At 48.1% G+C, this 70,379-nt stretch overlaps 3 protein-coding genes across 5 annotated transcripts; all 3 read left to right on the forward strand.

Annotated features, from left to right (window-relative positions):
• Nucleotides 1-13,545: 13,545 nt before the first annotated feature.
• On the forward strand, nt 13,546-20,622 carry LOC140420668 (uncharacterized). The gene is made up of 2 exons (XM_072504666.1): nt 13,546-13,625; nt 16,370-20,622. Exon 2 carries the CDS (start codon nt 16,737-16,739, stop codon nt 17,826-17,828), a length of 1,092 nt encoding a protein of 363 aa, XP_072360767.1. The 5' UTR covers nt 13,546-13,625; nt 16,370-16,736; the 3' UTR covers nt 17,829-20,622.
• Nucleotides 20,623-22,611: 1,989 nt separating this feature from the next.
• Nucleotides 22,612-42,309, forward strand: LOC140418040 (uncharacterized). The gene is made up of 3 exons (XM_072501469.1): nt 22,612-23,616; nt 29,712-34,258; nt 42,219-42,309. Exons 2-3 carry the CDS (start codon nt 32,529-32,531, stop codon nt 42,307-42,309), a joined length of 1,821 nt encoding a protein of 606 aa, XP_072357570.1. The 5' UTR covers nt 22,612-23,616; nt 29,712-32,528.
• A 16,531-nt stretch (nt 42,310-58,840) lies between these two features.
• On the forward strand, nt 58,841-70,070 carry LOC140420670 (uncharacterized). 3 transcript variants are annotated; one of them, XR_011946504.1, is made up of 3 exons: nt 58,841-59,194; nt 63,224-67,114; nt 69,333-70,070. XR_011946504.1 is itself a non-coding variant. In XM_072504669.1 (2 exons), exon 2 carries the CDS (start codon nt 63,788-63,790, stop codon nt 64,736-64,738), a length of 951 nt encoding a protein of 316 aa, XP_072360770.1. In that variant the 5' UTR covers nt 58,841-59,194; nt 63,224-63,787; the 3' UTR covers nt 64,739-70,070. The 3 variants fall into 3 exon arrangements, 2 of the variants coding, with proteins under 2 accessions (XP_072360770.1, XP_072360771.1); XM_072504669.1 differs by having other exon boundaries at nt 63,224-70,070; XM_072504670.1 differs by lacking the exon at nt 58,841-59,194 and adding an exon at nt 61,278-61,397 and having other exon boundaries at nt 63,224-70,070.
• Nucleotides 70,071-70,379: the final 309 nt, after the last annotated feature.

Genomic DNA, 70,379 nt, shown 5'->3' on the forward strand with positions numbered 1-70,379 from the left:
AGACTTGTGAGGCAAGACCGACCCCTCACAAATCCGTGCTGACTATCCCTAATGAAGCAGTGTCCAGATGCTCAGAAATCCTATCCCTCCGTACCCTTTCCATTACTTTGCCTACCGCCAAAGTACAACTAACTGGCCTGTAATTCCCAGGGTTATCCCTATTCCCATTTTTGAACAGGGGCACGACATTCGCCACTCTCCAATCCCCTGGTACCGCCCCTGTTGACAGTGAGGACGAAAAGATCATTGCCAACGGCTCTGCAATTTCATCTCTTGCTTCCCATAGAATCCTTGGATATATCCCGTCAGGCCCGGGGGACTTGTCTATCCTCAAGTTTTTCAAAATGCCCAACACATCTTCCTTCCTAACAAGTATCTCCTCTCCAACAATATGGCCCCTCTCATTTGTAAATACTGAAGAAAAGTACTCGTTCAAGACCTCTCCTATCTCTTCAGACTCCATACACAATCTCCCGCTACTGTCCTTGATCGGACCTACCCTCGCTCTAGTCATTCTCATATTTCTCACATATGTGTAAAAGGCCTTGGGGTTTTCCTTGATCCTACCCGCCAAAGATTTTTCATGCCCTCTCTTAGCTCTCCTAATCCCTTTCTTCAGTTCTCTCCTGGCTATCTTGTATCCTTCCAGCGCCCTGTCTGAACCTTGTTTCCTCAGCCTTACATAAGTATCCTTCTTCCTCTTAACAAGACATTCAACCTCTCTTGTCAACCATGGTTCCCTCACTCGACCATCTCTTCCCTGCCTGACAGGGACATACATATCAAGGACACGTAGTATCTGTTCCTTGAACAAGTTCCACATTTCAATTGTCTGCTTCCCTGACAGCCCATGTTCCCAACTTATGCACTTCAGTTCTTGTTTGACAGCATCGTATTTACCCTTCCCACAATTGTAAACCTTGCCTGTTGCACACACCTATCCCTCTCCATTATTAAAGTGAAAGTCACAGAATTGTGGCCACTATCGCCAAAATGCTCCCCCACTAACAAATCTATCACTTGCCCTGGTTCATTACAAAGTACCAAATCCAATATGGCCTCTCCTCTGGTCGGACAATCTACATACTGTGTGAGAAAAGCTTCCTGGACACACTGCATAATCACCACCCCGTCCAAACTATTTGATCTAAAGAGTTTCCACTCAATTTTTTGGAAGTTGAAGTCACCCATGACTACTACCCTGTGACTTCTGCATCTTTCCAAAATCTGTTTCCCAATCTGTTCTTCCACATCTCTGCTGCTATTGGGGGGCCTATAGAAAACTCCCAACAAGGTGACTGCTCCTTTCCTATTTCTGACTTCAACCCATACTACCTCAGTAGGCAGATCCTCCTCCAACTGCCTTTCTGCAGCTGTTATACTATCTCTAATTAACAATGCCACCCCCCTAATCTTATTGAAACATCTATAACCAGGAACCTCCAACAACCATATCTGCCCCTCTTCTATCCAGGTTTCCGTGATGGCCACCACATCGTAGTCCCAAGTACCGATCCATGCCTTAAGTTCACCCACCTTATTCCTGATGCTCCTTGCATTGAAGTATACACACTTCAACCCATCTCCGTGCCTGCAAGTACTCTCCTTTGTCAGTGTTACCTTTGCCACTGCCTCATTACATGCTTTGGCGTCCTGAACATCGGCTACCTTAGTTGCTGGACTACAAATCCGGTTCCCATTCCCCAGCCAAATTAGTTTAAACCCTCCCGAAGAGTACTAGAAAACCTCCATCCCAGGATATTGGTGCCCCTCTGGTTCAGATGCAACCCGTCCTGCTTGTACAGGTCCCACCTTCCCCAGAATGTACTCCAATTATCTAAATACCTGAAGCCCTCCCTCTTACACCATTCCTGCAGCCACATGTTCAACTGCACTCTCTCCCTATTCCTAGCCTCGCTATCACGTGGCACCGGCAACAAACCAGAGATGACAACTCTGTCTGTCCTGGCTTTTAACTTCCAGCCTAACTCCCTAAACTCGTTTGTTACATCCACACCCCTTTTCCTACCTTCGTCGTTGGTACCAATGTGCACCACGACTTCTGGCTGCTCCCCCTCCCCCTTAAGGATCCTGAAGGCACGATCCGAGACGTCATGGACCCTGGCACCCGGGAGGCAACAAACCATCCGAGAGTCTCTCCCGTGCCCACAGAACCACCTGTCTGTACCTCTAACTATTGAGTCCCCTATAACTACTGCTCTCCTAATCTCTCCCCTTCCCTTCTGAGCCCCAGAACCGGACCTCGTGCCAGAGACCCGGTCACTGCAGCCTACCCCTGCTAGGTAATACCCCCCAACTGTATCCAAAGGGGTATACTTATTGTTGAGAGGAACGACCACAGGGGATCCCTGCACTGACTGCTTCCTCCTCTTCCCACCTCGAACTGTTACCCAGCTACCTTTGTTCTCAGGTGTAACTATGTCCCTGTTGCTTCTATCTATCATCCCCTCAGCTTCCCGAATGACCCTCAGTTCATCCAGCTCCAGTTCCCTAACACTGGTCTGTGAGGAGCTGGAGATGGCTGCACTTCCCGCAGGTGAAGTCAGCAAGGACACCGGTGGTCTCCCTTACCTCGGACATTCTGCAGGAGGAACATTCCACTGCCCTCGCTGCTATCAACTCTACTTAGTCTCCCAGTAAAAATGAAAGAAAAAATAGCTTACCTGCTCACAGCACTGAGTCTTTTTTTTAGGTTAGAGGAGGCGGGAGGGTGGGAGACACTACACATGTAATGTCTCTGGTTTCCTCACCTTTCAAATTTATTGGGTAATACAACCTTCCCAGGTCTCCCCACGGCCGACTTCCGGTTTCCTGCTCCGAAAAAGTAAGTTAAAAATCAAAAACTGAGCTTAGCTTCCAGCTCTCCCCTCCAAAAATCGCTCCCCTCTCTGCCCGCTCCGCTGGAAGAATGAGCTTCCAGCTCATTCAAGTCCATAATTCTCTGAAGGTGGCAAGGCAGGTTGAAACAGGTGTTAAGAAGGCTTGTAGCTGGTGCGGCGCATGGGCTAGAGGCGGGCCCAAGAAAGGGAATGGCTGACCAGCCCCTTTGCCCCTTTTTTTGGGGGGGGCCCTTTGCCCCCCAACTAGGCTGGTCACCTGGAATGTCCGGGGGCTAAATGGGCCGGTAAAGAGGGCACGTGTGTTTGCGCACCTGAGGAGACTGAAGGTGGACGTGGTGATGCTGCAGGAGACACATCTTAAAGTAGTGGATCAGGTCAGGTTGAGGAAAGGTTGGGTTATCAGGTTTTCCACTCGGGGCTGGATTCAAAGACAAGAGGGGCTACGATTCTGATTAACAAGCGGGTGGCATTTGAGGTGGGGAGGATAGTCTCGGATGTGGGAGGCCGATATATCATGGTTAGTGGCAAGCTGCACGAGATGAAGGTAGTGCTGGTCAACGTATACGCGCCACATTGGGACGATGGGGATTTTATAAAGAGGGTGCTGGGGAAGATTCCAGACCTGGAATCGCACAGGCTGATTCTGGGTGGGGATTTCAACACGGTTATTGATCCAGGCCTGGATCGGTCATGCTCGAGAACGGGCAAGGTGCCAGCAATGGCAAAGGAGCTGAAAGGGTTCATGGAGCAGATGGGGGGGGGGATCCATGGAGATTTAGGCAGCCGAGGGCCAAGGCATTTTCTTCTTTCTCCCACGTACACGGGGTGTATTCCCGAATAGATTTCTTTGTTGTGGGCAGGGCTCTGATGGCGGGGGTGGTGGACACGGGTTATTCAGCGAATACAATCTCAGACCATGCTCCGCACTGGATGGACAGGTCACTATGGATAGCAAGCAGCGCCCGCAATGGAGGTTGGATGTGGGGCTGTTGGTGTGCGAGAGGTTGAGGAAGTGCATGCTGCACTACCTGCAGGTAAACGACACGGGGGAGGTCTCAGCAGCGGTGGTCTGGGAAGCGCTGAAGGCAGTGGTGAGCTGATCTCGATCCGGGCTCACAGGGACAGGACGGATAGGGCAGAAACGGATCGACTGGTAAAAGAGATTCTGCGAGTGGATAGGAGGCATGCGGAGGCTCCAGAGGTAGGGCTGTTAAGGGAACGCCGGAGGCTGCAGGCGGAATTTGGTTTGTTCACCGCAGGAAGGGCAGTGGAGCAGCTCAGAAAGGCGAAGGGGGTGATTTATGAGCACAGGGAGAAGGCCAGTAGGATGCTTGCACAGCAGCTCAGAAAGAGAGAGGCAGCTAGGGAAATAGGGAAAGTTGTTGACGGGGATGGGAACTCGGGGACTCGGCAGGAGTGAGCAAGACCTTTTGTGACTTTTATAGTAGGTTGTATAGGTCGGAACCCCCTGCGGGGCCGGATGGGATGAGGCACTTTTTGGATGGGTTGACTTCCCCGAAGGTGGATGGGGAGCTGGTAGAAGGGCTGGGGGCCCCGATCAGGCTGGAGGAGATAGTGGAGTGTTTGAAGGGCATGCAGTCGGGTAAGGCCCCGGGACCGGACGGGTACCCAATCGAGTTCTATAAAAAGTTCTCCAGAATATTGGGGTCTGTACTGTTGAAGGTCTTTAATGAGGCCAAGGAAAGACGTGTTTTACCCCAGACGATGTCACAGGCCATGATCTCGCTCATTCTGAAAAGGGACAAAGACCGGAGCTGTGTGATTCTTATAGGCCAATAGCCTTGCTGAACGTGGATGCCAAACTTCTGGCCTCTAGGATTGAGGACTGTGTACCGGACGTTATAGGGGAGGACCAGACAGGGATCGTTAAGGGTAGGCAGCTGGGGGCCAAAGTAAGAAGGTTGCTAAACGTGATCATGATGCCCCTGGAAGGTAGGGAAGTTGAAGTGGTGGTTGCGATGGACGCGGAAAAAGCCTTCGACCGGGTCGAGTGGGATTACTTATGGGAGGTGCTGGAGCGGTTCGGGTTTGGAAGGGGCTTTGTTGACTGGGTTAGGTTGCTGTACCAGGCTCCGGTAGCTCGTGTATGGACAAACAGGACGACTTCAGAATATTTCAGGCTACACCGGGGGAAGAGACCGGGATGTCCCCTCTCCCCACTGCTGTTTGCGCTGCCGATAGAGCCGCTGGCAATTGCTCTGAGGGCCTCAAGGGGCTGGAAGGGGTTGTTCCGGGGTGGGTGGAGCACAGAGCCTCGCTGTATGCGGATGACCTACTGATGTATGTCTCAGACCCAATGGAGGGGATGGGGGAAATTATGGGAATCTTAGGGGAATTCGGCCGGTTTTCGGGGTACAAGCTAATATGGGAAAGAGCGAGTTGTTTGTGGTTCAGGCGAGAGGTCAGGAGAGGCGACTGGGGGAACTGCCGTTTAGAGTGGTAGGGGACAGTTTTAGGTACTTGGGTATTCAGGTGGCGAGGGATTGGGACAGGCTACACAAATTGAACCTGGCCCGGTGGGTGGACCAGATGAAGGAGGATTTCCGAAGATGGGACACGCTCCCGTTGTCTCTGGTGGTCGGTCAAAATGATGGTCCTCCCGAAGTTCCTTTTCGTTTTCCAGTGCCTCCCCATCTTCATCCCGCGGTCCTTTTTTAAGTGGATCAATATGATTATGGTGGGCTTTGTGTGGGGGTGGCAAGCCGCCGCGGGTGAAGAGGGCAATGCTCGAGCGGAGTCGGGTGATGGTGGGCTGGCGCTGCCGAATTTCAGCAATTACTACTGGGTGGCTAACATAGCCATGGTTTGGAGGTGGGGGGGGGGGGGGGGGGGGGGGGGGGGGGTGAGCCGGTGTGGGTGCGCATGGAGGCGGCTTCATGTAAGGGCACAAGTTTAGGGGCATTGGTGACGGCGCCGCTGCTGTTCCCGCCGGCGCGGTACTCCACCAGTCCAGCGGTGGTGGCAGCCCTGAGAGTCTGGGGGCAGTGGAGGAGACATGTGGGAGCAGAGGGGGCATCGGTGTGATCACCAATCTGCAACAACCATCGGTTTGCCCCGGGGAGGATGGACGCGGGGTTCTGAATTTGGCGGAGAGCGGGGATTGAGAGGATGGGTGACTGGTTCTTGGAAGGTAGCTTCCCAAGTATGAGGGCGCTGGAGGAGAAGTTTGCATTGGCTGGGGGAAATGAATTCCGATATTTACAGATACGGGACATTTTGCGGAAGCAGGTACCAACCTTCCCACTCCTGCCGCTAAGGGGGATTCAGGATCGGGTGGTCTCTAGAGGATGGATAGGGGAGGGGAGCGTCTCGGACATATATAGAAAGCTTATGGGTTCGGAGGAGACGCAAACCGAGGAGCTGAAGCAAAAGTGGGAGGAGGAGCTAGGGGGAGAGATAGAGGAGGGCCTCTGGGCAGACGCGTTAGGAAGGGTCAATACTACCGCAACGTGTGCCAGGCTCAGCCTTATCCAATTTAAGGTTGTTCACCGGGCTCACATGACAGCAGCCCGGATGGGGTGGAGGACAGGTGTGCGAAATGCGCGGGGGGTGGGGGGGGTCAGCGAATTATGTCCATATGTTCTGGGCATGTCCAAAACTGAGGGAATTTTGGCTGGGGTTTGCCGATGCCATGTCCACAGTATTAAATGTGAGGGTGGCAATGAGGACGGGGGTGGCGATTTTTGGGGTGTCGCTGGATCCGGGAATCCAGGGGGAGAGAGAGGCGGATGTTCTGGCCTTTGCTTCCCTGGTAGTCCGGAGGCGGATATTGTTGGCATGGAGGGACTCAAAGCCCCCGAAATTGGAGACCTGGCTTTCGGACATGGCTGGCTTCCTCTGCCTGGAGAAAATTAAGTTTGCCATGAGAGGGTCTCTGCTGGGGTTCGCCCTGAGGTGGCAACCATTCATCGACTTCCTCGCAGAGAACTAATCGTCAGCAGAAAGGGGGGGGGAGGGGGAGGGAGGGGGTTAGGTTTGCGTAGCTTCGGGGGGTAAGTAATGGCAAGGCCTGTGGGAGAGGAAGGTGGAATTTGCACCATGTTTATATTTTTCTTTTTATGTATATTGTTGATTTTGTTGTTGTTGAAATGCAAAAAAAAACCTCAATTAAACGTTTGTAAAAAAAAAAGTTTTTTTTAAACTTTGTATTGGATGTGAGTTGTCAAGTCTTTGACATCTTCTGGATAATGCGCAAAAGCTTGTTGAAAGGGTTAATTTTCCTGCAGAAACAAAAATGGGTGGATACCTTGGAATGATGCCATTTGCATCTCAACGTTTTTTTAAAATGTCACTCAAATGGACTGGGAGTAAAAGTTGGGTTGCTGCCAAATTCCCTTATCAAGTGTCTTCGAACAATGTGTTCTCTCCATGGATTTGTTTTTAATCAGAGTTACTTTCCTTAAAAACACCTTACACATTGTCTGAAGTTTTAATTTTCAAGCTAATTTTAAACATTTATTTTAAAATATCAAACACAATTTATTGAACATATGACTGAACCAATCTTGCGCTGAATGAACTTGGTTTTCTGTATATCAATTCATCGATTCTGTTAAAGGGAGTACTGCTAACAAGATTTGTTAATTTCCTAAAATTAACAAAGCAACATTCAAAATAATGACAGTTTTCTCAAGTTAACAGTTCTTGGCAACTTTTACGATACGTGACTTGGGGCGTATCCCTGTAGCCAGGGGGCGGGCCTTCATCATAGGAGACCAGTTTGTAATCATGAAATCTGAAACTCGCAAAATGGCCGTCTTCAACACGAGAAAGGAATTTCATATCTCTTATGGACAGATTTGTCGGTAATGGAGGAGGAGAGGCGGTTTCTGACTGAGGTCTGGGTAGGATCAAGTTTAAAGCTGCAGACAGTTCTGGTTTTAAACCAGTGACAAAATGGGTTTTTGATAGATCTTTTAAATGGTTTACAACCTAGGTTGTTGTCTTTATCACTTCAACTCCAAGTTGTTTGGTGCTTAATGGGTTAAGTTGTATTACACTTTGTTTGCCATGAGGCTCGTTGCTTAACCGAATAGGCTTTTCTTGTTTAAAAATCTCACAGTCTATTAAAGCTGCCATGAGAAGCTTTTGGATTGGTGCCAGCAGCATTTTGTGGTCGGTCTCAAGAGTAAGAATTAGGTTTGTTCTGTGGTAAAAGTGTCCTTGACAGATAGTTCATTTTGCCAGACTCCCCCTGTGGAACTTGGATCAGTGTATTCATTGTTTTCATGTCAGTAGCAGCTTGCAATAATATAGGATTTGGTTTAGATATCACTGGTATATCTTGGGCCTTAGTTAAAATCATTTCAACTCTTCCCGTTGGTGTCGCTGTTTGCTTTGGAGAGTTCAGCTGATTTATTAAAGACAGATTTGAAGGCTTTTGAGCTGTTAATTTGTCTGTCAGTAATTTGTTCTGACATTTCATGGTGTCCTTGTCATTTTCCAACATACATTTTTCCTCAAATAACTGGCAATTTTGACTTTTAAGACCATCATTTTCTGATATTAACTGTTGAAGTTTGGATTCTGAGTCAGTATCTTTCTTTTGGAGTTCATCAATTTGAAATGATTGTTGTTGAACTTTAAAGGTTTCATTTTCCAATAATGTTTTAATCTGATCACATTGTTCAAGTTTAGATTTTGCATCGCATAATTCTTCAACAACTGCTGCTAGTTGGTCTTTAGTGAACTTAAGGTCATGATCGAATTTAGCTTTTGCGATTGTCTCTTGATGTTTTTGGAGTTGTGCCATTACTGCAAAAGACCATTTCATACGTTTTACTCCATTTAAACATGTGGTTTTTCCCCATGCCTTCTTGATATTATCAAGGGACCACTGTCCTATGGGGATATCATATTTTGATTCAATCTTTCTTGCAACTTCAGACAGTCCATATTATCGACAAATCAAAGATCTAAGATCACCCAATATATCGTCAATAGAGACATCCGGTACAGCGCGACCTCCCTTGGACATTGTGGGAACTTGTTCTCTACCATTTGAAGGTCCTGAATCTATTTTAGGAGTCATGTCTGCCATAAACTCAGCCTTACTTTTTGGTCGCCAACTATGTTTGTGTATCTGTGTCCACTAGCCCGACTATTCTTTCAGTCCTGTTTTATTTTAGTTTCAACGACCAGCACCCGATTGAATTAACACAGTCTATAAAACGGTCCTTTCTTGGGATCGAAGCACTGCTTGAGGCGGCTTTAAGACTTTTAATGGGTGAAAAAGATATTTCTTACCGCAGTCTAGCCGTTTTTATTTGGGTCTTCCGTCCTTCTGGTCTTTCTTCAGTCTTCTGATTTCATCCTGGCTGGCTCCTCCCCTTTTGCCAAACGACGCCAGTTGTAGAGACCTACCATGTGGATTTAGTGGCACTTACGACACTAAAACTCAGTAGAAATTTGAGTTAAAATTTATTGGGTGCAAACAAGAATCGTTTATTGCCTCTATTTGTTTACAATTGAGAACCACTTAAATCTTATTCTCTAATAAGTCCGGCTAGCAAAAAGGACTTAAAAAGAAGCAACTTGTACACAATTTAACTTTGAAATAATACAGAAATGGTTTCTTGCTTACGGCAAATCAGATTGCATTTACTTCAACAGCTAGAGTGGAAAAGTGAAAGTATAGAGACAGCGAATAATTTAGATCAAAGTATAGATGATTCATGAATAAAGATGGCCATACGGACCCGCACGGTTATACAAAATCATATCAGTCTTTAGCCATCTACACCCCTATGTAATCCCAATTGGTTTAGGTTAGAATCAAATGAGTTTGATTTGACGATTAGCTGTCAATCTTCAATGTGCAACATTAGCTTTAAATGTTTCATATCTGAATACTTGTGTATGTTATGGAATGCGATTCTGTGCGATTATCACAACCAGTTTAAACTAGACTTAGAATAATAGAATTTACAGTGCAGAAGGAGGCCATTCGGCCCATCGAGTCTGCACCGGCTCTTGGAAAGAGCACCCAACCCAAGGTCATCACCTCCACCCTATCCCCATAACCCAGAAACCCCACCCAACACTAAGGGCAATTTTGGACACTAAGGGCATTTTATCATGGCCAATCCACCTAACCTGCACATCTTTGGACTGTGGGAGGAAACCGGAGCACCCGGAGGAAACCCACGCACACCGGGGAGGATGTGCAGACTCCGCACAGACAGTGACCCAAGCCGGAATCGAACCTGGGACTCTGGAGCTCTGAAGCAATTGTGCTATCCGCAATGCTACCGTGCTGCCCTCGCTATTTTGCACATTGTGGACACTAGTGTCAGACTTCTGCTGACTTCGCTATTTTGCACATTGTGGACACTAGTGTCCGACTTCTGCTGACTTTGCTATTTTGCACATTGTGGACACTAGTGTCCGACTTCTGCTGACTTCGCTATTTTGCACATTGTGGACACTAGTGCCTGCCCTGTCCCTGGAATGATATCTGGTACGGCTTGTGTTTTAATGTCACACTGTCTTACAAATGTATTTGTTAGAACAATCGAGCTCAGTAAAAGTGCTGTTTTGATCTATAATGGAATTATGCTGTGTCGTGCTGTTTTGTGTCTCTGTTCTGTTGAAGCTATATGTTTTGAGATGACCTGAGGTTATGAGTGTTGAAATCCTTAATTTAAAATGGGTATTTAAAACTGGGGCTTAATATTAACGTTAAATAGCTATCTTTTAACTATCAGGTGTATTAGAAAATAGTTGGTTTCTACAGAAGCCATGTTAAACTCTAACGTGTGACGAGATCTTTATTTCAGAAATTAATACTGTATAAACGTGAATGCTTCGACGCTGCTGAGTGAGCATTAATTGTTGAAATAAATAAATTCTTCAATAATTTTGACAAGAAAGGGAACATTAAATTGTGCCAATATCTGGCTCAACCACAAGGCTATTTGTTGAATCCAATCAAGATGAGTAAGAAATAAAGCTATTGTCTTTCACAAACTGTCTTTTTGAATCAGTGTACCTTGGAGTGACCAAATATATTAATTAAAGATTACTGTTTTATTTAGCCACCAATCAGTAATAGCTGATTGATCCTTAATTCAGTTACAATGAATGAATCAATAATGAATCAGCAGTTCTCGTAAAAGACTGATTTTTATTTGCTGTAAAAATGCAAAAGCAGGGCAGCAGAGTAGCACAGCGGTTAGCACTGCTGCCTCACAATGCCAAGGTCCCAGGTTCGATCCAAGCTCTGGATCACTGTCCGTGTGGAGTTTGCACATTCTCCCCGTGTTCTCATGGGTTTCGCCCCCACAACTCAAAGATGTGCAGGGTAGGTGGATTGGCCACGCTAAATTGCCCCTTTGTTGGAAAAAAATGAATTGGGTACTCTAAATTTCTTAAAAAGCTTAATTGCTGTATATGTAAAGAATGTTTTGGGCTGCATGGTGGTGCAGTGGTTAGCACTGCTGCCTCACGGTGCCGAGAACGGGTTAGATCCCGGCCCAGGGTCACTGTCCATGTGGAGTTTACACATTCTCCCCGCGTCTGCGTGGGTCACACCCCCACAGTCCAAAAAGATTGTGCAGGATAGGTGGATTGGCCACGCAAAATTGCCCTTAATTGGAGAAAAATAGTTGGGTAGTTTAAATTTATAAATTTTTAAAGAAGGAATGTGTAATGAAGGTAAAAGTACTGGCAAGAGAGACCTTCAAGGTCAGATTAACCTCATCATATGATATTGTAAAATAAGGGATTCTATAGAAGCAGATAAAAGGACAGTATGAAACAGTTCTATTGTATTTCTGCCTAAGTTAATGAGAGAAGGAGGTGTCAGTAATTGGGGATCCAATTCAATTAATCTAGTGACCAAATTGACCAATTGTCATGTTATGAGGTAATGGTCACTTTGGTGATAAAAGTAGAGGTTCTGAACGCCTTCCTTGCTGGCCAAGTACTGAAGACTCCTGAGGCCGAGTTCCAAGGAAATTACTGTCAAAGAAGGAGCCAGACTTCCGAGGTTGAATTCCACAAGAATTACTGTCAAAGGAGCCAGAGAGGGTTACGCTTCTATAGACTGATCCCCCACATGAAGTTGGAAAAGTTAATGCCTTAAAGTTCAGTAAACCTTTTTCTTTTCATAAACTTATTTTTGTATTTACTATCCAGAAAATTCTGCCTTTGTCTTAATTGATTTAAATGCTGTCCAAACTAAAGTGAATTTATTAAATGGTAAGTTGGGGGTGGCTGAAATTAATTATGTTCTCGATAACAAGATCAGTATCTTCAATTAAAAACCTTGCATTTCTATAGCACCTTTCACAACCATAGGGCGTCCCAAAGTGCTTCACAGCCAATTAAGTACTTTGAAGTGTCATCACTTTTTGTAATGTAGGAATCGTGGCAATCAATTTACACACAGCAAGATCCCACACACAGCAATGTGATAATGAGCAGATGATCTGTTTTTAGTGATGTTGATTGAGGGATAAATATTGACCAGGACACTGGGGTAACTCCCCTGCTCTTCTTCAAAATAGTGGCCGTGGGATCTCTAACATCCATCTGATAGGGATAGACAGGGCCTCAGTTGAACATCTTATTTGAAAGAAGGCTATTCTGACAGTGCAGCACTCCCTCAGTGCTGCGAGGAGGAATGTTGGATGTAATTTTTGTCCTCCAGTCCCTCAACTGGGACTTGAATCTACAGCCTTCTGACTCAGAGGTGAGAAAACTGCCCACTTAGCCACGGCTGATACTATAGACAATACAAAGTTAGAAAGTGAAAGCTACCCTTTAAAGCCCCCATCCTTTGCCTCCAGTGCCTAAATGTAATAATAAAAACCCCAGTATAAATAACATGGATTTGACTGACAAATGTTGAGGTGTTGGTTTCGAGTCACAAGGTTTGACTTCCCATTTGAGCCTCGGGCACCTTTCTGTCTCTCTGTTGCTCATGTCAATGACAGACAGCGATGGAGCTGAGGGCTGAATTTAACTGAGAATAACGCTCCAGTTGGCAAACTTCCATGAATGTCACACAATTTATGTAAAGGGCTAAATCCAGATTTAGAGAAGACAGATTTTTAATGGGTTGAAGGGTAATGGGGAACTGGCAGTACGGTGGAATTAAAGCCAGGATGAGCACAGCCATGATAGAATTGCAGAGCAAACTGGTTGGGCAAATGGCCTAATTCTGCTCCTATATCTTATAACTTATGAAAGGGGGAGACATTGATTTGCTCGCAGATGTTGCCCAGAGGAGGAAGTTTTCGTCTGACACTCATTGTCGAACCTCCACATTATGACATCACAAAGGAGCTCGTCCTCTAAACCAGCCAATAGGAATAAATCCGTTCCGCAGTGGCGTCACTGCATTTGAGCGCACAAGCCCGGCGCGCGGCCACCACCCAGTGTGCCGACCCCCCCACCGTCTGTTCCCTCTTCCCCCAACACATCGCCGAGACGGTTTCCAGGCAACCAGCTGACAGCTCCGGCCAGAGCGAGAAGCCCCTCCCCCAACCCAGGACTGCGCATGTCTCGGGGAGAGGGAAATCTGCGCATGTGCAGGGTGAGCTCAATCCCGCTGGCTTTACCGCTGACTTGTGCCCAATGGGAAGATAGGAGGACCGGAAGGACTCTGTTTCTCCGCCAATCAGAGCTCCCCCATTGTCTCAATGCGGAAGCTGGACATGGAGGTTTCTGCCGAGCAAAGCCGTTGTTCCTCCAACCCTGAATGAGCTGGAGCTGCACACAGACTCCTGTCCAACATCTGTGAGTAAAACACTTTCTTTTCTCCCCCTTTCCATTTCTTTTCTCATTCTCACCTTCAGTTGGTCACTTGCAGCAACTGAAGAAAAAAAAAGTGAATCCAGGGAGGGTGCAGACTCTGGAAAGCTTGGCCCAGGTCTCTCTCTCTCTCTCTCTCTTAAAGACATTGACATCCTTTGCTCCCTCAGCTTGACACATTTATTTGTCTGGCTAAAAGGACAGTCTCTTTCCTCATGTTCACAATTAAAGGGCTGATTTCCCCAGGAGATGGCTGACATTTAAGGGGACAGTAAGCAGGGCAAATCCAACTCAGCCAATTACTTCTCTGTGGGTCTACTGTCTATCATCAGCAAAGTGATGGAAGGAGTCATAAAAGTTGCTATTAAGTGGCACTTATTCTGCAATAACCTGCTCCCGGACGCTCAGTTTGAGTTCCGCCAGGGTCACTCAGCTCCTGACCTCATTACAGCCTTGGTTTAAACTTGGACGAAAGAGCTGAATGCCAGAAGTGAGGTGAGAGTAACTGCCCTTGACATCAAGGCAGCATTTGACCGAGTATGGCATCAAGGAGCCCTAGCTAAACTGGAGTCAATGAGAATCGGGGGATAACTCCACTGGTTGGAGTCACACCTGCAACAAAGGAAGATGGTTGTGGTGATTGGAGGTCAATCATCTCAGCTCCAGGACATCACTGCAGGAGTTCGTCAGGACAGTTTCCTCAGCCCAACCATCTTCAGTTGCTTCATCAATGATCTCCCTTCCATCATAAGGTGAGAAGTGGTGATGTGCAGTCATCCACAATGTTCAGCACCATTCTCAACTCCTCAGATAACAAAGCAGTCCATGTCCAAATTCAGTAAGACCTGGACAATATCCAGGCTTGGCCTAATAAGTGGCAAGTTACATTTGTACGACACAAGTGCCACGCAATGACCATCTCCTACAAGAGAGGATCTAACCAACACCCCTTGACATTCAGTGGCATTTCCATCGCTGAATCCCCCACAACCAATATCCTGGGGGTTACCATTGATCAGAAACTGATCTGGAATAGCCATATTAATACTGTTGCTCCCAGGGCAGGTCAAACGCTGGGAATCCAAGGTGTGTAACACACCACCTGAAGCCCCAAAGCTTGTCTACAAGCACAAGTCAGGTGTGTAATGGAATACGCTCCACTTTGCTGGATGAGTGCAGCTCCAACAACATTCCAGAAGCTCGACACTATTCAGGACAAAGCATTCAAACCTTCCATCACCGAAAAACAGTAGCAGCTGTGTATACCATTTACAAGATACACTGCAGTAACTCATAAAGATTCCACAGACAGCACCTTCCAAACCCACAACCACTACCATCTAGAAGGACAAGAGCAGCAGATACCTGGGAACCTCACCACCTGGAGGTTCACTTCCAAGTTACACACCACCCTGACTTGGAAATACATTGCCGTTCCTTCACTGTCCCTGGGGCAACATCCTGGAATTCCCACCCTAACAGCACAGGGGATGTAGGGCAGCATGGTGGAGCAGTGGTTAGCGCTGCTGCCTCACGGCGCCGAGGTCCCAGGTTCAATCCCGGCTCTGGCTCACTGTCCGTCTGTAGTTTGCACACTCTCCCCTTGTTTACGTGGGTTTCGCCGCCACAACCCAAAGTTGTGCAGGGTAGGTGGATTGGCCTCACTAAATTGCCCCTCAATTGGAAAAAATGAATTGGGTACTTTAAATTTATAAAAAACAAATTTTAAAAAAACAGCCCAGGGGATGTATCTACACCTCCAGGCTGCAGCAGTTCAAGAAGGCAGCTCATCACTACTTCGGAAGGGCAACTGGGGAAGGGCAATAAATGCTGGCCTGACCAGCATTGTCCACATCCCGTAAATTAATTTTTAAAAATTTACTATCGGACAGAGCTATGTCTAGTGTTGTTATATGGTATGTATTATATATATTATTGATGGTTCTGTAATAAAATACATCCATTATTATTTCTAGTTTTGTAATATAGTATTGTACCTTCATTATATATTTCCAGTCATACAGTCATTGCAGCACTGACAGAATCCATTTGGTAACTCAAGTCAATGCTGACTCTCTGTACAGCAATCCAGTCAGTCCCATTCCCCCTCGATATCCCTGTTCACCTGCAAGTTTATTTTCTTCAAGTGACCATCCTATTTTATTTTAAATTATTGATAATCTGGACTTCCACAACCCTTGTGGGCAGTGAGTTCCCTGTCATGACTACTCCATGACTAAATAAAATTCTTCCTCAGAATTTCCCTATCTCTAATCAGTAAATGTACTTATATGGAGATTCTCTACTCTTGTGCAGGTTTTAGTGAGTTGAGATTTGTTGATCAGCACCTTCACGAAAATTGGGAGGGAAAGTAAGTGAATACAGTCTGTATATTACACACATTTTTCATCCAGTAATATAGACATATATCTGTCTGGCAGCCTGCATGAAGATTTTCAGGTCTCTGTGTCCAGGACAGGAAGCAGTGCACTCTTGAGGTTGGCCTGGTTAAAGTCCTGGATCTGTCAATCAGCCTGAATCATCACCTTCAGGAGAATTGGGAGGGTGAATATTAGATACAGCAGAGTGAGAATGCAGGGAGAGTGTGTGGGTTGGAGATTGAGAGCATTTCAGGGAAAGAGAGAGGAAAGAATGTTCGATATAAACTAGAATTGTCTGTTCTGAGTTTCTATCCTGTACTGACAATGATTTGTAAAATCTGATTGCAGGAAGTTCGAACGAGAGGAGTTTGAGGCGGATATCTCAAACTAAATATCACGTTAAGAACTGACTGAGTCACTCAATTCTTGGGAACCGGAGATCATCGGCCTTTGAATCTAGAAGGAGAAATGTTTGTCTATTCTGTCTGCTTCAAGAGATTTTAAACATCAGTGTGTCTGGAAAAGCACTGAGACACACACACACACCCGTGTGAGACTGTTACAGAGCACTGACTGTGGAAAGAGCATTAACCAGTGACACAGCCTGACAAAATACTACACCATTAACAGCAGGGAGAGACTGTACAGGTGTTCGGTGTGTGGACGGGGCTTCAACTGATCGCCCAACGCAGTGAGACGCAAGATCACCCGGACCATGGAGAAACCATGGAAATGTGAGGATTGTGGGAAGGGATTCAAAGGCCCTTACGGGCTGGAAAGGCATCAACGCAGTCACACTGGAGAGAGGCTGTTCACCTGTTCTGTGTGTGGGATGGGATTCACAGCCCCGTCCAAGCTGGCAAGGCATCAAAGCAGTCACACTGGAGAGAGGCCGTTCACCTGCTCTCAGTGTGAAAAGGGATTCACTGACATTGGCAACCTGCGGAGACACGAACGAGTTCACACTGGGGAGAGGCCTTTCACCTGCTCTGACTGTGGGAAGGGATTCACTCAGTTATGCAACCTGCAGAGCCACCAGAGAATTCACACTGGAGAGAGGCCTTTCACCTGCTCTCAGTGTGAAAAGGGTTTCACTGACATTGGAAGCCTGCGGAAACACGAACGAGTTCACACTGGGGAGAGGCCATTCACCTGCTCTCAGTGTGAAAAGGGATTCATTAACATTAGTAGCCTGCGGAAACACGAACGAGTTCACACTGGGGAGAGGCCTTTCACCTGCTCTCAGTGTGAAAAGGGATTCATTAACATTAGTAGCCTGCGGAAACACGAACGAGTTCACACTGGGGAGAGGCCTTTCACCTGCTCTCACTGTGAAAAGGGATTCATTGACATTGGCATCCTGCGGAGACACGAACGAGTTCATACTGGGGAGAGGCCTTTCAACTGCTCTCAGTGTGAAAAGGGATTCACTGACATTGGCAACCTGCTGAGACACCAGCGAGTTCACACCGGGGAGAAGCCGTTCATCTGCTCTGTGTGTGATAAGGGATTTGCTCATTTATCCAACCTGCTGAAACACAATGTCACTCACACCAAGAGCAGGCCCTTCAAATGCTCTGACTGCAGGAGGGGTTTCAAAAGCTCACAGCTACTGATGTCCCACCAGCGCGTTCACTCTGAGGAGAGAACGTTCAGCTGCTCTCGTTGCACAAAGAGGTTTAGATCCTCATCCAACCTGATGAAACACGAGCGAGGTCACACCGGGGAGAGCCCGTTCACCTCTCCGACTGGGAAAAGCGTCACTCGGTCATCACTTGCTGAGCCACAGTGTCACTCACAGCAATGAGAGACCCTTTAAATGCTCCGACTGTGGGAGTGGGTTTAAATGCTCTCAGGTACTGATGTCCCACCAGCGCATTCACACTGAGGAGAAACTGTTCAGCTGCTCTCACTGCGACAAAGAGGTTTCAAACATCATCCACATTGCGGAGACACCAGCGAGTTCACACTGGAAAGAAGCCATTCACCTGCTCTCACTGTGGGGAGGGATTCACTCTGTCGTCCAACATGCTGAGACACCAAAGGGTTCACCAGTGATGTCGGGTTAGATTCTGCTGTTATTCCTGCTGTTCATCACATCCAGGACTGAACCTGGAGTGGGTGGAGGGGTCTGTCTCCTCGTCAACTCCTGGTGCTAGGACGTGGTGACCCTGGCGAACTACTGCTCTCCGGATCTGGAATACCCGACTGTGAAGTGCCGTCCATACTACCTTCCACGGAGTTCACTTCTGCCATCATCATGGCGGTCTACATCCCACCCCAGGCGGAAGTGAAGAAGGCGCTTGATGAATTGTACACCGCTATCAATAACAATGAAGCAGAATACCCGGAGGCCTTGTTCATCGTGGCCGGGGACTTTAACCAGGCCAACCTCAAGAGTGCACTGCCAAAATTCCACCAACACATCTCCTGTCCCAACAGGGGCCCCAACATCCTTGACCACTGCTACACAAACATCAAGAGCGCCTGATGATCCATCCCCTGACTGCACTTCGGAAAATCGGACCACAAGACGGTGCTCCTTCTCCCGGCATACAAGCAGAAACTTAAGCTGGAGAATCTGGCTATGAAGGTTGTGCAAATGCTGGTCTGAGGCAACAGAAGAGCTCCTTCTCGACTGGTCCATATTCAAGAACTCAGCAGTCAACCTAAATATGTATCCCAGCACCATCACAGACTTCATCAGCAAGTCTGTAGAAGATTGTATGTCAAAGAAGGTAGTACGTACGTTACCCAACCCGAACCCATGGTTTAATCGGGAGATTCACTCCCGACTGAAGGGCACGTCTGAGGCATTCAAGTCCGGCAACCCTGACCTATACAAAAAAATCTAGGTACAACCTCTGCAAAGCCAGCAGGGATGCCAAGCGACAACAGAAGAGTTGTCCGGAATAAGCGAGAATCATGGACTCTCATCGATTGTGGCAAGGCTTACACAACATAATGCGCTAAAAAGCAAAGCCGAGTAGAATCTTTTGCAACAGCGCACCCCTTCCCGACAAACTCAATGCATTTGATGTTTATTTCGAGCAGGAAACCAACAAACCTTTGTCATCTGCCCCAGCTGTCTTGGGCACACCCATGCCCACCGTCACAGCCTCCAAAGTCAGTTTGGCCACCTTGAAAGTGAACCCTTGGAAAGCGGCGGGTCCTGACTGAGTCCCTGCCATGCACCCAGATCCTGCGCGGGCCAACTGGCGGGTGTGTTCGTGAACATCCTCAACCTCTCTCTACTCCGTTCTGAGATTCCCACCTGCTTCAAGAAGACCACCATCATACCAGTGCCAAAGATGAACCAGGCAGAGTCTTTAAATATTTTGAAGACAGAGTTGAATAGATTCTTGATAAGCAAGGGGGTGAAAGGTTATCGGGGGGGTTAGCAGTAATGTGGAGTTGAGGTTACAATCAGATCAGCCGGGAACTTATTGAATGGTGGAGCAGGCTCGAGGGGCCGAGTGGCCTACTCCTCCTAATTTGTATGTTATCACATCCTTTTTAATAGATTTTGGCATTTTCACTCCTACTGATGTCAGGCTAATGGGTCTGTGGTTCCCCATTTTCTTTCTCCCTCCTTAAATATTGGGGTTAGATTTACCACCTTCCAATCTGCAGGAACCATTCCAGAATCTATTGAATTTTGAAAGATGATCACCAATGTATCTCTCCAGCCACCTCTTTCAACACTCTGGGATGTAGAGCAGCAGCTGCCCATATAGTTAAGTGTGTAATTGTAAGGTTGAATTGAGTAGTATCTGTAATATGTAACTGAGTTTAGTGTTGGGGCCTTACTTAATAGACAGGTGACTGGGGATGCTGGGCAGGTATTGATTCTAAGTCTGTGATCTACCACGCTTCGCGTTCAGGATCAAGAGGAGGGATATGTGGCCGCCTAAAGTGGCGTCTGGCAAAGGATGCTGGGAAAAGTGGCCAAGTTCAGGGACAGACAGGCTGCAGCTTCCAAATAGACAAAAAGCTGGTTTGTCTAACAACCGAGGAAAAAGGCCATTGAAAGGCCATCCCGGGACAATGGGCTTAAATGGAAATTGACAAAGTGGCAGATTTGGTGGCGTCAGTTTTCCTCATTTGGGAAGGCATACGTGCCTCGGACACCAACGGACATGGCCGGTCAGGACAAGCCCCGCAAGGTAGCGGATTTAATTGAACATTATCGATCAAGGTGATCAAGCCCTGATCGATTGATTGGGCCTTCACCTGGGACCGCCCAAAGGGGCTCAAACTCCTGGGGATAAAAGGTGCTGCGCAGCCCACCATTCGCTCTCTCGACAGCAGCTCTCAACAGTAACCAACAACAGTGACCCTTCACCGGCCGAAGAGGAAAACCATCCACGCCATCGACGGAAGGACCCGAGCCGAGGATAACAACGACCAGCAACAGACTTTCAACACTGCCAGACTGCGGACTCCAGATAAGGCCATATCTGCCCCGTACTTGCCAGTCACTTGAAAGTTAAGTTAAGGTCTTGTGTGCATTAGCTTAGAGTTCAACTTGCATGTGTGTGTGATTAATTAACAGTAACAATTGTGTGATCGTAAATAAAGTATATTATTGTCTGATACAACTTATGGTAATTTGTCCAGCGTATAAGGGTTAAAGACACACTATGGTTTTGGTACAACAGATCCTTGTGAAATTTGAAGCCATGTATTCGCAACAAGGCTCAAAGAGCAACAGCCCACTGCAGACAAAGTCGGGAGATCGGCCAGTCCAGCAGAAAGAAACCCTCCGACCCTCCCCATTGACCAATTGTCAGAATGAACAAAATGCAGTCCTGGATGTAATTGAAGCAGAAACAATAACAGCAAATTCCAACCCTTGTAATCACTTGTGAACTTGTTGGTGTCTCAGCAGGTGTGATGAATCACTGAATCCTTTCCCACATTGAGAGCAAGTGAACGGCCTCTTCCCAGTGTGAACTCGTCGATGTCTCCACAGTGTGGATGAGTAATTGAATCCTTTCCCACACAGAGCAGATGAACGGCCTCTCCCCAGTGTGAACTCGCTGGTGTAACTTCAGGCTGGATAACTGAGTGAATCCCTTCCCACACTGAGAGCAGGTGAATGGTTTCTCTCCAGTGTGAACTCGCTGATGTCTCTGCAGGGTGGAGGAATCACTGAATTCCCTCCCACATTGACAGCAGGTGAACGGCTTCTCCCCAGTATGAAGTCCCTGATGTGCCTGCAGGCTGGATATCTGAGTGAATCCCTTCCCATAGAGAGAGCAGGTGAATCCCCAGTGTGAATGTGTCGATGAGCTTCCAGTGCAGATGGGGCCTTGAATCCTTTCCCACAGTCCACACATTTCCATGGTTTCTCCATGTTTTGGGTCTCCTTGTGTCTCTCGAAGTTGGACAATTGAAGCCTTACCCACACAGGGAACACATGTACGGTCTCTCCCCGCTGTGAATGCTGCAATGTTTTTTCAGGGTGCGTAACTGGTTAAATCTCTTTCCACAGACAGTGCTCTGGAACACTCTCACTCGGGTGTGTGTGTCTTGGTGCTTTTCCAGTCACAATGGTGTTGAAAATCTGTTGATGCCGACAGCTCAAGCAAACATTTCTCCTTCTAGATTCAAATGCCGAAGATATTCAGATCCCAAGGAATCGAATAACTCTGTCAGATCTAGATGTGACGTTTGAGATTTCTCTCTGAAATTCCTCCACTTCTAATATCTTGGAAAAACAATTTACAAAAGTCAGCACTGTCAGTACAGGATAGATATTCAAAACAGACAATTCTGGTTCCTATGGAACATTCTTCCCTCTCTCATTCCCCAAAAGCTGTAAATATCCATCCAACACACTCTCCCTCCGTTCTCCCTCCCAATTCTCCTGAAGGTGCTGATTGACAGATCTATGCTCACTGCTTCCTGTCCTGGACACAGAGATCATAACAAATAGGAGCTGCAGTCGGCCATTTGGCCCACTTGCCCCATCCTTTAATGAGCTCAATGGCCAATCGACCTCAGCTCCATTTACCCACACTACCCTCATATTCCTTGGTGACTTCAATGTTTGGGGGGGGGGGGGTGTCACAATCAAATCCAGTGACTACCTGCATGTACTTTGTGTCAGGTTGAGGTCAATGCCATCCCCCCCCCCCCCCCCCCCTCCCCCCACTTTTCATCCCAGTCCCAGGAGATTAGATATTGGGCTCCAAACAATTCCCCCATGCTGGAGAAACTGCTCTATCTGCCATGCAGGCAGATGGCCCAGAAATGCACATGTCCAAGGGATGGGGGCCCTTAATTGAAAAAAAAAAAAGACTGGGCTCTTTAAATTGAAAAACTAAATCTGTCTAACTCATCCTTGAATATATTCAATGACCTCTAGACTCCACTGGTCCCTGTGGAAGAGAAATCCCGAGATTAACAACCCTGTGAGGTAACAGATTACTGAAAATATATGATGTAGTTACAGTACAATATTACATTACTAGAAATAATAATAAATGTACTTTACAGAACCATAAATAATATATCTAATCTGTACCATATAACAACACTAGACATATCTCTGGCTAATATTAATTTACTGACCCTTAAATGTCAGCCATCTCCTGGGGAAACCAGCCCTTTAATTGTGAACATTGGGAAAGAGACCATTCTTTTAGCCAAATAAATGTGTCAAGCTGAGGGAGCAAAGGATGTCAATATATTTAAGAGAGAGAGAGGGACCTGGGCCAAGCTTTCCAGAGTCTGCACCCTCCCTGGATTCACTTCCTTTCCCTTCAGTTGCTGCAAGTGACCAATTGAAGGTCAGAATGAGAAAAGAAATGGAAAGGGGGAGAAAAGGAAGTGTTTTCCTCACAGATGTTGGAGACAGGAGGACGTTTCAGTCTGTGTGAAGCTTCATTCAATCTTATTCACACAAAGGCAGTGCTCTGATTGGCTGGAGGACCAAAGTCCTTTTGGTCCTCCCAGTTTCTCAATAGCCAATACCTGAGCAGGAAGGTCAGAGGGTGGGCTCTCCTCTGCACTGCGCAGTTCACTACCGCCCTTGGACATGCGCAGTCCCGGGCTGGGTGGAGATGGAGATCACTGGGCTAGTTCTCGCTCTGGCCGGAAGCGTCAACCGGTTGCCTGGAAACCTTGTCTGCAGGATGTGCAGGGGAAGGGAGAGGGGGAACAACAGGAGGGGTCGGGGCTCTCGTGCCCGCCCGCCGGGCCTGCGCATTGGAACCCGGAAACGTCACCGCGGAACAGTGTGATTCAGGCAGGGCTTCTTTGGGACGTCGCAATGACCCAGAGGGGCGTTCCCAGCACTCTGAGAGCAACACCTGGTCACAGAAACAAAATACTCCGGATTGGACAAGAGCTCAGCGTCGGGAGGTCAAATACCCGCCCACCCCACGTGCGCCGAGGTCCGTCCCCTCATTGTCTCCATGACGGAGATTGGCCAATAGGAACCTGTGGACGACTGGACAGGCGCTGATCCTTCAGCCAATCAGAGTCTGGGGCCTGTGTCACTGGCTGCACGGAGCTTCCTTCACTGTCTGCCCAGCAAAGCTGCTGCTCCTCCAGCTTCACACAGACTGAAACTTCCTCTCACGTCTGTAAGTAAAACCCTTTCTTTTCTCCCCATTAAATTTATGTTCTTATTCTGCCCTTTATTGGTGACTTGTTTAAATCCCCAGGCCCAGATGAGATATTTCCAGGCTGCTGTGGGAAGCAAGACAAGAGATTGCAGACACTCTGACAATTTTCAATTTTTTCTGGCCACAGGAGCGGTGCCAGAGGACTGGAGGACCGATAATGTGGTTCCATTGTTCAAGAAGTGAAGTAGGGTAAATCCAGGCAATTGCAGACCAGTGAGTTTAACTTGAGTGGTCAGGAAATGATTGGAAAATATTCTGAGGGACAGAATTAATTTCTGTTGCGAAGGCAAGAACTAATTAAGGATAGTCAGCATGTCTGTGTGGGTTTCACCCCCACAACCCAAAGATGTGCTGGTTAGGTGGATTGGCCACGCTAAATTGCCTCTTAATCGGAAAAAAAAATTGGGTACTCTAAATTTATTTTTTAAAAAGGATAGTTAGCATGGCTTTGTCAAAGGAAGATTATGTCTTCTAAAGACCAACCCAAACAAAGACTGTAACAGGTTTCAAAGCAGCAATAGCAGTGCCTCTGGTTCTGCACCAGGACAAGGAGATGGAGCTGAGGTTGTGGACAGGGCACGTTCTGCACAATGTCCTCTGCCAATTTGGAGACTTGGAGCCAGACCTCTACATGCCGCTTGACAGTGAAGAGGAGACTGTCTGACAACCCAGACAATCCGCCCAGCACCTCAATATACACCCTCATCAGTGCCTATTAAAATACTCATCTGATCCACCCGAAGCAGCACCCATCTCTGACCACACCCTCCAATGAACTGACAAGCAAACTATATTTCACCCTGTCCTGGATCCAGTCCAGTGTTTCACCACAGCTGATCCCAACTCTATAGTGGCTGCTAAGTTTGTGCAGTGTTGTATCTGAGCTGCTAGCAGTGAGGGTCAGATCAAATGGCTACCTGTCTTCATGAAGTGCTGAGCTGTTGCTCTCTCTTTTCATCTTTGACCTGCTGTGGCTGAACAGGCAGCATTTTCACGATAGGCTGAAGAGCATCTTTCTGTGCTGTAAAACTCTATGACTCTAAGTCTTTGAGTCTCTGAAAGCAGGAAATCAGAAGGGGAAAGTTGGTTTGAAGGAAGAGGGTGGGGAATTGGAAAGGAAGAGATCTAAGGTGTACACTGTGTGGAGTTTGCTCGTTCTTCCCCTGTCTGTGTGGGTTTCCTCTGGACGCTCCAGTTTTCTCCCATAGTCCAGAAGATGTGCAGGATAGGTGGATTGGCCATGAACAATTGTCCCTTAGTGTCCAAAAGGTAGGTGGGTTTAAGGTGATAGAGAGGAGGAGTGGACCTGGGTAGCATGCTCTATCGGAGGGTCGGTGCAGAAGGATTCTGTGGATTCTATTTCATTTGCATTTTCTGAGGAGGTGACAAAGCGTGTCGTTGAGGGTAGTGCAGTTAATAATAATCTTTATTGTCACAAGTAGGCTTACATTAACACTGCAATGAAGTTACTGTGAAAATCCCCTAGTCGCCACATTCTGGCGCCTGTTCAGGTGCACTCAGGTGAATTCGACATTCCGAATTCTCCTAACAAGCACGTCTTTCGGGACTTGTGGGAGGAACCCAGAGCACCCGGAAGAACCCCACGCAGACACGGGGAGCACGTGCAGACTCCATACAGACTGACCCAAGCCGGGAATCGAACCTGGAACCATGGCACTGTGGAGCAACAGTGCTACCCACTGTGTTTGAGTGCCGCCCACATGTAACCCATATAGACGTCAGTCAGGCTTTTCACAAGGTCTCACATGGGGGACTGGTCAAGATGGGATCCAGGGCAAATTGATACCAAAATTGGCTTCCTGGCAGCAGGCAGAGGGAGATGGTCAAAGATTGTCTTTGTGACTGGAAGCCTGTGTCCAATGGTGTTCCACTGCGATCGGTGTTGGGTTCCATGTTGTTCGGAGCATACATCAATGATCTGGATGTGAATGTTGGAGATATGATAAGTTGGCAGATGACACAAAAATTGGGGTTGTGGGAAATGGTGAGGAACGCCTCAGATTACAGGATGATATGGACGGGCTGGTTAGATGGCAGAACAGTGGCAAATTGAATTTAATCCTGAAAAGTGCAACAGGTCAAATTTGGGTAATCTCGCCTCCTAACTCAGCAACTGGAGCTGTGTATATAGTTAATGTTAAATAAAATGTTTTGTTTTCTGTACAACTCGGTGTTATACTCTTCATTGTATCTTATTAAATACCCATATCCCCACACTCTCCTGCCACTCAACCAATTTCCTAACCGTGTCAATAATTTGCCCTCAACTCCGAGGGCTTCCACCTTAGCTAACAGTCTCTTGTGTGGAACTTTATCAAATGCCTTCTGGGAGTCCATATAAATGACATCCATAGACATTCCCCTGTCCTCTACCCTCGTCACCTCCTCAAAAAATTCAGTAAATAAGTCAGGCTGGCTGTCCCTGATCGAACAAAGTTTTTCAAAGTGTTCAGTTACCCCACCCCTAATTATACATTCCAGCAGTTTCCCCACCATAGATGTTCATAATAATAATCTTTATTAGTGTCACAAGTAGGCTTACATTAACACTGAGGGACTGAATTCAGACTGTCCGATTCACCGAACAGCACGTCTTTTGGGACTTGTGGGAGCACCAGGATAAAACCCACGCAGACACAGCAGATAACGTGCAGACTCCACACTTACAGTGACGCAAGGCGGGAATCGAACTTGGGTCCCTGGCCCTGTATAGCAACAGTGCTAACCATTGTGCTACCATGTCGTGTTCGGCTAACTGGTCTGTAATTCCCTGTTTTTCGCCTTTCACCCTTCTTAAATAATGAATCCCTTCGCACACTAAGAGCAGGTGAATGGCTTCTCCCCAGTGTAAACTCGCTGATGTATCCGCACCGCACTTCAAAAAGTGCATTTTTCCAATCCAGAGGGACTACTCCTGAATCTAGGGAACTCTGGACGATTATCGTTGGGGCATCTACAATGTGCTCCCCGACTTCCTTTAACACCCTTGATGGAAACCGTCAGGTCCTGGGGATTTGTCACTCTTCAGTTCCATTAATTTCCTAGTTAGTGATGGTATAGTTATGTTAATTGTGTTAAGTCCCTGTCCTCTTATCGACTATTAATTTTTTCGGGACTTATGGCACGTTATCCTCCTTTTCAACTGTAAATACTGAGGCAGAGTAATTGTTCAGTGTGTCTGCCATTCCCCCATTATCACTGACAATATCTCCATTTCCAGCTTTTACTGGGCCTACATTGCTCTTCACACCCGCTTTCCCTTTATATAACTAAACAGTTCTTCTCATTGATATTGATGTCCCTTGCAAGTTTCCTTTCATAATCCCTTTCAGTCGCTCTTACAAGCTGCTTTGTGATCCTTTGTGAGTCCTTGTTCCCACCCTATTCGTCCGGATCTGTCCTGTGTCTTGTATTTTTGTGCGTTATTTCTTTTAGTTTTAAGCTGTCCCTAACCTCTTTATTTGTCCGTGGCTGTTTTTTTTGTTAAATGGAGCCTTTTCCTCTCAGGGGGATATACTTGCTCTCTATCTCGTTAAATGTTTCTTTAAATATTCTCCACTGATCTTCAGTTGTTTGACCCATTAACAGATCTCCCCAGTTTACCGAGGACAGTCTCTGTCTCATCCCGTTAACGTCAGCCTTACCCAAGTCTAAAACTCTACTGTCTGTAACGTGCTTTTCACTTTCAAACACTACACTGAATTCAATCATGTTGTGATCACAGTTAGGCTACTAATTAAATTGGGCTCATTACTCATAACTAAATCTAATATTGCCTGTCCCCTTGTTACATCTGGAACATATTGCTGCAGGAAACTATCCCGGACACATTCCAGAAATTCACTCCCTTTCTGACAGTTGCTTGTCTGCCTCTCCCAATTGTGTGTCAGTTATAATCCCCCATTAATACTACTCTGCCTTTGCTACACACTCGCCTAATTTCTGCCTTTATACAATCTAGTGCCTGAGAGCTAACCAGACGGTCGATACACAACACCCATTACAGTTTGAGATTTTTTTTGTTCCTCAGTTCCACCTATGTGGGAGGGGATTCTCCATCCAGGCAGCCGGCCAATGGGGTTTCCCGTTGTGGGCACCCCCATGCTGTCGGGAAGTCCGTGGGCATGAGTGCGCTGCCGGAAAGCGGAGGACCCCGCCGACGGAGAATCCAGCCCATGGTCTTCGCTGGATCCTTCCCCTCATTATATCCTCCACAGCAAACGCCATCTCCCTGGCGCTACACTCACCTGGAGCATCTCGACAACAAGGACTCCGACATCAGTCTCCTATTCATTGACTACAGCTTCAAATTCCGAGGTGTGCACATCACCAACAATCTGTCCTGGTCGACCCACATCAACACTACGACCAAGAAAGCACAACAGCGCCTATACTTTTTCAGGAAACTAAGGAAATTCAACACGTCCACATTGACTCTTCCCAACTTTTACAGATGCACCATAGAAAGCATCCTACCTGGCAGCATCACAGCCTGGCCTGGCAACTGCTCGGTCCAAGACTGTAAGAAATGACAGAGAGTGGTGAACACGCCCAGTCCATCACGCGAACCCGCGTCCCATCCATTGACTCTCCCGCTGCTTTGGGATAGCGGGCAGCATATTCAAAGATCCCTCCCACCCGCTTGTTCACACTTCCAACTTCTTCCATCGGGCAGGAGATACAAAAGTCTGAGAACACGTCCAAAGACGTGCAGGTTAGGTGGATTGGCCATGATGAATTGCCCTTAGTGACCAAAAAGATTAGGAGGTGTTATTGGGTTATGGGGATAGGGTGGAAGTGAGGGCTTAAGTGGGTTGGCGCAGACTCGATGGGCCGAATGGCCTCCTTCTGCACTGTATGTTCTATGTTCTAACAGATTCAAAAACATCTTTTCCGCTGTTACCAGACTCCTAATCGACCCTCTTATGGACTGACCTGATCTCTTCACACATCTCCTCCACTGAGTAGTGCTACACTCCTGTATGCTTCACCCAATGCCTGTGTCTATGTATTTACATTGTGTATTGATGTTTGCCCTGTGTATTCTCATGTATGGAATGATCTGTCTGAACTGTACGCAGATCAATACTTTTCACTGTATCTCGGTACACGTGACAATAAACAAATCCAATCCTCACCATTGAGGTGATAGTATTTCTAATCAGTAAGGCTACTCCACCCCCTCTGCCATATTCTCTGTCCCTCCTGTAAACTTTATGACCGGTATATTTGGTACCCAGTCCAGACCATCCTGCTATTTGTTTTTGGAACTGTATTGAGTTCCCAGGAGGCCTTCCTCTCCCCCACCATTTGTTAGTTTAAAGTCCTTCTGACCTCCCTATTTATCCTTTCCACGAGGACACTGGCCCCAGATCGGTTCAGGTGGAGACCGTCCCAACGGCACAGATCCCTCCTGTCCCAATACTGATGCCTGTGCCCCATGAAATGGAACCCCTCTTTCCTGCACCACTCCTTTAGCCACGTGTTTACTTCTCTAATTTTCTCATCCCTATGCCAATTTGCACGTGGCTCAGGGAATAATCCAGAGATTATAATCCTTGGGACCTGTTGTTTAATTCTGTTCCTAATTTCTGATATTCCCAAACAGGTCCTCTTTCCTAGTCTTGCTGATGTTGTTTATCCCAACGTGGACCACAACAACTGGATCCTCCCCCTCCCTCTCCAATATCCTTTCAAGCCGGTTAGAGATGCCCCTCACCCTGGCACCGGGCAGGCAACATACCATGTGGGACTCTCGGTCCTGCTTCCAAAGGATGTCATTAGTTCCCCTAATTATAGAAACCCCGACAACTACCACTTCCCCCGCTTGAATGGCCTCCTGTACCAGGGTGCAGTGGTCAGCTAGCTCATCCTTCCTACAGTCACTGCTCCGATACCCTGCCCCTCCGCGTCCGCTCCCTGGAGACGAGGTATTGGGGAATGAGAGGAAGGAATGTTCCATAGAAACTAGAATTCTCTGTTCTGAATTTCTATCCTGTACTGAGTGTTGACTTTGAAAACTCCTTTTACAGATATTACAAGAGGAGGAATTACAGACAGAAATCTCAATTGTCACGTCTCGGTCCCACAGAGTCACTCGATACCTTGGGATCTGAGTATCATCGGCCTTTGAATCTAGAAGGAGAAATGTTTGCCGAATCTGTCAGCATCAAAATATTTTAAACATCAATGTGACTGGAAAAGCACCGAGACACACACACCCCAGCGAGAGTGTTCCAGAGCACTGACTGTGGAAAGAGCTTTAAACATTTACACAGCCTGAACAAACATTGCACCATTCACAGCGGGGAGAGACCGTACACGTGTTCTGTGTGTGGGCGAGGCCTTAACTGATCGTCCATCCTGGAGAGATACGAGGAGACCCAAAACATGGAGAAACCGTGGAAATGTGGGGACTGTGGGAAGGGATACAGATTCCCATCTGAGTTGGAGACTCATCCACGCATTCACACTGGGGAGAGGCCATTCACCTGCTCTGTGTGTGAGAAGGGATTCACTCTGTTCTCCAGGCTGAAGAAACACCAGCGAATTCACACTGGGGAGAGGCCATTCACCTGCTCTCAGTGTGCGAAGGGATTCACTCAGTTAACCCACCTGCAGAGTCACCAGCGAGTTCGCACTGGGGAGAGACCATTCACCTGCTCTCAGTGTGGGAAGGGATTCACTCAGTTATCCCACCTGCAAAGTCACGAGCGAGTTCACACTGGGGAGAGACCGTTCATCTGCTCTCAGTGTGGGAAGGGATTCACTCAGTTCTCCAATCTGCAGACACATCAGCGAGTTCACACTGGGGAGAGGCCATTCACCTGCTCTCATTGTGGGAAGGGATTCACCCAGTTATCCCACCTGTGGACTCACCAGCGAATTCACACTGGGGAGAGACCGTTCTTCTGCTCTCAGTGTGGGAAGGGGTTCAGTGAGTCATCCAAACTGCGGACACATCAGCGAGTTCACACTGGGCAGAGGCCATTCATCTGCTCTCAGTGTGGGAAGGAATTCACTGACTTATCGAACCTGAAGAGACACCAGCGAGTTCACAATGGGGAGAAGCCAATCATGTGCTCTGAGTAGGGGAAGGCAATTAGTGATCCATCCCACCTGCAGACACACCAGCGAATTCACACTGGTGAGAGGTCATTCTCCGCTCAGTGTTGGAAGGGAATCCATGATTCATCGCACCTGCTGAGACACCAACAAGTTCACAAGTGATTACAAGGGCTATTGCTGTTATTGTTTCTGCTCTCAGTTACATCCAAGACTGTATTTTGTTCATTCTGTCAGTTGGTCACTGGGGAGGGTCGGAGGGTTTTGTTCTGCTCGACTTGGCAGTCCTATGGCTTTGCCTCCAGAGGTCTGACGCTCTTTGAGCCTTGTTGCGACTACCTTGGTTCAAATTTCACAACGATCACAGAGTGAAGGGGTGTTTCGAAGAGAGAAGATATTCAGTTTCCATTTCTGTTTGGATCCCCCTAAATCATGCCACATTACCATGAAGGTGGGCATTGGTGGTTACATGTTTTTGTTTAATTTATCTGGGTGAACATCCAATCAGGGTATGAGGGACTTGTTGTCTGAGGTAGACTGGGAAACCACATTAAATGGTATGATGGGAGACAGGCAATAGCTAATATTTTCAGGCATTATTATTCATCTACTGGGGGGGTCAGTTAGCTCAGTTGGCTGGATGGCTGGTTCATGATGCAGAGTGACTCCAATAGCAGGGATTCAACTGTCGTATTGGCTGAGGTTATCCATGAAGGGTCCACCTTCGCAACATTGCCCCTCGCCTGAGGTGTGGTGACCCTCAGGTTAAACCACCAGTTGTCTCTCTCTCTCGCTCTCTCAAGGGGGAGAGCAGTCTATGGTCTTCTGGGACATTTGCAACTCATTTCACATATACACACCAAAATTGATTCCTTTAGGGGAAAAAATCGAACAGGAAAAGTGATGCAACTGCGGCTAACAAGAAAAGTTAAAGATTCCATTAGATCAAAGGAAGAGGCTCATAAAGTGGCCAAAATAGTAGTCAGCCTGAGGACTGGGAACTGAATGAGATTAATAAGTAAAAAAGTAGTCCTGGAAAAATTAATGTGGTTGAAAGTTAATCAGCCCTCAAACGTGATGCTCTACATCCCAGAGTGTTGAAAGAGGCGGCTGTAGAGATAGTGGATACATTGGTGATCATCTGTCACAATTCTGTAGATTCTGGAATGGTTCCTGCAGATTGGAAGGTGGTAAATGTAACCCCACAATTTAAGGAGGGAGAGAGTAAACGGGGAACCACAGACCCATTAGCCTGACATCAGAAGGTGGGAAAATGCTACAATCTATTAATGGGGCGGCACGGTAGCACAGTGGTTAGCACCAGGGACCCAGGATCGATTCCAGGCTTGGGTTACTGTCTGTGCGGAGTCTACACGTTCTCCCTGAGTCTGCGTGGGTTTCCCCCGGGTGCTCCGGGTTCCTCCCACAAGTCCCGAAAGACGTGCTTGTTCGGTGAATTGGACATTCTGAATTCTCCCTCGGGTGTACCCAAACACGTGCCGGAATATTGCGACTGGGGGATTTTCACAGTAACTTCATTGCAGTGTTAATGTCAGCCTCCTTGTGACAATAATAAAGATTATAATTATACTATTAAAAGAACTCAACCCATGTCAATAGGGTTGACATGGCCATGTCAATAGCACAGACCCCAAGAGGCCAACAGCGAACCCAAGCAGACTACCAATGAACCGGAACAGCAGACCGAGAGATCTGCGGTGCGGCAACCGAAGAGGAAAGAGTCGAATTGGACCCCTCCGGAAGGCCGCTGCCTTAGACTCGACATGTATGCTCAAGCCGTCAGGAGCCACGTCAATGCCAGATTCATCAGTCGCATTCACAAGACAGCCCCGAACGTCACCCAAGCACAACGCAATGCCATCCGCGCTCTCAAGACCAACCGCAGCATCGTCATCAAACCAGCAGACAAAGGGGGGGCCACTATCGTACTGAACAGAACGGACTACTGCAAAGAAGTATACCGACAACTGAACAACCAAGAACATTACAGACAGTTACCCGCAGATCCGACCAAGGAACACATCCGCCAACTTAACAGACTGATCCAGACCTTGGATCCAGATCTTCAGAGCACCCTACGTGCTTTCATCCCACGTACCCCCCGCATTGGAGATCTCTACTGCCTCCCGAAAATACATAAGGCCAACACACCAGGCCGCCCTATCGTTTCAGGCAATGGGACCCTGTGTGAGAACCTCTCTGGCTACATCGAGGGCATCTTGAAATCCATCGTACAAGGTACACTCAGCTTCTGTCGCGACACGACGGACTTCCTACAGAAACTCAGCACCCATGGACCAGTTGAACCAGGAACATTCCTCGTCACAATGGACGTCTCGGCACGCTACACCAGCATCCCCCATGACGACGGCATTGCTGCAACAGCCTCAGTACTCAACACCGACAACTGCCAATCTCCAGACGCAATTCTGCAACTCATCCGCTTCATTCTGGATCACAACGTCTTCACCTTCGACAACAAGTTCTTCATCCAGACGCACGGAACAGCCATGGGGACCAAATTCGCACCCCAATACGCCAACATCTTCATGCACAAGTTTGAACAGGACCTACTCACCGCACAGGACCTTCAACCGACGTTATACACCAGATACATCGATGACATTTTTTTCCTTTGGACCCACGGCGAAGAATCACTGAAACGACTACACGATGACATTAATAAGTTCCATCCGACCATCAGACTCACCATGGACTACTCTCCAAAATCAGTTGCATTCTTGGACACACTCGTCTCCATCAAGGACGGTCACCTCAGCACTTCGCTTTACCGCAAACCCACGGATAACCTCATGATGCTCCACTTCTCCAGCTTCCACCCTAAACACATTAAAGAAGCCATCCCCTATGGACAAGCACTCCGTATACACAGGATCTGCTCAGACGAGGAGGAGCGTAACAGACATCTACAGACGTTGAAAGATGCCCTTGTACGAACGGGATATGGCACTCGACTCATCGATCGACAGTTCCAACGCGCCACAGCGAAAAACCGGACCGACTTCCTCACAAGACAAACATGGGACACAACCGACAGAATACCCTTCGTCGTCCAGTACTTCCCCGGAGCGGAGAAACTACGTCATCTTCTTCACAGCCTTCAACACGTCATTGATGACGATGAACATCTTGCCAAGGTCATCCCCAAACCCCCACTACTTGCCTTCAAACAACCGCGCAACCTCAAACGAACCATTGTTTGCAGCAAACTACCCAGTCTTCAGAACAGTGACCACGACACCACACAACCCTGTCATGGCAATCTCTGCAAGACGTGCCAGATCATCGACATGGATACCACTATTACACATGAGAACACCACCCACCAGGTACGCGGTACATACTCGTGCGACTCGGCCAACGTTGTCTACCTCATACGCTGCAGGAAAGGATGTCCCGAAGCGTGGTACATTGGCGAGACCATGCAGACGCTGCGACAACGAATGAACGGACATCGCGCAACAATCACCAGGCAGGAATGTTCCTTTCCAGTCGGGGAACACTTCAGCAGTCAAGGGCATTCAGCCTCTGATCTCCGGGTAAGCGTTCTCCAAGGCGGCCTTCAGGACCCGCGACAACGCAGAATCGCCGAGCAGAAACTTATAGCCAAGTTCCGCACACATGAGTGCGGCCTCAACCGGGACCTGGGATTCATGTCGCATTACATTCATCCCCCACCATCTGGCCTGCAAAATCCTACCAACTGTCCTGGCTTGATACAATTCACACCTCTTTAACCTGGGGTTACCCCATCTCTGGATCTGTAAAGATTTAATCACCTGCTAATGCTCACATTCCGAGCATTGTCTGGCATCTTTGAATTTGTCTATATATGTGTTTCTGGAACAGACCTCTGCATTCATCTGAGGAAGGAGCAGCGCTCCGAAAGCTAGTGACATCGAAACAAACCTGTTGGACTTTAACCTGGTGTTGTAAGACTTCGTACTGTGCTCACCCCAGTCCAACGCCGGCATCTCCACATCAATAGAATTTGGTTCACATGAATTGATATCCTCAGTCTGGATAGGCCCAGTGGACCAGGCTATTCTGGGTCTGGATATTTGATCCTAATTGAATTCTCCCTTAAGCTTTGAAAATGGGAAAGTAACATGGTCAATCAGAACCATCAGGAAAGATCAGCTTTATGAACATCAAATGTGGCAAAAGGTTAGAATGATTGTGGCCAATTACAGATGGAACCAGCATCATTCACTGGTAATGTTCCACCGTGTACCAAACAATACCCATCAACCCGTCCTCAACCGAAGGGATTTTACCCACAGTAGAGCAACTGGAGGAAAGAGGGGTGTTAATTAAAACACGCAGTTCGTCAAATAGTCCAGTTTGACAAATGGTACAGGGTGTCTGACCTTTGACGACTGAAAGGCAAACCTATATCAATCTGGTCTCCACCTGTGTTCCAGTGAAAGTCTGGAATGTTTAGATGGGATGAATAAATTGATCGCTTTCTCCTGGAAATATTTACATCCTGGCCCATGAACTTTGTTTCAAAGAAATCCACATTTGAAAGCTTGGACACAACATGAAATATCAGCACCATAACAGGGCAGATAAGACAGACAGACACTCACTTTGATCTTCAGAGCATCTGAGAGTTAAGTATATGTGACGTGATTTTGGGATACCGGTGTGGGTGTACAGATGTGATTTGTTCCATGTGAAAAATAACAAGCCTAAATTCGTGGTGAAATGGACTGAAGACCGGGTCCCAAACACACACAGCTACTGGAGACACAGCAGGAGATGAAATGGTTAATGTGGCCGGGGGATTGAGACACTATTGTGACATCATCAAGACATTGACACACTCCAGAGAGAAACTGACTTTAAAACAATCAGGATCGAATTAAACACACTGGACATGGGCAAAGTATGAGTGAAATTAAAGCGATAATGGGACAATGAAGGGCTTGGGAGAAATAATACTGAGTAAGAACTGTCCACAAAGAGAGAGCTGGAGAATCTTTTACATCCATGTTTGATTTGTTCCTTGAAGCATCTGTCCTTATGTACCAGTAACCTAGAACTCACCGCACAAGAAGAAAATATGGAGTAGATGTTACCCCAGGCGGAGCCAGAACTGGACAATAAAGGAGTGAAATTGAGTGAGGTTTTGTGGAGAGAGTTTTGTAAATTCTTAATGGGATGTGGGAGTCGCTGGACCAGAATTTATTGCCCTTGAACTGAGGGGCTGCTCGGACATTTCAGATTTTAACCGAGTCTCCCCTATTTCTAGTCTCTGCCACAAGGGAAACATTCTCTCAGCATTCACTCTGTCAATTCCACTCAGGATCTCACGTGCTTCAATAAGATCATCTCTCATTCTTCTCAACTGCAATGGATACATTCCCAACCTGTCAAACCTTTCCTCAGAGGATAACCCCCTCATTCCAGAATCTGGGAGTCAACCTCCTCTGAACTGCTTCTAATGCAATTATCTCATTTCTGAAATAAGGAGACCCAAACTGTACACAGTGCTCTAAATATGGGGCGGGATTCCCGTCCTGCAGCGCATCCCTGCCAGCAGCGGGATTCTCCATCCTGCGGCGTGTCCCTGCCAGCAGCGGGATTCTCCATCCTGCGGCGTGTCCCTGCCAGCAGCGGGATTCTCCGTCCTGCGGCGCATCCCTGCCAGCAGCGGGACTCTCCGTCCTGCGGCGTGTCCCTGCCAGCAGCGGGATTCTCCGTCCTGCGGCGCATCCCTGCCAGCAGCGGGATTCTCCATCCTGCGGCGCGTCCCTGCCAGCAGCGGGATTCTCCATCCTGCAGCGCATCTCTGCCAGCAGCGGGATTCTCCGTCCTGCGGCGGGTCCCTGCCAGCAGCGAGATTCTCCGTCCTGCGGCGTGTCCCTGCCAGCAGCGGGATTCTCCATCCTGCAGCGCATCCCTGCCAGCAGCGAGATTCTCCGTCCTGCGGCGTGTCCCTGCCAGCAGCGGGATTCTCCGTCCTGCGGCGCATCCCTGCCAGCAGCAAGATTCTCCGTCCTGCGGCGTGTCCCTGCCAGCAGCGGGATTCTCCATCCTGCGGCGTGTCCCTGCAAGCAGCGGGATTCTCCGTCCTGCGGCGTGTCCCTGCCAGCAGCGGGATTCTCCGTCCTGCAGCGCATCCCTGCCAGCAGCGGGATTCTCCATCCTGCGGCGTGTCCCTGCCAGCAGCGGGATTCTCCATCCTGCGGCGTGTCCCTGCCAGCAGCGGGATTCTCCGTCCTGCAGCGTATCCCTGCCAGCAGCGGGATTCTCCATCCTGCGGCGTGTCCCTGCCAGCAGCGGGATTCTCCGTCCTGCAGCACGTCCCTGCCAGCAGCGGGATTCTCCGTCCTGCAGCGCATCCCTGCAAGCAGCGGGATTCTCCGTCCTGCGGCGTGTCCCTGCCAGCAGCAGGATTCTCCATCCTGCAGCGCATCCCTGCCAGCAGCGGGATTCTCTGTCCTGCAGCGCATCCCTGCCAGCAGCGGGATTCTCCGTCCTGCGGCGTGTCCCTGCCAGCAGCGGGATTCTCCGTCCTGCGGCATGTCCCTGCCAGCAGCGGGATTCTCCATCCTGCGGCGTGTCCCTGCCAGCAGCGGGATTCTCCGTCCTGCAGCGCATCCCTGCCAGCAGCGGGATTCTCCATCCTGTGGCGCATCCCTGCCAGCAGCGGGATTCTCCGTCCTGCGGCGTGTCCCTGCCAGCAGCGGGATTCTCCGTCCTGCGGCATGTCCCTGCCAGCAGCGGGATTCTCCGTCCTGCGGCGTGTCCCTGCCAGCAGCGGGATTCTCCGTCCTGCGGCATGTCCCTGCCAGCAGCGGGATTCTCCGTCCTGCGGCATGTCCCTGCCAGCAGCGGGATTCTCCGTCCTGCGGCGTGTCCCTGCCAGCAGCGGGATTCTCCATCCTGCGGCATTTCCCTGCCAGCAGCGGGATTCTCCGTCCTGCAGCGCTTCCCTGCCAGCAGCGAGATTCTCCGTCCTGCGGCGTGTCCCTGCCAGCAGCGGGATTCTCCGTCCTGCGGCATGTCCCTGCCAGCAGCGGGATTCTCCGTCCTGCAACGCATCCCTGCCATCAGCGGGATTCTCCATCCTGCAGCGCATCCCTGCCAGCAGCGGGATGCTCCATCCTGCGGCGCGTCCCTGCGCGTCCCTGCCAGCAGCGGGATTCTCCGTCCTGCCAGACGGCCAATGAGTTTCCCATTGTTGCCAGCCCGTCGCCTGGAAATCCCCGGGTGTGAGTGCGCTGCCGGCGCAACAGAGAATCTCGCCAGTGGAGAATCCAGCCCATGGTCTCACCAAGGCCCTGTACAACTGCAGCAAAACACCCCAACTTTTATATTCCAGTCCCTTTGCAATAAATAACAATATTCCATTCACCTTCCTAATCACTTGCTGTACCGGCTGGAAGGGCCCTTCCTTTTCATAACCTTATTTCCCCGTTCTTTTATTTCTGCTGTTACATTTTTGCTCCATGAATGATTAATGGACATGTCACTTTAAGGCAAGCAGCCTGTATCTTTAATTCAAGCAGAAGAATCCAGGTGTCTGTGCCGGTTTAAACTGGAGCTGCAGATCTTTAGGCACCAGTGTGAGAATTGGGGTTGGGACTCGGTTTGATTGATTCGCTGGTGGCCAATGAATTGGTCCAAAAGGCTGTGCTCCGAGGTAACAGGCGGTGATTGGATCCTATCCCACTGGGATGTTTTTCAGAGTCCCAAGCTTTCAGTTTGATTCTAGCAGCACAAGAGGCAGAACTGATTAACTCTCTCTCCAGAAGGCAGCTGTGAGTGCTATCTCTCTTCCCAGATAGCCTGTAGGTGCTGTATTCCTGAAACCATGGAGACCTGAATACAAACCACAAACTGAAAGAAAAGTTTGAACAGAGATGAGGTGCCGCTCCAGAAAAGTGTGAGTACTGCATTTCTAAACTACAAAGAACGTGAACAAATTAACCTACAGAGAAGATCACTACAGACTGTAAACTAAAGACTTTAATCTGCAAGATTGCTGTGAAGTAAAGTGTGCTAAAAATCATCATCTGAAAAAAAGAATTTCTTTCACTTATGATTTTATCCCTTTCCACCCCTCTGTGTTTGTCTGTCTCTGTGTGTGTAGAGGTTGGGGGCAGGTTAAAGTGGGAATTAGGAATTGGCTTATTGTAAATCAGTTGTGTTTGCTGCATATTTTATTATTGTTCTTGTTATAAATAAACAGTAATCGTATTTATATTTGCAACCACGGTGACTGATTATTGGGCAGCCAAGGGCCAAAGACATAGGGTATTTTTATAAGAATTATTGGTCAATTCGCTTGTGCTGTGACTGTGGGGCTGGAATTGACCGCGCACGAGCCCAGGTGTCGTAACACGGCAAACTAACTTGTGATTCCTGTACCAGGACACCCAGATACCGCTGTGCCTCAGAGTTCTGTAATCTCTCTCCCATTTAAATAATGTGGACACATTCACATTTTCCCAAATTATACTCCATCTGTCAATTCATTCCCACTCACTTAACCTATTTGATGTCCTTTGCATTCTCCAAGTCCACTTGACAAATTCATTTCCAATCCCTCTTTGTGTCATCAGCAAATTTAACCACATTCAACTCATTAATATAGATTGTAAATAGTTGAGGGCCCAGCACTGATCCTTGTGATACTCCACTTGTCACATCTTACCTACCCAAAAATGACCCATTTATACCCACTCTCTGCTTCCTATGAGCTAACCAATCCGCTATCCCTGCTGATATGTTGCCCTCTACACCATGACCTCTTATGTTGTGCAGTGACCTTTGATATGGCACCTTGGGAAATACTTTCTATAAATCTAAATAAACCACATCTGCAGGCTCCCCTTTATTGACATCCCATGTTACTCCCTCAAGGAGCCTGAATAAATGAGTCAATCAGAACCTGAACCCCATTTTGCGTGTCAAAAGAAAAATCACATCTCCTCTACCCCTCTGGTTCCTTTGCCAATCGCCTCAGAGGGACTCACTTTCTGTTAAAGAGCCTGTCAACCTCTCACCCACTTTCCCTGAACTACATCAATCTAATCATGAAAAATCCAACAAAATCAAATATTTTTACTGTTAATTGTTTATTAATGAAACAACATGGATAAACAAAGAAACAGAAAATTACTTGAGAATAAATAGCAAGCAGAGTAAACGGATGTTCACAATGTTCAGAACCCAAGTGGTTTCTCTTTACTCTGTTCCCGTGACTCCCCACGCTGGACACAGGGGCACTGAATACCGGGGGGTCACGTCACTACCAGCCCTGGTCACCTCCTTCTGTGTCCTAATTGGTTGGAGGCCCATTTCCCAGTCAGTCCTCCAGCACCTTCCTGTCTCTCTATTAGTGCGACACCCATGGCAGTTTCCCAACTGGGGTGCAGGCCCCGTTATTGGTAACTAAATTCAGCCCTCAGCTCCATCTCCTGACTGTCACTGACACAAGAACAGTGAGCCAGAAAACTGCCTGAGGCTCAAATGGGAAGTCAAAACTTGTGGATTAGGATCTCTGTACAGATCAATAACTTTTTTAAAAAATCAATTCCAAGTCAACAATGTAAAGGATCACACAACAGGAGTTAAGGTTTTATGGCTTTTACTGCAGCAAACAAACTAGAAGCAACATTTTGTTTTTAATTTTTTCAATTAAGGGGCAATTTAGCGTGGCCAATCCACCAAATCTTTGGGTTGTGGTGGTGTGACCCGCGCAGACACGGGGAGAATGTGCAAACTCCACACGGACAGTGACCCGGGGCCAGGATTGAACTCGGGTCCTCGGCGCCGTGAGGCAGCAGTGCTAACCACTGCGATGCCTTAGAAGCAACGTTAACTAAACACTATTTTTGCCAGAAACCTCCATCTTTATTTATAAAATAGAACTTTGTCCTTTTACACAATCTAAAATTCCACTCCACGGTTATACTTTACTCTGCACCAGAAATCCAAACTTAAGTGTCTCAGAACCAGTCAAAAGTGATGATATAAAGATAGTGGATACATTGATGATCATCTTCCACAATTCTATAGATTCTGGAATAGTTCCTGCAGATTGAAGGCAGCAAATGTCACCCCACTGTTCAGGAAGGGAGAGAGAAAATGGTGAACTACAGACCTGTTAGCCTGACATCAGTATTGGGAAAATACCAGAATCTATTATAAAGGATGTGATAAATGGACACCTGGATAATAATAATTAACCTGGATTTATGATATGGAGATGCCGACGTTGAACTGGGGTGGGCACAGCAAGAAGTCTTACAACACCAGGTTAAAGTCCAACAGGTTTGTTTTGAATCACTAGCTTGCGGAGCACTGCTCCTTCCTCAGGTGAAGGAGCTTCTTCCTCACCTGAGGAAGGAGCTGTGCTCCGAAAGCTAGTGATTTGAAACAAACCTGTTGGACTTTAACCTGGTGTTGTAAGACTTCTAACATGGATTTAGGAATAGGAAATCATGTCCGACGAACCTTTTGGAGTTATTGAGGATGTTATTAACAGAATTGATAAAGGGGAGTCCGTGGTTGTGGCACACTTGGATTTTCAGAAGGTTTATGATAAACACACGACAGGAGGTTAGTCAGCAAAATGAAAACACATGGGATGGGAGGTAATATACTGGCATGGATTGAGGATTGGCTAACAGGCAGAAAACAGAGAGGAGGAATAAATGGGTCATTCTCACCTTAGCAGTTGGGACGAGTGGGTTACTGCAAAGATCAGTACTTGGGCCCCAGCTGTTCATAGTTTATACAATGATTTGGATGTGGGGACCAAATGGAATATTTCCAAGTTCACTGATGACACAAAGCTGGGTGGGAATGTGTGTTGTGAGGAAGATGTAAAACGGCTACAGGAGGATTTGGACAGACTTAAGTGAGTGGGCAAGGACATGGCAGATGGAATATAATGTGGAAAAATGTAAGATTATCACTTTGGTAGGAGGAACCGATGAGCAGAGTATGTCTCAAATAGAGATTAGAAAGTGTAGATGTACAAAGGGACCTGGGTGTCCTCATCAATAAGTCACTGAAGGCTAACATGCAGGTGCAGCAAGTTATTAGGAAGGCTGATGGGATGTTGGTCTTTATCACAAGAGAATTTGAGTACAGGAGTAGTGAAGACTTGCTTCAATAGTATAGGACCTTGGTTAGACCACAGCTGGAGTACTGTGTGCAGTTTTACTCCCCTTACCTTAGAGAAGGTATTATTGCCAAAGAGGGAGGGCAAGGAAGGTTCACCAGACTTGTTCTGGGGATGGGAGGTGTGTCTATAAAACCTCAGACACTTCGACCAGTTTATTAAACAAATATTTTACCCAGGTATCTTTATTGACCAGGTAAACAAAGGACAATGGAGTGTATAAATCACATAACTTTATTCCACAAGCAGTAAAACAGTTACCCTTAAATTATCCCACTAATTACAGTCCCAAGATTCTCAATAGTACCCGAGCCGATGGACTCATTCGAGCTGCGGGTTTGATTCTGTATCTCAATCTCCTCGGGGTCTTCTTCTGAGAAGATGGGTCTCGCCGCTGCTTCTTTCCGTCTCTGGTCAGTCGTCTCGATTACCTCTGCGTGGAGTCTTCACCGCTGGGCGGTCCGAGGGTTCAACCGTTATACCCTTTCTGTGTCCTTCCAGAATGTTCTCTGACCCCAGCCGATGAGGTCACAGGGTGGGAGTGGTACCACCCAATGGAGTTACCAATGGCCACTCAGCAGGACACTGGAATCTGTCCACAGGAGTCCATTTCCCGGTGCGTTGTTTGTTATGTAACTTTGTCTATCAAAACAATCAATTGATGAATAGAGCCAATTATCTCTTGATTGGTGATTGATGGAGCAGAGCAGCTCCAGACATGTGCTGGCAGCTTGTCGGAGTTCAGTGTATTCAGGCTGGTTGCTGGAGCTGGCTGTGGCTCCATTTAAAATGGTCAATTTTTAATTTAAAGTGTCTGATTTTATCGAGCCTAAAATACAGGCCACAGCACATTTTACCACAGAGGACTGTCCTATGAAGAGACATTGGGGAAACTGGGCCTGTATTCACAGTTGTCTGTGGTAGATTGGGAAATTACAATAAATGGTATGACGATAGACAGGTAATCACAAGTATTTGAGGAATTGTTACATATTTACAAAAAATATAGACTCCCTTATTAAACAAAACTCCAACAGAAGTTTTGCAACCGTGGCTAATAAGCAATGTTAAAGATTCCATTAGGTCAAAGGAAGAGGTTCATAAAGTGGCCAAAATCATAGTAAACCTGAGGATTGGAACTTGGTCTTCCTTTGCTGAAAACCAAACCAAGTAACTGATAAAGAAAGAGAAAATAGAATGTGAGAGCAAACAGGCGAGAAACATAAAACCGACAGGAAAAGCTCCTATAGGAATGTGAAAAGGAAAAGATTAGCAAAGACCAATGTGGGTCCATTCCAGACAGAGACAGGAGAGTTTATAATGGGGAACAAGGAAATGGCAGAGAAACTAAATAATGTGAGTCTGTCTTCACGGAGGAAGATACAGAAATTTCCCCCAAACATGAGAACACAAAAGGACTAGTGAGCCCGAGGAACTGAAAAAGATTAGTATCAGTGAAAAACTAGTACTGGAGAAATTAATGTGATTGAAAGTTAATAAATGGTATTTTTTCCCTGTATGGAGTGATCTGTCTGGACTGTACATAGAACAATACTTTTCACTGTACCTCGGTACACGTGGCAATAAAGAAATAAATCAGAAATCCCCAAAAGCTGATGCTCTACATCCCAGAGTGTTGAAAGAGGTGGGTGGAGAGATAGTGGATACATTGGTGATCACCTTTCAAAATTTTCTAGATTGGAAACTGGTAAATGCAAACCCGCGATTTAAGGAGGGAGAGAGAAAACAGGGAACCAGAGACCACAGGGGATGGCAGGACTGTCCTATGAATAGAGATTGGGGAAACTCGGCCCGTATTCACTCGAGTTTTGAAGAATGAGAGGCGATCTCACCGAAACTTCTAAGATACTGAATGGAATAGACAGGGTAAGTGCAGGTGAGGTGGTTCCCCTGGTTGGGGAGTCTAGAACCAGGGGACACAATTTCAAAATAAGGGGGAAGCCACTTAGGACCGGTCTCGGAGGAGACATTTCTTTACTCACAGGGTTATGAATCTTTGGAATTCTCTACCCCAGAGGGCTGTGGGAGCTCAGTCATTGGGTGTGTTTAAAGCAGTGACTGACAGATTTCTAAATTCCAATAACACAAAGGGATATGGGGATAGTGTGGGGGAAAAGGCTTTGAAGTGGATGATCAACCATGATCGTATTGAATGGTGGAGCAGGCTCGACGGGCTGAATGGCCAACTCCTGCTCCTATGTTCCAATGATATAAAGACAGGTAGGAAACTAAATTGTGAAGAGGACATAAGGAGGTTACAAAGGGATATAGATAGGTTACGTGAGTAGGAAAAGATCTGCCCAATCGAGTATTATGTGGGAAAACGTGACTTATCAATTTTGGCAAAAGAATAAAAAAGCTTGTTATCTAAATGGTGAGAGATTGCAGAGCTCTGAGATTCAGAGGGATCTGGGTGTCCAAGAGCATGAATCACAAAAGGCGAGTATACAGGTACAGCAAGTAATTAGGAAAACTAATAGAATATTATTGTTTATTGGGAGGAGGATTGAATACAAAAGTAGGGAGGTTATGCTTCAGTTGTATAGGACATTGGTGAGACCACATCTGGAGCACTGTGTACAGTATTGCTCTCATTTAAGGCTGTACTTGTGAGTGATGAAATGTAGGTGACTTGATTGAAGCGTACAAGATCCTGAGGGGCCTTGACAGGGTGGATGTGGAAAGGATATTTCCTCTTGTGGGAGAATCTAGAAATTGCAGTCACTTTAAAAGTTAAAACTTGCCCATTTAAGGCAGAGGAAAACTTTTTTTCTCTGAGGGTTGTGAGTCTTTGGAACTTTCTTCCTCAAAGGGCAGTGGAAGCAGAGTCTTTGAATATTTTTAAGGCAGAGCTGGATAAATTCTTGCCAAGTAAGAAGGTGAAAGGTTATCGGGGGGTCGGCAGGAGTGTGGAGTTGAGGTTAAAGTCAGATCAGCCGTGAACTTATTGAATGGTGGAGCAGGCTCGAGGGGCCGAGTGGCCTACTCCTGCTCCTAATTCGTATGTTATCACATCCTTTATAATAGATTGTAGCATTTTCCCTCCTACTGATGTCAGGCTAATGGGTCTGTGGTTCCCTGTTTTCTCTCCCTCCTTAAATAGTGGGGTTACATTTACCACCTTCCAATCTGCAGGAATCATTCCAGAATCTATAGAATTTTGAAAGATGATCACCAATGTATCCACTATCTCTACAGCCGCCTCTTTCAACACTCTGGGATGTAGAGCATCAGCTTTTGGGGATTTATTAACTTTCAACCAATACTACTTTTTCACTAATACTAATCTCTTTCAGTTCCTCGTGCTCACTAGTCCCCTTGGTTCTCTAGTGTTTTTGGGACAATTTCTGTATCTTCCTCTGTGAAACAGACTCACATTATTTAGTTTCTCTGCCATTTCCTTATTCCCCATTATAACCTCTCCTGTCTCTGTCTGGAATGGACCCACATTGGTCTTTGCTAATCTTTTCCTTTTCGCATTCCTACAGGAGCTTTTCCAGTCGGTTTTTATGTTTCTCGGTGATTATCGCAGATTGGGGACCAGACCGATGCTCCCACATGTCCCCTCCACTGCCCCCAGACTCTCAAGGCCGCCACCACGGGACTGGTGGAGTACTGCGCCGACGGGAACGGTAGAGGGGCAGTTACCACCCCCAGACTTCTGCCCATGCAAGAAGCCACCTCCATACGTACCCATGCCGCCCCCCCCCCCCCCCCCCCCCCCCAGCCACTTCCTAACCATGGCTATGTTACCCTCCCAGTAATAATTGCTAAAATTCGTCAGCGCCAGCCCGCCCTCCCCCCGGCTCCGCTCAAGCATTAGCCTCCTCACTCGCGGGGACTTAACCCCCCATACCGAGGAGAGCGGCGGGGCCACAGGATAAAAGAGTGCGAGGAGAACGGCGGGGACACAGGATAAAAGAGTGCAAGGAGAGCGGCGGGGACACAGGATAAAAGAGCGCGAGGAGAGCGGCGGGGACACAGGATAAAAGAGCGCGAGGAGAGCGGCGGGGACACAGGATAAAAGAGCGCGAGGAGAGCGGCGGGGACACAGGATAAAAGAGCGCGAGGAGAGCGGCGGGGACACAGGATAAAAGAGCGCGTGGAGAGTGGCGGGGACCCAGGATAAAAGAGCGCGAGGAGAGCGGCGGGGACACAGGATAAAAGAGCGCGAGGAGAGTGGCGGGGACACAGGATAAAAGAGCGCGAGGAGAGCGGCGGGGACACAGGATAAAAGAGCGCGAGGAGAGCGGCGGGGACACAGCTGCCGGAGAAGCGGACTTCAGATTTTCGGCGGGGGCAGTGGCCAGGGGTCTGTTGGGAAGGTTAAGTTTTCCTCTTTAAAAACTTACCTTGAAGAGTGACATCGCAGCAAAGCAGTGACCGGATTGGCTGGTAAGGAAAGTGCTCCAATTAGCAGTAGCTGGGAGAAATTAAACTTTTCGTGTGTTGGTAAGTATTGTGATTGATAAGTAAAATCTTTATTCTTTCACTTATTCATTATTTGATATTATATTTGAAATCAGTTAAGGTAAAAGTGTAAAAATGCCAGGAGATCCCAGACCCATGTTATGCTCCCCGTGCTCAATGTGGGAGTTCAGGGACGCGGCCGATGCCCCTAATTCTTTCATGTGCGGGAAGTGTGTCCAGCTGTAGCTCCTGTTAGACTGCATGACGGCTCTGGAGCTGCGGATGGACTCACTTTGGAGTATCCGCAATGCTGAGGAGGTCGTGGATAGCACGTTCAGTGAGTTGGTCACACCGCAGATTAGGGTTGGTGAGGGAGACAGGGAATGGGTGACCAAAAGGCAGCAAAAGAGCAGGAAGGCAGTGCAGGTGTCCCCTGCGGTCATCTCCCTCCAAAACAGGTATACCGTTTTGGATACTGTTGGGGGAAATGACTCACCAGGAGAAGGCAGTAGTAGACAGGCTCATGGCACCGTGGCTGGCTCTGCTGCACAGAAGGGCGGGAAAAAGACTGGCAGGGCTATAGTCATAGGGGATTCAATCATAAGGGGAGTAGACAGGCGTTTCTGTGGTCGGAAACGAGACTCCCGAATGGTATGTTGCCTCCCGGGTGCACTGGTCAGGATGTCTCAGATCGGCTGCAGGACATACTGAAGGGAGGGTGAACAGCCAGTTGTCGTGGTGCATATAGGCACCAACGATATAGGTAAAAAACGGGATGAGGTCCAACAATCAGAATTTAGGGAGTTAGGAGATAAGTTAAAAAGTAGGACCTCAAAGGTAGTAATGTCAGGATTGCTACCAGTGCCACGAGACAGTCAGAGTAGAAATTCAAGAATAGTCAGAATGAATACGTGGCTTGAGAGATGGTGCAGGAGGGAGGGGTTCAGATTTTTGGGACATTGGAACCGGTTCTGGGGGTGGTGGGACCATTACAAATCGGATGGTCTACACCTGGGCAGGACTGGAACCAATGTCCAAGGGGGTGCTTTTGCTAACACTGTTGGGGAGGTTTTAAACTAATGTGGCAGGAGGATGGGAACCAGATTAGGAAGTTAGAGGTCAATAAAGAGGCAGCAACTAAAGCTAGTAAGGTACTAGATAATAAACTCAATGTGACTAAGGGGAAGAGTAGACAGGGAAGAGATGATGAACGCAAAGGGACAGGTGGTCTGAGGTGCATTTGTTTCAATTGAGAAATGTAGCAGGTAAGGCAGATGAATTTAGGGCTTGGATTAGTACCTGGGAATATGATGTTATTGGTATTACTGAGACTAGGTTGAGGGAAGGGCAAGACTGGCAACTAAATATCCCAGGGTATAGATGCTTCAGGAGGGATAGAGAGGGAGGTAAAAGGGGTGGAGGAGTTGGATTACTGGTCAGAGATGATATCACAGCTGTGATTAAGGAGGGCACGATGGAGGATTCGAGCACTGAGGCAATATGGGTAGAGCTAAGAAATAGGAAGGGTGCAGTAACATCGTTGGGACTTCACTACAGGCCTCCCAAAAGCGAGCGTGAAGTAGAGGTACAAATATGTAGACAGATTATAGAAAAATGTAGGAGCAATAGGGTGGTCGTGATGGGAGATTTTAACTTCCCCAACATTGAATGGGACTCATGTAGTGTTGGAGGCGTAGATGGAGCAGAATTTGTAAGGAGCATCCAGGAGAGTTTTTTTTAGAACAGTGTTGAAATAGTCCAACTCGGGAAGGGGCCATACAGGACCTGGTATTGGGGAATTATCCCGGCCTGGTGGTTCAAGTTTCAGTCGGTGATTACTTTGGGAATGGCGATCACAATTCCGTAAGTTTTAGAATATTCATGGACAAAGACGAGAGTGGTCCTAAAGGAAGCGTGTTAAATTGGGGAAAGGCCAAGTATAACAAAATTCGGCAGGAGCTAGGGAATGTGGATTGGGAGCAGCTGTTTAAGGGTAAATCCACATTTGAAATGTGGGAGTCTATTAAGGAAAGGTTGATTTAGAGTGCAGGATAGACATGTCCCTGTGAAAATGAGGGATAGAAATGGTAAGATTAGGGAACCATGGACGACGGGTGGAATTGTGAGACTCGCTAAGATGAAAAGGAAGCATACATAAGATCTAGGCGACTTAAAACTGATGAAGCTTTGGAGGAATATCGGGAAATTGGACAAATCTCAAACGCGCAATAAAGAGGGCTAAAAGGGATCATGAAATATCTTTGGCTAACAGGGTGAAGGAAAATCCCAAAGCCTTTTCTTCATATATAAGCATGAGGGTAACTAGAGAAAGGATTGGACCACTCAAAGACAAAAGAGGGAATTTATGCGTGGAGTCAGAGGAAATGGGTGAGATTTTTAATGAGTACTTTGCATCGGTATTCACCAAGGAGAGGGACATGACTGATGTTGAGGCTAGGGATGGATGTTTAAATACTCTAGGTCAAGTCGGCATAAGGAAGGGGGAAGTTTTGGGTATTTTAAAAGGCATTAAGGTGGACAAGTCTCCAGGTCCGGATGGGACCTTTCCCAGGTTACTGAGGGAAGCGAGGGACGAAATAGCTGGGGCCTTAACAGATATATTTGCAGCATCCTTGAGTACGGGTGAGGTCCCGGAGGATTGGAGAATTGCTAATGTTGTCCCTTTGTTTAAGAAGGGTAGCGGGGATAATCCAGGGAATTATAGGCCTGTGAGCCTGACATCGGTGGTAGGCAAACTGTTGGAGAAGATACTGAGGGATAGGATCTATTCACATTTGGAAGAAAATAGAGTTATCAGTGATAGGCAGCATGGTTTTGTGCAGGGAAGGTCATGTCTTACAAATCTAATAGAACTCTTTAATGAAGTGACAAAGTTAATTGATGAGGGAAGAGCTGTAGATGTGTTTGATAAAGTTTCCCATGGCAGGTTGATTGAAAAAGTGAAGTTGTATGGAGTTCAGGGTGTACTAGCTAGATGGATAAAGAACTGGCTGGGTAACAGGAGACAGAGAGTAGTGGTGGATGGGAGTGTCTCAAAATGGAGAAAGGTGACTAGTGGTGCTCCACAGGGATCTGTGCTCGAACCACTGTTGTTTGTAATATACATAAATGATCTGGACGAAGGTATAGGTGGTCTGATTAGCAAGTTTGCAGATGATACTAAGATTGGTGGAGTTGCAGATAGCGAGGAGGACTGTCAGAGAATACAGCAAAATATAGATAGATTGGAGAATTGGATAGAAAAATGGCAGATGGAGTTCAATCCAGGAAAATGCGAGGTGATGCATTTTTGAAGATCCAATTCAAGAGCGGACTATACGGTCAATGGAAGAGTCCTGGGGAAAATTGATGTACAGAGAGATCTGGGAGTTCAGGTCCATTGTACCCTGAAGGTGGTAACGCAGGTCGATAGAGTTGTCAAGAAGGCATACAGCATGCCTGCGTTCATCGGACGGGGTATTGAGTATAAGAGTCGGCAGGTCATGTTACAGTTGTATAGGACTTTGGTTAGGCCACATTTGGAATACTGCGTGCAGTTTTGGTCGCCACATTACCAGAAGGATGTGGATGCTTTAGAGAGAGTTCAGAGGAGGTTCACCAGGATGTTTCCTGGTATGGAGGGTGCTAGCTATGAAGAAAAGTTGAGTAGATTAGGATTGTTTTCGTTGGAAAGGCAGAGGTTGAGGGGGGACCTGATTGAGGTCTACAAAATTATGAGATGTATGGACAGGGTGGATAGCAACAAGCTTTTTCCAAGAGTGGGGGTGTCAATTACAAGGGGTCACGATTTCAAGGTGAGAGGGGGAAAGTTTAAGGGAGATGTGCGTGGAAAGTTTTTTACGCAGAGGGTGGTGGGTGCCTGGAATGCTTTGCCAGCAGAGGTGGTAGCCGGTCCCAATCCCTCGCCACCTAGGGACCTGAAACTGTCCCCTACCACTCTAAACGGCAGTTCCCCCAGTCGCCTCTCCTGATCCCTCGCCTGGACTATAAACATCTCGCTCTCCCCCATATTAAGCTTATACCCTGAAAAGCAGCCAAATTCCCCTAAAATTCCCACAATTTCTTCCATCCCCTCAATTGGATTGGAAACATACAAATGCAGGTCATCTGCATACAGCGAGACTCTGTGCTCCCCCCTCCCCCGGACGAGCCCCTTCCAGCCCCTTGAGACCCTCAGAGCAATTGCCAGCGGCTCAAGAGCCAGTGAAAACAGCAGTGGGGAGAAGGGGCATCCCTGTCTCATCCGAAGTCGTCCTGTTCGTCCATACACTGAAGACTGGTACAGCAACCTGACCCAGTCAATAAAGCCCCTCCCAAATCCAAACCGCCCCAGGACCTCCCAAAAATAATCCCACTCAACCCGGTCAAAAGCTTTCTCTGCATCCATTGCGACCATTACCTCCACCTCCCTACTTTCCGGGGGCATCATGATCATGTTTAACAGCTTTCTTACATTGGCCACCAGCTGACTGCCCGTCTGATCCTCCACAATGACGTTCAACAAAATTTTGACCAGCAGTTTGGCATCTACGTTCAACAGGGAAATCGGCCGTAGGACCCACATAGCTCCGGGTTCTTGTCCCGTTTCAGGATAAGCGGAATCGTGGCCCATGACATCATCTGGGGCAGAACCTCCCTTTCCCTTGCCTCGATAAACACCTTCATCAGCACCAGTCCCAATATCCCGGAGAACTTTTCATAGAACTCCTCTGGGTACCCGTCCGATCCCGGGCCTTACCCGGCAGCGTGGCCTTCAGACCCTTCACTATCTCTTCCAACCTGATCGGGGTTCCCAGCCCTTCTAACAGCTCCCCGTCCACCTTCGGAAAAGTCAGCCCCTCCAGGAAGTGCCTCAACCCCTCCGGACTCACAGGCGGTTCTGAGCTGTACAACCTGCTGTAAAAATCCCGAAATGTCTTACATCCCCTACGGAGTCCCCAACTAAGTTCCCATCCCCGTCGATAACTTTCCCTATTTCCCTAGCTGCGTCCCTCTTTCTAAGCTGCTGTGCAAGCATCCTGCTGGCCTTCTCACCATGCTCGTATATCGCCCCCCCTCGCCTTTGAGCTGTTCCACTGCCCTCCCTGTGGTTAACAAGCCAAACTCCACCTGTAGCCTCCGCCGTTCCCTTAAATGCCCTATCTCTGGAGTCTCCGCGTACCTCCTATCGACTCGTAGAATCTCTTTTACTAGTCGGTCCGTCTCTGCCCTGTCCGTCCTGTCCCTGTAAGCCCGGATCGAGATCAGCTCTCCTCTCACCACTGCCTTCAGCACTTCCCAGACCACCGCTGCCGAGACCTCCCCCGTATCATTTACCTGCGGGTAATGCAACATGCATTTCCTCAGCCTCTCGCACACCGCTTCGTCCGCCAACAGCCCGACATCCAACCTCCAATGCGGGCGCTAATTGCTATCTTTACTCACCTGCAGGTCAACCCAGTGTGGAGCATGGTCCGAGATCGTAATCGCCGAATACCCCGTGTCCACCACCCCTGCCAGCGAGGCCCTACCCAAAACAAAGAAATCGATCTGAGAGTATACCTTATGTACGTGGGAGTAGAAAGGAAACTCCTTCACCCTCGGCTGCCTAAATCTCCATGGATCCACCCCACCCCATCTGCTCCATGAACCCTTTCAGTTCCTTTGCCATTGCTGGCACCCTGCCCGTTTTCAAGCATGATCGATCCAGGCCGGGATCAATAACTGTATTAAAGTCCCCTCCCATGATCAGTTTGTGCAAGTCCAGGTTCTATTTTCTCTTTATCAGTTGCTTGGTCCTCCTTTGCTGAATTCTAAAACACGTTCTCAGTCCTCAGGTTTACTACTATTTTGGCCACTTTATGAGCCTCTTCCTCTGATCTAATGGAATCTTTAACTTTTCTTGTTCGCCACGGTTCCATCACTTTTCCTGTCTCAGAATCCCTGAGAGAGAAAGAGAAGAGAGAACGAAATGCAGTCCTGGATGTAATTGAAGCAGAACAATAACAGCAGAATCCATCACTGTAATCAATTGTGAACTTGTTGGTGTCTCAGCAGGGACGAGGAAACACAGAATCCCTTCCCACACTGAGAGCAGGTGAACGGCTTCTCCCCGGTGTGAACTTGCTGGTGTTTCAGCAGGTTGGATGAAGTAGTGAATCCCTTCCCACACTGAGAGCAGGTGAATGGCCTCTCCCCTGTGTGAACTCGCTGGTGTTTCAGCAGGCTCGATGAAGCAGTGAATCCCTTCCTACACTGAGAGCAGGTGAACGGCCTCTTCCCAGTGTGAACTCGCTGGTGTTTCAGCAGGCTCGATGAAGCAGTGAATCCCTTCCTACACTGAGAGCAGGTGAACGGCTTCTCCCCAGTGTGAACTCGCTGGTGTGACAGCAGGTTGGATGAAGTAGTGAATCCCTTCCCACACTGAGAGCAGGTGAACGGCCTCTTCCCAGTGTGAACTAGCTGGTGTTTCTGCAGGTTGGATGAAATAGTGAATCCCTTCCCACACTGAGAGCAGGTGAACGGCCTCTTCCCAGTGTGAACTCGCTGCTGTTTCAGCAGGCTCGATGAAGCAGTGAATCCCTTCCTACACTGAGAGCAGGTGAACGGCTTCTCCCCAGTGTGAATTCGCAGGTGTGTTTGAAGGCTGCTTGACTGAGTGAATCGCTTCCCACACTGAGAGCAGGTGAATGGCCTCTCCCCAGTGTGAACTCGCTGGTGTTTCTTCAGACTGGATAACTCAGTGAATCCCTTCTCACACTGAGAGCAGGTGAATGGCCTCTCCCCAGTGTGACTGCGTTGATGAATCTCCAGCTCTGATGGGAATCTGTATCCCTTCCCACAGTCCCCACATTTCCATGGTTTCTCTATGTTTTGGGTCTCCTCGTGTCTCTCCAGGTCAGATGATCAATTGAAGCCTCGTCCACACACAGAACACGTGTACGGTCTCTCCCCGCTGTGAATGGTGTGATGTTTTTTCAGGCTGTGTAACTGGTTAAAGCTCTTTCCACAGTCAGTGCTCTGGAACACTCTTGCTCGGGTGTGTGTGTCTCGGTGCTTTTTCAGTCACACTGATGGTTAAACTTTGTTGAAGTCAACAGGTCGGCAAACATTTCTCCTTCTAGATTTAATGGCCGATGAACCGAGTGACTCTGTCAGATCCAGACGTGATGTTTGAGATTTCTGTCTGTAAATCCGATCCTTTGGAGTTTACAAAAGACATCACAGTCAGTCCAGGATAGAAATTCAGAACAGATTATTTTAATTTCTATGGAACATTTTTTCCTCTCTCATTCCCCAAAAGCCGTAAATCTCCATCCCACACACTCTCCCTCCATTCTCACTCTGCTGTATCTAATATTCACCCTCCCAATTCTCCTGAAGGTGCTGATTCAGGCTGACTGACAGATCCCTGCTCACTGCTTCCTGTCCTGGACACAGATCATAACAAATAGGAGCCACAGTCGGCCATTCAGCCCATCAAGCCTACTCGACCATTCAATGGGATCATTGGCCGATCTACCTCAGCACCATTTTTCCACACTATCCCCCATATCCCTCGATATTTTCAATATCGAGAAACCTATCACTCTCGGTCTAAAAATACTTGATGACTGAGGCTCCACAGTCCTCTGGGGTAGAGAATCCCAAAGCTTCACCACATTGTCTTTAAATTCATTGCTGGGGGCAGCACGGTGGCGCAGTGATTAGCACTGCTGCCCCTCAGTGACGAGGACCTGGGTTCGATCCTGGCCCCGTGTCACTGTCCATGTGGAGTCTTCACATTCTCCCTGTGTCTACATGGGTCTCACCCCCACAATGTAAAACGATGTGCAGGGTCGGTGAATTGGCCACGCTAAATTGCCCCTTAATTGGAAAAAAAAAGAATTGGGTACTCTAAATTTATTCTTTTTGAAGGACAATGAAGTTTTGGAGCCAGAGGTGTAATTAAAGCATCGTAAAAAGCGTGGACTAATGGAATGTTGTTTGGATGAAGGGGATTCCCTGTGGAGTTAATTAGATTTCAGCTTGGTAAGATGATGTCAGTACTGGGAGGAGCCACGGTTTCAGGCTTTTTGCAGCAAAGCAGTGTTTTAGTTGAGAATTAGTTCAAGACGTGAGCAGAGGTCAAGCATCTCAGTTCAGTTGAAAATATATGTCTGCAGCTAGATTGACAGTTTCTTTCCAAGCAGTTCAGAAGAGTGTCATTCGAAGGCGAGCTGAAACAAGCTGAAACAGCTTCCCAAGTTTCTTCATGGTTCTGACAGGATCGAGATCTTGTCTTTGAAGCGGTGACACAAGATCTCTCTTTCTCAAAGAATATCTGTGTAAAGCAGGTACTGCTGAGGGCTAACTGTGTTTAACGGTGGATTGAGAGCTGAGATGGTGTTTTTGTTGTTTGAGTGGGAATAAAGGGAGCAGTTAAGGGTTACTGTATTGATTAGCATTGTTTAAGGGCTATTTGTCAGCTGTTTTCTGGTGCGATGTTAAATTTATTTTAATATTGTGTCAGTAATAAAGTTTGTTTTCATACAGCACAGCCTATTTTTTGTGAAATCACTCCTGGAGTGAGGTATCCTTCACTCACAGTCTGACAAAACACAGATAAAATATTGGGGTTTGTGTCCAGTATCCAAGCCACTGTTGGGGTCTGGTCCGGGGTCATAACAGTGAGGAGGTGGGTTATGTGGATGTTTAAAGAACTTTGTACCCGAGGAGCAGAGATTTTACCTTCTTTCCAGCCCCACAGCAATGTCAGACTAGAATCTCTGACTTTTTTGTGCCGAGGACGATCCTACACCTGGTGTCCTCTTGCACCACAGGGAGCATCCTAATCGCAGACCTTCCCCCGTTTGTCTGGAGTTTCTGCTCGAGGGCTCACCCCCAGGTCGAGAATGTGGAGGTTTGGAGCCTCCCTGAATTCATTTATTGTGCACTTTCGGGAAGAGTTTGAGTTCTTCCTTTTGGTTAACTCGACTCCTGGTATTTCCCCGCTCCATTTTGTGGGAGATGTGTGAAGTTTATACTCGGAGCTGATCATTTCTCACACTGCTAACAAAAGGTGCAGGATGCTGGAGAACCAGCGGCGTCTGGAGGTTTGTTTGGTGAAGGTGGAGGAGAATCATATGGAGGGCCCGAGTAAGCTATTGCTGAAGGAGGTTAACACAGCAAGAGTGGCTTTGGACTCCCTGTTTACTCAGCAGGCCGAGAAAAGTTGAACGTTTGTCAGGCAGAAGTTGTACGAGTTTGGGAATAAGCCGAGCAAATACTTGCCTGTTTGACAAACAAAAAGGCCGACTTTAGAGCGAATACCTTTATTCAGCTTGGGGGATGGAAAAGGGTCATGAAGACGGAGGAGATAAACAGGGATTTGAGGAATTCTATGCAGGATTACACAAGTCTGAGCAGTCTGGTGATGTGTTGATGGGTGTGGAACATTCTTTCTCTTCCCTGAAGCTTCTGGAGGCCTCAGAAAATCTTAATGAGACAGCTGGTTTGTAATGCAGAACAAGGCCAGCAGCGCGGGTTCAATTCCTGTACCGGCTGAGAATTCTGAATTCTCCCTCTGTGACCCAAACAGGCGCCTGAATGTGGCGACTTGGGGCTTTTCACAGTAAAGTCATTGCAGTGTTAATGTAAGCCTACTTGTGACAATAAAAGATTATTATATTATTTCTAGGGAACAGGTGTCAAAGGCCAAGAAGTAGCTGCAGCCGGGTAAAGCCTCGGGACCGGATGGCTGTGGGTGAGTTTTATCGGGGGTTTGAGAATTTGTTGTTGGACCCATTGGTAGATATGTGTTGTCACTCTTTTGACTCTGGGATGCTGCCACCGACTCTTTGTGAGGTTAATATCTCTTTGATTCTGAAAGTGGGCAAGGACTCAGAGGAGTGGGCCTCTCATCGGCCAATCTCTCTTTTGAATGTTGACTTGAAACTGCGATCTTATGTTTTGGCGATAAGGCTGGAGGACATCCTTCTGACAATCGTGCGGGAGGACCAGACTGGGTTTATAAGGAGAAGGTTTTCCAGTAGCAATGTTGGAATGTTGCTGAATGTGATTCAGGCTTTTCAGAAATATGCATTGGATGGGCTGGTGATCTCCTTCGATGCAGAGAAAGCTTTTGCTCGAGTTGAGTGGAATTATCTGGTGTATCCGCTGCGAGGCTTTGGGTTGGGTGAGGATTATATTGAGTGGATTCAATTGTTACATCACAGACCGGCAGCAGCGGTGCTCACCAATGGTTTACGGGCATCAAACCTTGAGCTTCAGAGAGGGACAAGACTGGGCTGCCCTCTGCCCCCCTTACTGTTTGCGTTGGCCATTGAGCCCTTGCTGGAGGATATTAGATCAGAAACTCTGATATCGAGACTGGAGGGTGGGGTGAGGCAGCACAAGATCACTCTGAGCGTCGATGACGGGCAGCTGTTTGTGTCGAACCCAGTGTTTCAGACCCGGGCATTATTAGAGTGGGGGAGGGGGTTTGAGCTGTTGAGGGGTAAGCCCTCTTTTCTTGCTAAGTTACCCTTCAGATGGTTCCCCTTGGGATTTAAATATCTGGGAATGTCAATGTCCCCCTTTTTTAGACAGCTATATGGGGCCAACTTTCCACAGCTGATGGTGACTATTAGGTGGGTCCTTGCCCGGTGGTCGGCTCTTCCGATTTCATGGTGAGGGAGAATCACCTTCATTAAAATGAATGTGTTGCCCAGACTGTTGTACCCTCTGCAGATGCTGCCTATACTGCTGTCGAACAGAATTGTTAAGGAAATTAATGGAACGATTAGTACATTTATCTGGTCTCAAGTTTGTTCTGCTCCAGTCACCAGGAGCTAAGGGAGGGTTGGATCTCCCGAATATCAGACTATGTCAATTGGCCTCTCGTCTCAGGTTCATAAGGGATTGAGTTAGGATGGACCCAACATTCATCTGGCTCAATACAGAAGCAGACCAGTCAGGTCTCCCTCGATCCAAAACTGGCATAGGCTGATTATGGAATGCATCTCCATGCAATTTTTAATGTCTGTAATTCATTCCGAGTCTGGTGCATTGGGTGAAGTATGGAACTCCTATCTCAAATACATAGGCTCCAATTTGACTGACTTGCTCCTCCTGGGCATTCCACGAGTGAATTAAATTCAACTTCGGCCAGGAATAGGGCACAGTGGGTAGCACTGCTGCCTCACAGCACCAGGGACCCAGGTTTGATTCCTTGAGTGGCTGTCTGTGTGAAGATAGACATTCTCCCTGTGTCTGCGTGTGTTTCCTCTGAGTGCTACGTTTTCCTCCCACATTCCAAAGATGTGCAGTTAAAGTGGATTGGTCATGCTAAATTGCCCCTTAGTGTCCAAAGAGGTATAATAATAATTGCTTATTGCCACAAGTAGGCTTCAATGAAGTTACTGTGAAAAGCCCCTAGTCAACACATTCCGGTGTCTGTTCAGGGAGGCCGGTACGGGAATTGAAGCTGCGCTGCTGGCATTGTTGCGCATTACAAGCCAGCTGTTCTGCCCACTGTGCTGGTGTAGGTTAGGTGGGTTGTCTATAATCAATGCATGAGGTTATGGGGATAGGGCAGAGAGTGGGCCTCAGTGAAGTGCTCTTTCTGCGGGTCAGTGCAGATTTAATAATAATAATAAATGTACTTTATTACAGAACCATAAATAATATATCTAATTTGTACCATATAACAACACTGGACATTTCTCTGTCTGATATTAATTTACTGTCCCCTTAAATGTCAATCATCTCCTGGGGAAACCAGCCATTTAATTGTGAATATTAGAAAACTGACCATCCTTTCAGCCAGACAAACAAATGTATCAAGGGATGCACAGTGGTTAGCACTGCTGCCTCACAGTTCCAGGGACCTGGGTTCAATTCTGGCGTTGTGAGACTGTCTGTGTGGAGTTTGCACATTCTCCCCGTGTCTGTGTGGGTTTCCTCTGGGTGCTGTGGTTTCTTCCCACAGTCCAAAGATGTGCAGATTAGATGGGTTGATCATGCTAAATTGCCCTTAATGTCCAAGAGGTTCAGTCGGTTTACTGGATTACAGGGATCGGGTGGAGGCGTGGGATTAGGTAGGGTGCTCTTTCTAAGGGCCGTGCAGACTCGATGGGCTGAATGGGCTCCGTCTACACTGTAAATTCATTGGTTCTATGAAGCTGAGGGAGGAAAGAATGTCAATGACTTTAAGAGAGAGAGAGAGAGACCTGGGCCAAGCTTTCCAGAGTTTGCACCCTCCCTGGATTCACTTCCTTTCCCTTCAGTTGCTGCAAGTGACCAATTGAGGGTCAGGATGAGAAAAGAAATGAAAAGGGGAGAAAAGAAAGTGTTTTACTCACAAATGTTGGAGACAGGAGGACATTTCAATCTGTGTGAAGTAAAATCTCCATTCACACCAAGCTCGCGCTGATTGGCTGGAGGAGCAGAGAGGTCCTCACTCTTCTCATTGGTCAACACCTCACCAGGAAGGTCAGGGGGTGGGCTTTCCCTCGCACATGCGCAGCCGCTCCTCTCTCTTGGACATGCGCAGTCCCGGCACGGAGGGAGGGAAAATCACTTCGCTCTGGCCGGAGCTGTCAGCCGGTTGCCTGGAAACCTTGTCTGGAGGAGGGGGATTAATGAGTGGCGTGGAGCTGCCGTGTCCGCGCGCCGGGCTTGAGCACTGGACCCTGAGACATCACCGAGGATTCCTGTGCGTGCGCCGGACTGTTGTTGACCAATGGGAAGAGTTGGTGAACCGGAAGGACTCTTCCACCATCCAATCAGCTCCCCTGTTGCCTGAATGCGGAAGCTGGACGATGAGGCTTCCTCCTGTCTCCAACATCTGTGAGTAAAACACTTTCTTTTCCCCCCTTTTCCATTTCTTTTCTCATTCTGAAGGTAAAGGAAGTGAATCCAGGGAGGGTACAGACTCTGGAAAGCTTTTCTCTCTCGTAAAGACATTGTCATCCTTTGCTCCCTCAGCTTGATCATAGAATTTACAGTGCAGAAGGAGGCCATTCGGCCCATCGAGTCTGCACCGGCTCTTGGAAAGAGCACCCTACCCAAGGTCAACACTCCCACCCTATCCCCATAACCCAGTAACCCCACCCAACACTAAGGGCAATTTATCATGGCCAATCCACCTAACCTGCACATCTTTGGACTGTGGGAGGAAACCGGAGCACCCGGAGGAAACCCACGCACACACGGGGAGGATGTGCAGACTCCACACAGACACTGACCCAAGCCGGAATCGAACCTGGGACCCTGGAGCTGTGAAGCAATTGTGCTATCCACAATGCTACCGTGCATTTATTTGTCTGGCTAAAAGGATGGTCTCTTTCCCAATGTTCACAATTAAAGGGCTGGTTTCTCCAGGAGATGGCTGACATTTAAGGGGACAGTAAATTAATATCAGACAGAGATATGTCTCGTGTTGTTATATGGTACAAATTAGACATTTATATATAATCTCCACATCATATTATTTATGGTTCTGTCATAAATTACATTTATTATTATTTCTAGCCTTGTAATATTGTGCTGTAGCTATGTTATATATTTCCTGTCATCTCTTCCCTCAGAGGGTTATTAGTCTCTGGATCTCCCACAGGGACCAGTGGGGTGTGGGGGGTCATTGAATATATTCACGGATGAGGTGGACAGATTTTTAATAAGTTGTTATTTTTTAAATCATGTTTTAAACAATGAATGCAACAGAGTAACAGAAAGAATGGTGGAAAATGGTCACAGAGTGGAACAAGAGATATTGCCAACATAAATCCGAGCAACACATTGCAGAATTAATTTGGAACAGGATATTTGAGGGACCAGAGCCTCGAGATGAAATGCCAGATCAATTGAACAACCAGTTAACAGGTTAGAATAGTGTGTGGGGAAAGAGAGTAAGATTATATAATAACAGAGGATAACAATTCAGTTTGTAAAATATTACAAACAGACTAACCGGATATACAAATTAAAATTAATAACACAACATAGATGACAGAGAACTCCGATAGTGCAGAAGGCCATTCACCCCTCAAGTCTGCAGTGAGTCTCAGAAAGAACACTTCACTGAAGCCCACTCCCCATCCTATTCTCGTAAACCGGTGCGTTGATCATGGTCAAGCTATCTACCCTAAACATCTTGGACACTAAGGGGCAATTTAGTGTGACCAATACACGTTTGTTGCACATCTTTGGACAGTGGGAGGAAACTGGAGCAACCGGAGGAAACCCACAAAGACACAAGGCTCAGGAGGCGCAAGTCAGTCAAATTGGAGGCTCTGTATTTGAGATAGGAGTCCCACACTTTACCCAATGCATCAGACTCGGAATCAATTACAGACATTAAAAATTGCATGGAGATGCATTCCATAATCAGCCTATGCCAGTTTTGGATACAGGGAGACCTGACTGGTCTGCTTCTGTATTGAGCCAGATGAATGTTGGGTCCATCCCAAGACATTATGAACCTAAGACGAGAGGCCAATTGATGAAGCATGATTTTCGGGAGACCATACACTCCCTTAGCTCCTGGTAATTGGAGCTCAACAGACTTCAGGCGAGATTTCTTTGTGTTCCAGATAGAGTTATAGATTTTTTTCAGCATGGAAACAGGCCCTTCGGCCCAGCTTGTCCATGCCGCCCAGTTTCTATCACTAAGCTAGTCCCACTTGCCAGGATTTATCCCCTATCCCTCTATACCCACCCTGCTCATGTAACTGGGGTTTAAATACAAAATTGTACCTGCCTCTACCACTGCCTCTGGCAGCCGTTCCAGATGCTCACCACCTTCTATCTGAAGAAATTTCCCCTCTGGTCTCTTTTGTATCTCTCTCCTCTCACCTTAAACCTATGTCCTCTAGTTCTAGACTCCTCTACCTTAGGGAAAAGATGTCGACTGTATACCTTATCTATGCTTCTCATTATTTTATAGACCTCTATAAGATTACATCTAAACCTCCTACGCTCCAGGGAAAAAAGTCCCAGCCAATCCAGCTTCTCCTTATAACTCAGACCATCAAGACCTGGCAGCATCCTCGTAAATCTCTTCTGCACTCTTTCTAGTTTAACAATATCCTTCCTATAATAGGCTGACCAGAACTGTTCCCCATCATCCAGATGAATTTTCTGTACTAAGGTTATGTCGACTTTCTCCTTAAGAAAGGAGATTATCTTTTTCCTTCTGATAGGGTGATGGATGCCCCGTACAGTCCCTGAGAAAATTTGCAGATTAACTGCCGCCATTAGTTAGATGACAGAGAGAACAGGAACAGATTTTCACGCCTCAATCGGGCGTGCGCCATTACCCCCTCCTCCAACTCACTTTACACCAGAGGCACCAAAGTCTCCCCAAACTGCTCCTTTCACAGATAAAAGCCCCATCTGTACCAGAGTAGGATAAAGTCAACAACACATAAACCCTCCCATACTAACAAAAATACAAAAGAATCACCACCACAATAGATCCAAGGGGACATTCCTCAATAAGACTGAGGACCCGGAGGATTAACCCCACGGCCAGACTGTCGTTACCCTCAGGATACCTTCTCCAAAATGAGGAGAAGAAAAGAAGGGCCAACAAGGGAATGGGGATCGAATGTCCCTCCCACATTTTAGACCCACCCGTGAAGACCTGCATCCACCACCACCCACCCTTTGGCAATGGCGCCACTCGGTTCTGCCACGATTAACGCTCGGATAATAGAAGAAAGACGGCGGATAATAAGCACACGGCACATCTACCATAACTGAGATAAGATAATACGAGTCCCTGGAACACTCGAGGAGAAGAAGACATTCAATCGGCCCTCACAGAATAACAACTCCCTTCAACAGGATAAAAGATAACAAATTCAGACAACACCAAGATAGGGAAAGAGTCCGGATTAGAGCCTCAGTTAGTCTGGGCTGCAAATCATCGCTCCAATTCTTCCCCTTCATGGATTTAGCGAATGCCAAGGCAGTAGTCGGATTATTGAAAGACTTGACGGAATTGTTGGATACAATTTCAGGATCACAGGACAAAGCGACATAATTCACTGTAAGGTGAGGTGGGAGCAAGGTCTCACCTCACCTTGCCCATCTCCAGGACCCTCTGGTGATCTTTCAAGCTGTGGAAGTGAATGATTACAGACCTGGGATGAAAACTATCCCTCGGCCTCAAAGACAGGATCCGAGGCCCTTTCTAATTTGAAATGCCCAGGCTTCACATCCAGCTTGAGAAAACGTGGCAGCCGGTCCTCGAAGAACCTAACGGGAGCCTTACCCTCCACACCTTCTGGCAGGTCGACGACTCGGATGTTCGGTCTCTGACCCTCAGTTCTCCAAGTTCTCCAGGAGTCCACCACACCACTCAGCCGGTTTTCCAAGGATTGAATTCTTGCCTCCGCCGAGGAGGCATCTTGCTCAACGTTCAGGATTCTCTCCTCCGGATCATCAAGCCTCTTCATGGTGTTTTACAGCTTGGCCTCATGAGCTCACAGATATTGAGTCAGCACACTCAGCCTCTGGTCAGTAACACGCAGAATGTCGCTGACATAGATCGGCCAATGATCCCACAGAATAGACGAGCAGGCTCGATGGGCCAAATGGCCAACTGCAGCTCGTATTTGTTAAGATCTCTGTGCAGAGGACAGGAAGCAGTGAGCATGGATCTGTCAATCAGCCTGAATCAGCACCTTCAGGAGAATTGGGAGGGTGAATATTAGATGCAGCAGAGTGAGAATGGAGGGGGAGAGTGCGGGACGGGGATTCACAGCTCTTGGGGAATAAGAGAGGAAAGAATGTTCTCTAGAAACTAGAATGGTCTGTTCTGAATTTCTATCCTGTACTGACAGTGATGTCTTTTGTAAATTGTTTTTACAGGATATTAGACGAAGAGGAGGAATTACAGACAGAAATCTCAAACTTTACTTCTCGATCTGACTGAGTCTCTCAATTCCTTGGAACTGAATATCATCGGCCTTTGAATCTCGAAGGAGAAATGTTTGTCTGTTCTGTCGGCTTCAAAAGATTTTAACCATCAGTGTGACTGGAAAAGCACCAAGACACACGCACCCGAGTGAGTGTGTTCCAGAGCACTGACTGTGGAAAGAGCTTTAACCAGTTACACAGCCTGAAAAAACATCGCACCATTCACAGCGGGGAAAATGAATGAAATGAAAATGAAATGAAAATCGCTTATTGTCACAAGTAAGCTTCAATGAAGTTACTGTGAAAAGCCAATAGTCACCACATTGCGGAGCCTGTTCGGGGAGGCTGGTACAGGAATTGAACCGTGCTGCTGGCCTGCCTTGGTCTGCTTTAAAAGCCAGCGATTTAGCCCAATGAGCTAAACCAGCCCCTTAGAGAGACCGTACACGTGTTCTGTGTGTGATCGAGGCTTCAACTGACAGGTCAAACCTGGAGAGAAAGAAGAATACCCAAAACATGGAGAAACGGTGGAAATGTGGGGACTGTGGGAAGGGATTCAGGGTTCCATCTCAGCTGGAAGTTCATCGGCGCAGTCATACTGGGGAGAGGCCGTTCACCTGCTCTGTGTGTGAGAAGGGATTCAGTCGGTTATCCACCCTGCAGTTACACCAGCGAGTTCACACTGGGAAGAGGCCGTTCACCTGCTCTCAGTTTGGCAAGGGGTTCACTGAGTTATCCAGACAGCGGAAACACCAGCGAGTTCACACTGGGGAGAGGCCATTCACATGCTCTCAGTGTGAGAAGGGATTCACTACTTCATCGAGCCTGCTGACACACCAGCGAGTTCACACTGGGGAGAGGCCGTTCACCTGCTCTCAGTGTGAGAAGGGATTCAGTCGGTTATCCAGCCTGCAGACACACCAGCGAGTTCACACTGGGGAGAGGCCGTTCACCTGCTCTCAGTGTGAGAAGGGATTCACTCAGTTATCCGTCCTGCAGACACACCAGCGAATTCACACTGGGGAGAGGCCGTTCACCTGCTCTCAGTGTGAGAAGGGATTCGCTCAGTTATCCAACCTGCGGATACATCAGCGAGTTCACACTGGGGAGAAGCCATTCGCCTGCTCTCAGTGTGAGAAGGGATTCACTACTTCATCGAGCCTGCAGAGACACCATCGAGATCACAGTGGGGAGAGGCCGTTCACCTGCTCTCAGTGTGAGAAGGGATTCGCTCAGTTATCCAACCTGCGGATACATCAGCGAGTTCACACTGGGGAGAGGCCATTCACCTGCTCTCAGTGTGAGAAGGGATTCACTACTTCATCGAGCCTGCGGAGACACCAGCGAGTTCACACTGGGGAGAGGCCGTTCACCTGCTCTCAGTGTGAGAAGGGATTCACTCGGTTATCCAACCTGCAGAGACACCAGCGAGTTCACACCGGGGAGAAGGCGTTAACATGCTCTTAGTGAGAGAAGGGATTCAGATATCCGGACACCCTGCAGGAACACTAGCGAGTTCACACCTGGAAGAAGCCATTCACCTGCTCTGAGCAGGGGAGGCATTCAATGATCCGACCCAACTCCGGAGACACCAGCAAGTTAATTCTGGGGAGAGACCATTCATCTGCGCTCAATGTGGGGAGGGGTTTTGTGATTCATCGCACCTGTTGTGACTCCAACAAGTTCACAAATTACAGATGTTGGCTCCGTTATTGTTTCTGCTCTCACTGACATCCAGGACTGCATTTTGTTCATTCTGACATCTGGTGAAGGGTGATGATTGGAGGGTTTCTTTCTGCTGGACTGGTCAGTCTAGCACCTCTGCCTCTGGTGGGCTGACCATTTTTGAGGTTAGTTGCGATTACCTGGTTCCAAGTTTGACGAGGAGCACAGAATGAAAAGGTGTTTGCACGTTGGAAGATATTTAGTTCCCAAAGCAGCCATGTTGCCATGAAGATGGGCTATGGTGGTTACAGGGTTCTTTTGCCTAATTTATCTGGGTGTTTCTTGAAGAAAGAAACTGCCATGGTCTGAGGGGCAAGTTGTCTGGTAGATTGGAAAATTACAATAAACAAACCACTGAAAGTGGCAACGCAGGTGGATAAGGAGCTAAGAAGGCAGACGGCATGCTTGTCTTCATTGGTTGGGGTATTGAGTATAAAAATTGGCAAGTCATGCTGCAGCTGTACAGAACCTTAGTTAGGCCACACGTGGAATATTGCCTACAATTCTGGTCACCACATTACCAAAAGGATGTGGAGGCTTTCGTGGTAGTCACCACTGAAGTATATATTGTATATCGAGGATGTCGATGTAGATGATTTATGGTGAGGCCCTGTACTACAGGTATGGGGGTAGTTCCCTGCCTACTGGCTCCACCCAGTAGGCGGAGTATAAATATGTGTGCACCCAGTACAGCAGCCATTTCGCCAGCTGCTGTAGGAGGCCACACATCTTAGTGTAGTAAAGCCTTGATTGCATCCAACTCTCGTCTTTGTGTAATTGATCGTGCACCAATTTATTACACTAAGTTTTCAGAAGATGGACCTCCGCATCAAGCCAGATCGCCTGCAGCTACATCCGCAAGCAGACAACGCCAGAAAGGAGTATCAACACTGGCTAGCCTGTGTCGAAGCGTACATCGGGTCTGCGCCAGCCCCAATCCCAGAACCACAGAAGATCCAGATCCTTTACACGCGGCTGAGCTCCAATGTCTTTCCACTTATCCAGGACTCGCCGACCGACGCAGAAGCCATAGAAGGAAAACTATGCTCAGCGGCCGAACACACTATACGCCAGGCACCTCCTCTCCACGTGTCGTCAACTTCCTGGTGAGTCAGTGGAAGATTTCTGGCGTGCCCGGGTTCCCTAGGGTTCCCCTAGTTAGAGACTGTTACTGTCAGGCCGTCTCGTCCATGGAACACTCTAATTTGCTCATGAGAGATGCATTTGTTACGGGCATAGGGGCCGATCACATCCGCCAGCGCCTTTTAGAACGGTCCACGCTCGACCTCGCAGAAACCAAAAAGCTAGCGCTCTCACTCACGGTCGCTTCATGCAACGTCCAGCCTATGCACCCGGCCGAGCGGCCCACCCCCCCCGTGCATCGTGGACTCCGCAGACGGCCACCCCATCATGGTCCCTATCAGCGAACGCCCTCAGCCAACCCCACGCCTGTGCCACACGGCAGCCAACCGATCATTTTGCTGCAGTGTGCCAGGCCCGCTCAATTGCCACTATTGTTCCGGCACCCGCCACGTGCGGACAGTGGGCTCCGCCATTTTCCCTTCCTCAGACCACGTGCGACCTAAGGGTGCCGCCATCTTGTTCCCCCCAGGACCAACGGGCGCCACCATCTTGTTTTCCCCACGACACGTGCAGCCCGTGGGCGCCGCCATCTGTTCCCACCCAGGACCAATGGGCGCCACCATCTTGTTTTCCCCACGCACGTGCGGCCCGTGGGTGCCGCCATCGTGTTCCCCCCAGGACCCCTGCCCATCCGGCACCTCAACCAGCTGCTCATCGCCCGCAACCACCGATGACCAGCCGCGTCTCGCCTCGGTCACGGTCGCAAAAAGAAACATCCTCCAAGAATTTGGATCATAATTAGGAGAGAGTGCACATCACTCAAAGGGATCCTACATTTTCAACACACAACCGTTAGAGTGGTTAACTGATACGAGTGCGATCATCTCAGGACAAAGTACACTTGGATCTATCCGCTTTCCGCAGTCTCGTCCACACAACCTTGCAACTGCTTCAACCAAAGTGAAGGTCGATGGGCACAAGATCTCCTGCCTGCTGGACTCCGGGAGCACCGAGAGCTTCATTCACCCCGATACGGTAAGGTGCTGCTCCCTCGCGCTACATCCCGTTAACCAGAGAATCTCCCTGGCCTCCGGGTCCCAATCCGTGGCGATCCGGAGGTGTTGCATCGCCACTCTCACTGTCCAAGGCGTGGAGTTCAGCGGCTTCCGTCTCTACGTCCTTCCTAACCTCTGCGCTGCCCTGCTACTTCCAGTGCAACCTCCAGAGCCTAACACTGAAATGGGGCAGGCCCCTACCACCCCTTACTGTGTGCGGCCTCGCGACCCTAAAGGTCGACCCACCTCCCCTATTTGCAAACCTAACTCCGGATTGTAAATCTGTCGCCACCAGGAGCAGACAGTACAGCGCCCAGGACAGGACCTTCATCAGGTCCGAAGTCCAGTGACTGTTTCGGGAGGGCATCATCGATGCCAGCAACAGCCCCTGGAGAGCCCAAGTGGTAGTCGTTAAAACTGGGGAGAAACACAGGATAGTCGTTGACTACAGCCAGACCATCAATCGGTACACGCAGCTCGACGTGTACCCCCTCCCACGCATATCTCATATGGTCAATCAGATTGCACAGTACCGGGTCTTCTCAACTGTGGGCTTGAAATCTGCCTACCACCAGCTCCCCATCCGCAAGGCGGACCGCCCATACACAGCCTTCGAGGCAGGTGGCCACCTTTACCACTTTCTTAGCGTTCCCTTTGGCGTCACTAACGGGGTCTCGGTCTTCCAACGGGAGATGGACTGAATGGTTGACTGGTACGGACTGCGGGCCACTTTCCCGTACCTGGACAATGTCACCATATGCGGCCACGATCAGCAGGACCATGACACCAACCTTGCCAAATTTCTCCACACCGCCACTCTCCTCAACCTAACCTATAACAAGGAGAAGTGCGTGTTCAGCATAAGCCGCTTAGCCATCCTCGGCTATGTGGTCCAGAACGGAGTTCTGGGGCCCGACCCCGATCACATGCGCCTCCTCATAGAACGCCCCCTTCCCCACTGCTGCAAGGCCCCCAAACGATGCCTGGGGTTCTTTTCATATTACGCCCAGTGGGTCCCAAACTATGCAGACAAGGCCCGCCCACTCATTCAATCCACTGTTTTCCCCTGACGGCTGAGGCTCCACCAGGCCTTCACCCATATCAAGGCCGACATCGCCAAGGCCGCGATGCACGCAGTCGACGAGACGTTACCATTCCAAGTCGAGAGCGATGTATCAGACGTCGCTCTGGCCGCCACCCTCAACCAGGCAGGCAGGCCCGTGGCATTCTTTTCCCGCACCCTACATGCCTCCGAAATTCGGCATTCCTCCGTTGAAAAAGAGGCCCAAGCCATCGTTGACGCTGTGCGGCATTGGAGGCATTACCTGGCTGGCAGGCGATTCACTCTCCTCACTGACCAACAGTCAGTTGCCTTCATGTTTAACAACACACAGCGGGGCAAGATCAAAAACGCTAAAATCTTGAGGTGGAGGATCGAGCTCTCCACCTACAACTACGAGATTTTGTATCGCCCCGGTAAGCTCAACGAGCCCCCTGATGCCCTATCCCGAGGTACATGTGCCAGCGCACAGGTGGACCGACTCCGGACTCTGCACGACAACCTCTGTCACCCGGGGATCACACGTTTTTACCATTTCATTAAGGCCCGCAACCTGCCCTACTCCATCGAGGAAGTCCGGGCAATCACCAGAGACAGCCAGGTCTGCACGGTGTGTAAGCCGGACTTCTACTGGCCAGACCGTGCGCGCCTGGTGAAGGCCTCCCGCCTCTTTGAACGCCTCAGCGTGGACTTCAAAGGGCCCCTCCCCTCCACCGACCATAACACTTACGTCCTCAGTGTGGTCGATGAACATTACAGATTCCCCTTCGTCATCCCATACCCTGATATAACGTCTGCCACCGTCATCAAAGCCCTCAACACCATCTTCGCTCGGTTCAGCTTCCCCGCCTACGTCCACAGCGACAGGGGATCCTCATTCATGAGCGATGAGCTGCGCCAGTTCCTGCTCAACAGGGTATCGCCTCGAGCAGGACGACCAGCTACAACCCCCGGGGAAACGGGCAGGTGGAAAGGGCGAATGGGACGGTTTGGAGGGCCTTCCAGCTGGCCCTAGGGTCCAGAAATCTCCCGGCCTCCCGCTGGCAGGAGATCCTCCCCGATGCCCTTACTCCATTCGGTCGCTCCTGTGCACTGCGACTCATGAAACATCTCATGAATGTCTCTTTGCCTTCCCTAGGAAGTCCACCTCTGTGTCCCTCCCGACATGGCTGACAGCTCCGGGACCCGTTATCCGCCGTAGGCACATTCGACTCCACAAGGCGGACCCGTTGGTTGAGAGGGTACAGCTACTTCACGCCAACCAGCAGTACGCCTACGTAGCGTACCCCGACGGCCGCCAAGACACAGTCTCCCTCAGGGACCTGGCACCAGCTGGTTCCACCACCCACCCCCCTGCTCCGGCGCACCCCACCGCAGTTCCTGCTCCAGGATAATCCGTCCTCCCCCGGCTCACACCCGGGGATGAAGAGGATTTCGCCACGCTCCCGGAGTCACCAAAGACCAAATCAACACCGGAGTCGCCGCCCGGAGTCACCGAAGACCAAACCAACGCCGGAGTCACCGCCAGCACTGCTCTCAACGGCAGATCAAGGCTCCGGACCGCCTGAACTTGTAATATTTTCTGTATTTGAAATCACATCTTTCTGCATATAGTTCTCCACCACCCCCGCCGGACTCAATTTTAACAGGGGGTGAATGTGGTAGTCACCACTGATGTATGTATTGTATATAGAGAATGTCGATGTAGATACTTTATGGTGAGGCCCTGTACTACAGATACGGGGGTAGTTCCCTGCCTGCTGGCTCCGCCCAGTAGGCGGAGTATAAATATGTGTGCTCCCAGTATAGCAGCCATTTCGCCAGCTGCTGTAGGAGGCCACACATCTCAGTGTAATAAAGCCTCAATTGCATCCAACTCTCGTCTTTGTGTAATTGATCGTGCATCAGTTTTGGAGAGAGTTCAGAGGAGGTTTACCAGGATGTTGCCTGGCCTGGCGGGTATTAGCTATGCGGAGAGGTTGGATAAATTCTGATTGTTTTCACTAGAGCGACGGAGTTGAGGGACGACCTGATAAAAGAGTGGCATGGACAGAGTGGATAGTCCGAAGCTTTTTCCCCGGTTGTAAAAGTCAATTACCAGGTTGAAGGTGTGAGGGGCAAAGTTTAGAGGAGACATGCGAGGGAAGTTTTTTACACAGAGGGTGGTGAGTGCCTGGAACTCGCT

Source organism: Scyliorhinus torazame, chromosome 5 (genome assembly GCF_047496885.1).
Source record: "Scyliorhinus torazame isolate Kashiwa2021f chromosome 5, sScyTor2.1, whole genome shotgun sequence".
Lineage (NCBI taxonomy): Eukaryota > Metazoa > Chordata > Chondrichthyes > Carcharhiniformes > Scyliorhinidae > Scyliorhinus > Scyliorhinus torazame.

What these genes read in the sequence shown, in the direction of transcription:
- LOC140418040 (XM_072501469.1), top strand. Translation starts at nt 32,529, where the DNA reads ATGTATGCTCAAGCCGTCAGGAGCCACGTCAATGCCAGATTCATCAGT. An exon ending in CATCGCGCAACAATCACCAG is followed by an intron (nt 34,259 to 42,218) that starts GCAGGAATGTTC and finishes CACTAATTACAG; the next exon opens with TCCCAAGATTCTCAATAGTA.
- LOC140420670 (XM_072504669.1), top strand. Translation starts at nt 63,788, where the DNA reads ATGGAGAAACGGTGGAAATGTGGGGACTGTGGGAAGGGATTCAGGGTT.
- LOC140420668 (XM_072504666.1), top strand. Translation starts at nt 16,737, where the DNA reads ATGGAGAAACCATGGAAATGTGAGGATTGTGGGAAGGGATTCAAAGGC.